We start from the raw sequence: 72,089 nt of genomic DNA, 5'->3' as shown, positions 1-72,089 counted from the left end.
AAATTGGGTGTTGTGGTACATGATACATAGGTAGCTTTTTAATAGATTTCTCCCCGCAAAGAACAATGCAGAGCATCAAAATTCAGTTCTGTGTTTAAATACTTTTGGGTTTATTTAGTCTGTTATTGTTACTAGCTGCAGCAACCTCAGTGTAGGCTTGCAGAGTAGGGTTCTCATATCCAAGGGTTGCTCAGTCAGCACAACCCTTGCGTGCACCCAAAACACTTGCTCTGTTACCTACCTGGGACATGTCCCACTTACCAGGTGTGCATAAAATCATAGAGAAGTAGGGCTGAAAGTATCTCAGGAAATCATATATTCCATCTCCCATCCCTAGATCAGCAACATCTGTTTGACTCTAGTGAGTTATTAGGGTAGCCTGTTCCTAAAGACGCAACACAGCATTCCTAGGCAATCTGTTACACCAGGCTCACTGCTTTTTCTTGCTGCTGCTTTGCACTGTCATTTAAGCTCATTATGTTTTTTTTCTCATTTGCCCCTAAACACAGAGGACTGAATACTCCTTTCCTCTTTGCAGCTGCTTTTCTGTATCTGAACACAGTTGTTCTGAGGCTACTTGCCCTCCTTTCCAGTCTATAGAACTCCTTTTCTTTTATTCTTTCCTAGTAAGCCATGTAGACTAGGTCCAACACATCCAGTCTGCTGCAGGTAGCAGATCTAAAGTAGGTCTGATGAAAAACTTTGGATGTTAAAAAGAAAATAACATGGCGACAGCATTGTGATGGGATCAGCTGGACAGTACTAAAACAGAAACCAACTTCAGATTTAACAGATTAATTGATTTAAAATGAGGCAACACTACAGATTTTTAGCCCAGAAAATCCCACAGTAGGAGGGTTCCCTTTGCAGATGTGGGAAGTGAATACTAATATCAACATTAGAACTGAAACCAGTATAGCTGAAACCGTATCACGAGACAGGCCATCTGAAGACGTGTGACTGGCTTAAAATAGTGAGCTTTAGAAATGAGGAAGCATGATTATCTACTTTTACTTGCCTTCGGTTTATGAGCCTGTAGGGGTAACATACTATAACATTTCCTTGTGCAAGGCATTTGACACTGTCCTGCACGACTTCCTTGTCTCTGAATTGGAGAGACATGGATTCGATGGATGGACCACTCGGTGGATAAGGAATTGGCTGGATGGTCACATGCAAAGAGTTGTGGTCAACAGCTCAATGTCCAAGTGGAGAACGGTGACGAGCGGCATTCCTCAGGGGTCGGTACTGGGACTAGCACTGTTCAACATCTTTGTTGGTGACATGGACAGTGGGATCGAGTGCACCCTCAGCAAGTTTGCCGACGACACCAAGCTGTGCGGTGGGGTCGACACACTGGAGGGAAGGGATGCCATCCAGAGGGACCTTGACAGGCTGGAGACATGGGCCTGTGCAAACCGCATGAAGGTCAACAAGGCCAAGTGCAAGGTCCTGCATGTGGGTCGGCGCAATCCCAAGCACAGCTACAGGCTGGGTGGGGAATGGATTGAAAGCAGCCCTGAGGAGAAGGACTTGGGGGTACTGATTGAGGGGAAGGTCACCATAAGCTGGCAGTGTGCGCTTGCAGCCCAGAAAGCCAACCGTGTCCTGGGCTGCATCAAAAGAAGTGTGACCAGCAGGTCGAGGGAGGTGATCCTGCCCCTCTACTCTGCTCTTGTGAGACCCCACCTGGAGTACTGCATCCAGCTCTGGGGGCCCCAGTACAGGAGAGACATGGAGCTGTTGGAGAGAGTCCAGAGGAGGGCCACGAAGCTGATCAGAGGGCTGGAGCACCTCTCCTGTGAGGACAGGCTGAGAGAGTTGGGGTTGTTCAGCCTGGAGAAAAGAAGGCTCCGGGGAGATCTAATTGCGGCTTACCAGTACCTGAAGGGGCCTACAGGAAAGCTGGTGAGGGACTGTTTATCAGGGAGTGTAGTGACAGGACAAGGGGTAATGGGTTTAAGTTGAAGGAAGGCAGATTTAGATTAGATATTAGGAAGAAATTCTTCCCTGTGAGGGTGGTGAGGCACTGGAACAGGTTGCCCAGAGAAGCTGTGGAGGCCCCATCCCTGGAAGTGTTCAAGGCCAGGTTGGATGGGGCTTTGGGCAACCTGGTCTAGTGGAGGGTGTCCCTGCCCATGGCAGGGGGGTTGGAACTAGATGATCTTTGAGGTCCCTTCCAACCCAAACCTTTCTATGATTCTATGATTCTATGATTCTGTGATTCTATGATTCCAAGTTTTCTCCTGGAAGCCTCTCTGAAAGAGACTGAAAACTGAGATACTTGGCTAATCACTTGGCTCTAGAAATAGAGGCTTTGGGAGAACACCAAATGTTGTAATTACATTACTAGAATAGGTGTCATAACATTTTGTTTCTTTCTGTGTGGAAAATGAGAGAACTGCAGTTGTTGACGAGTTCTTGGATAGGAAAAAGGTGATTCACGCAGGAGCCCATACAGCCCTTTCTCAAACATCAAGCTTGATTCATCCCTACTCATCACTGTGAAGGATTTCAGAGTGTTATGACAATTGTTTGACATGAAGAGAATTCAGATAGAGTCACATTGCAACTCCCTGTGCCTTACACAGGGGGCCCGGGGCACCTTAAAGATTTGCCTGGACATCAGGTCAGCAGAATCCAAGCTTAGCTGACACATCAGATGGAAATGAACCATCTGAAGTATGTTCAGGTTTATCATTAACTTTTCTAAGTTCACTGTGAGATGTGGGAACCATCAAGAGTTAATATGCAAAATATCAGATAATCCTTAGGGAGAATTTGTGGGCATATATACCGACATATTAGATTGCTGCAGCACTAACACTAAAAGATGTTTTGCTTTCGTTGATTAGAACTTGGAGGACAGAGAAATATTTAAACTCAAGATAGAGCTACAATTATGTGTGATGGATCTCAAAGTAGTTCAAATATTTACTTAATACATGATAATTTAAATGAATTAGACATTAGTTTACAATTGCAATCAAAATGTGTTTTCCCTAAGACTTTAGCTGTTCTAATGATTCTTTAAGTGTAAAGAAAAGCCTGCTGCTTGATTGAAACATGTCCAAAAGGCATCACAGCTGACAGGAACTTGAATTGGTCTTCTGCATTCATTTCTGATAGCAGAGGCAACATAATCTGACAGCAGATGTTAAGCAGGCAACATTTCTCTTTTGCTCCTAAGAGCAGCTGACAAGGATCTGTAGCCTAACTTCAAACAAACAAACAAACAAAACCACCACCACCAAAGTTGTCCAATTAAAATTGGATTACTTCTTCAGACATAAACACCATTTAAAGAACAGCAGGGGCAATTAACAGGTCCTGATTATTTGTAGAAGTGACTACTTAACTTATTTTGTATTGCTTACCTGATTTTAATGTTTCTGAGATCTCTGTTCTAATTTTCTTGCCTGACCATTCTGTTTAACTGTGGCAGACTGATCTACATTTCCTGAAAGTAAGGAACCCTGACAATGTTTTTGCCTTTTAGGCAGGAATATATGATCCTTATTTACCTCAAGAGCTTCCTGAACTGCTCTTTGAGCTTGAGTACAAATCCCTTATTAATGTCTCAGTTGTACAGTGATATCTTATTTGTCTTCTGTAAAACGTGCCAGCTTCTAAGGGGGGATTAAAACCTCTTTACCCCAATAATCAGAGCAGTCTATGGCCTAATGGTTAGAGTTTTCAACTGTCAGCAGAGGATTTTGCCTTCATTTTAAGATATCTAAGTGTCAACCGTGAGGTGTCTACTTGTGCTGGAAGATTCTAAACTCCAATGATAGCCAATGGAAAGACAGTGCAGCCAGTGGACCCTAGAGAACAATTTAGATGACCAGCTACTACCTACCTCGTATAGGGCGCATTGAATCACTCTGCTGGGTGTATTAAGTAATTCTTCAGTGACTGCAAAGGGACCTTAGACATCTCCAACAGACATCTACCTTAATTTAGGTGTCCTACCCTTGAGCAGAATCCCACCTGGAAGGTTTCAGTCTGTCTTTCAACCAAGGACACCCACTGCCACTGGAGATGCTCTAGGATATATACAGCATCCATATGGCCTGAGCAGATATGATGCAGGCTTTAGGAGAGAACTCCATCTCTTTGGAGCAGCAGCAGCAGTGTCTATGTTTGGGCAAAGGAACAGAGCATGGAGGATGGGATTTAGTTGTCTAGGTGCTCACTTCTTTTTGAGACACCCCTTGCCATTCCAGGATCTTCAGAGATCACAAATGCAATGAAGGACTTGTGGGAGCCCTGCATCATTCTGGAGTGACAGCTATGGCTTTAAGATACTCTCAAATTCCTAAAGTGTCACGCAATCAAGTTCTAGTTTGAAAGCTGGGTCCCACATGGAGAAGAGAGAACTGTAGCCAGGTTTCCCAGGTCCCAGCCCAGAACATAGAACTTCAGCCCTAGGAAGAAGGCTTTAATACACATGTTGGTCAGCATGTCCTACAGAAATATTTGTAGAGGTTCCCATTAAGAGACAGCTTTTTGTAGAGCCTTTTCTTAAACATGATCTCTCTTCATCCACTCTGTAAAGCACAGAGTAATCTGAACATGGGGCCCTTCCATGCTGAGAGTTAAGAGAGGTAAGGGGTTTATTTATATATTTATTGTTTTGGATGTAGTTTGATCATTCTGGTGTCCCAAGCACAGGCACAGAATCTGTTCTAACATGGAAGATCCCACATAGGAAATTAGTCAGGCCCATGTGCAGAGAACCCTGCTGTTAATTATTACGAACTGGAGCAAACGTAGCCGTGAAGAGTTTGCATATGGAATCATAGAATCATAGACTCATTTAGGTTGGAAAAGACCCTTAAGATCATCAAGTAAAACCTAACACTGTCAACTCCACCACTAAACCATGTACCTAATCACCACATCTACGTGTTTTTTAAATCCCTCCAGGGATGGTGACTCAACCACTTCCCTGGGCAGCCTGTTCCAGTGATTGACAGCCCTTTTGGTGAAGAAATTTTTCTTAATATCCAATCTAAACCTCCCCTGGCACAACTTGAAGCTATTTCCTCTTGTCCTATCACTTGTTACTTGGGAGAAGAGACAAACACCCACCTCGCTACAACCTCCTTTCAGGTAGCTGTAGAGAGCAATAAGGTCTCCCCTCAGCCTCCTTTTGTCCAGGCTAACCAACCCCAGTTCCCTCAGCTGCTCCTCAAAAGACTTGTGCTCTAGACTTCGTTGCTCTTCTTTGGACACACTCCAGCACCTCATTGAACACAATATTTGAGGTGCAGCCTCACCAGTGCCAAATACAGGGGGACAATCCCTTCCTTAAATAGAAACATATGAAAGAGAACATACTTCTAGGAACAGAAGAGAGATCAAAACCAGGTTTGAGTCCATATTGGCGTTAACACTGATTTCATTTACAGTAGTGTGGTGGGTTGACCCTGGCTGGAGGCCAGGTGCCCACCACAGCCGCTCTATCACTCCCCTCATTCACTAGACGGGGAGAAAAGGTATAACAAAATGCTTGTAGGTCGAGATAAGGACAGGGAGAGATCACTCACTAATTATCGTCACGAGCAAAACAGACCGAACTTAGAGAGGAAATTCATCTGATTTATTACTAGGCAAAACAGAGTAGAGGAATGAGAAAATAAAATCAACTCTTAAAACACCTCCCCCCACCACTCCCATCTTCCCGGGCTCAACTTCACTCCCGGCTTCAACCTTCCCCCCCTCAGTGGCACAGGGGGACGGGGAATGGGGGTTACGGTCAGTTCATCACACGGTGTTTCTGCCGCTTCTTCCTCCTCAGGGGGAGGACTCCTCTCATCGTTCCCCTGCTCCAGCATGGAGTCCCTCTCACGGGGTGCAGACCTTCAGGAGCAAACTGCTCCAGCATGGGGTCCCCCACGGGGTCACAAGTCCTTCCAGCAAACCTGCCCTGGCGTGGGCTCCCCTCTTCACGGGTCCACCGGTCCGGCCAGGAACTTGCTCCAACGTGGGCTTCCCACAGGCCACAGCCTCCTTCAGGTGCCTCCACCTGCTCCAGCGTGGGGTCCTCCACGGGCTGCAGGTGGAATCTCTACACCCCCTCATCCTTCCTCCATGGGCTGCAGGGGGACAGCCTGCTTCACCATGGCCTTCACCACGGGCTGCAGGGGGATCTCTGCTCCGGCGCCTGGAGCTCCTCCTGCCCCTCCATCTGCACTGACCTTGGTGTCTGCAGAGTTTCTTACATCTTCTCACTCCTCTCTCCAGCTGCAAAAGCTCTCCCTCTCTAAGTGTTTTTCTTCTTCTTAAATATGTTATCACAGAGGCGCTGATTGGCTTGGCCTTGGCCAGCGGCGGGCCCGTCTTAGAGCCAGCTGGCATTGGCTCTATCAGACACAGGGGAAGCTTCTAGCAGCTTCTCACAGAAGCCGCCCCTGTAGCCCCCCCACTACCAAACCCTTGCCACGCAAATCCAACACAAGTAGATTAAACATCTCACTTCAGTTAATGTTTCATTATTAGAAAGACCTGTTCATGGGACCCTGGGTATCTTTCGATAGGTGAGTATTAATTAGCATTTAGTACCTTAGTCATGACCAGATTAAGTAACAATGACTACAGGGTACAGGAAGCTTTTCTTATACTTTTGTCAACTGTGAGGGCACAGGCAGAGCCTTTACCTCTGTACCTGTGACATTGTCTCTTTATTTTTAGGCTTAGTTCAACAATTTCAGAATGCAGGTTTTCTCTTACAGCTAAAAATATTTTGCTCCCCTAAAAATATTTGAAAGAACACAATTGTTTTTTGATTGTTATTGAAATGAAATATTTTTATTCAGGAAAAATCAAACAATGTAAGTGAACCAAAATCTCCCAGATTTTCAGTTCACTTTAAATTAAAAAAAATCTGGCATATGCTTTGAAATCTTGAAATTGTTTACACTCTTCCTTCAGGTCCTTAGGAAAAGAAAAATCAAGCTTTGTCCTAGCTCTCCCTGCACCTTTTCAAGATGTCTGCACTTCCTCTTCCCTTTGGCTGCAGTAAGTGACTACCCGATTCTCCAAGGGATTCTCTGAGCAGCGCTGAACCGGGACCAGGGTCCCTAATGATGCGGTCCTTGCTAGAAATCTCCTTCCTTTGTGCACGGGATACAATAATGACAGAGCACAGAGTAGCCAGGGGGAGTACACACCGCAGTTTGCAAAATCCTTCAGTTATGGGTTTGTGCTTCTGTCCTCCGTGATGCCTTTAGGCACATCGCCCTTACGAGTTCCTGCAGGAACACTGGACCATTACTGTTCCTCTTAGCTGAGCCTGTGCCTTAGAGCCACAATTTACAGTCCATAATGTCTACACTTTGGTAATGGAATGACCCAGATGTGTTAAATATTATTACTATTACTGCAGAGTACATGACCATATGAATGAACTCAAAAAAACCCCTCTTCATTTTACAGTGACAGATCATGCTTTTTTTGGTGATTTCTGCATCCCCAAATCACTGTCTGTATAAAAAATTTTGAAGATCAATAGTCACACAGTGAGCTATTCATTAAAATGTCTTGCTTCATTACTCTACTACATATCTTCATGTAATTCCACTTGAAAAAAGTCCAAACAAACCCCCCAACAAGGCTTGCACCCAAACCAGCAAAGCCTGTTTAAAATCTATGGCTCAGAGTACATCCTCAGAGCAATTTCTGGATGGCATTCATGCTTCATTTAGCTCTGCATTTTGTTCTCAAGAGCTTCTAATGAACATACACAGGATTTAACAGTTTCCTTTCCAAAAGGGAGCAATTTCAAGAAAAGGAAATGTTATCATTCACAAAAACAACCAACCAAACAACCCTCAGGCTGACCTTTTCTTTTTAAGCAGAAAGCTTCAGGTTGCTTTCTTGACAATATTGCTGTTCTTGAAGTAAAGGGATCAATCTGCAGTATTTAGTCTTTGACTGTAAGTTGGATAAAAATCTCTTTATTTCCCAAATTTGTTTGGCTCTAGGATATCAGCACATGTTATCACAATTGTAAGTTGTAATTATGAAATTCTGATTAAGATTCTGGTCTGAAAAAGCAGGGCTTTTCCATTGTTCTACATCCCTTTCTTTGCCTGTAGAGACTGTACTGACCAATGATTTACTTCATTAAGCCTATCTGAGGCATTATTGTTTAGAGATGGCAAAGTTGCATACGTTTTAGTCTAACACACTGTGCATTCACAAAAATTAAAATATTTTCCACTATCTATAATAATCAGCAAAGTTCATCAAATTAGCAGTGAGTGTTTCCAGCTGCCATTCACTTGGAATGTCCTCACAAACCAGACACAAAATCACCTATTTTGAGGGTGAGTTACCTTGCTCAAATAAACCTGTACAAATGTATGCAAACAAATAATCCTCTCCTTTTGATATTAGCCAAGTAAAGAAAGTGTTTAGGATCATTATCAACAACAAAAAATATTTCTGCTCCTTTAACTATCATCACGGGCTTTTTATGGAGAAGCCTAATTCAGTGCTTTCAGGAAAGAATGTATTTGTGTCTGCTAAATGACTATAAACCAGTTCCCCCCTTTTTCTTCTTGAAATGTACATCTAGAAATCTCTGTGGCTAGATCTTCAAATGAATTTTGAGTATGAATACAGCCAAAACCTCTGAAAACCAATAGCTCTTTAGTGTCTTTATTCAGATTAACTGAGTTAGTGGAAATCTGGTTTCGGGCTTATCAGACCACTGTAAGGATACACGAGAGTTGTGAGGGGAAAAGATAGTAATTAAAAGCCTGATTTAAGCAATATTAAACTAAATGTCAATAGTAAGAATTCTGAGCCTAAGGTTACACATATGTTCATGCGTCTGGTTGAATCAGGACCTTGGGTTTATATTTATAGGATTTAACTTCTTTTTCTCCTTTTTTTCTCTGTACAGAAATAAATAGGCACTCAAATTGATGTCCTCTGCTGTCTCCCTACAAATGCCAAAATATGTTTCATGCAGACTACAGAGAACTCGTGACATTAAGAAGTTACCCAACTCCTGAATGATACACAAACCGAATACCAGTGAAACTGCTAGCGGTCAGGCGCCTGATTGCATTTGTTGTTATGGTCTATGCAGTCTGCCTTTGTGGCATATCACTTACATGCATGGTTTTCTAAGAACTAATCTATGTGTACCCAAAATGAGATGACCATCTGAGACTAATTATTGTTCAGCTTAGGTAAGGTGATCTTACGTGGTCTGATTCCATTGCTGTGCAAGCACAGATGATAATACTCAAAAACAGTGCACAGAGTGACAGAGAATAATTTTCAAAATGTTCTCCTTTGGCAAGGCAAACACATTTTTGGTTTTATTTTTTATTCTGTTCACATCTATCATCTCAGTAGAGATGATGCAGCCAAAGAAATATTCCTTCTCATTTGATTTCTGTGGTTTAATATTTGACCATGACTCCTTGGCTAATTCCTATAGCAAGGGAATCCCAGCTAGTCTCTCAGTGAAGCACAGAACTGTTTGCTTGTCGTGATGAGACCAGACTGGGTGTGTTCAGTCTGGCATAGCCATAGGTAAACTAATATGAAGGGCAAGAGAATAATAACTAAGATTTGGAAACTGAAAAACCACATGAACTCTTGGACAGTCAAAATAGACAGGATTCCATGATTCGGCACATTTGAAATCATGCTCAGGCCTTCATGCTACTGCAGAACACTTTTTCCAACGTAAATTTTACTTCAGTATGTTTCTGACCTGAGCCTGCAGCAGATCATCTACTGTATTAAATATGCTCCCGGTTTTCTCAGTGATTCAATTGTTTGGACTTTTTAATCTCTGGAAAACCCCACCTGCAGAAAATCACCAACTTAATCTTGAATTTCATATTGTTTCCTACCTCCAGTTCTCCAGCTGGATGGATTTTTTAAGAGTTGAAGTCTTTTAATGGTTTGAAAGCTTCTCTTAATTTCCAGTTTAGGTGTAGTCCTGGCTACTGTATACATGCTGTTAAATTATTACTTGAGAAGAGTAACTTCTAGTAGTAACATAACACAAAACCAAAGCACCAAAGGTGTATCAAGATGCCAGAAGTTGGGACCTATGCTACTTTGCAATACCGTAGCTCCTTCGAAGCTAGCATATGACTTGCACCAACTCCAGTAGTGGTACCCAGTACAAGGATCATCACTATGCAGGAAAGTCAAAATGGTCTTATGTCCCGGTTTAAGTCCAAGTTACTTGTAATCAAAGCCTAATAAAATGGCATGGCTCACTGAGATCTCAGAAAAATGTATTCACATCACAAATACTATCCCAGTAAAAGTGACACTCTTCCTGGCAGAGAGGCAAAGGACTGGATGGACATGCACTTGAATTATTCCTTGTTAATACTGGATAGCCAAACAATACAGCCTTCTTCTACTAAAGTACCAGGAGTCAGGAGAGACTAAGATCGTCAGGGCATCCCTGTCTCTTTCTCTGATATATTACATCTTCGAATAAAACTGTTTGGTGAAGAAAAACAGCTGCTGGTTCAAAATGTCACCCTAACAACATTGGAGAAAAGTTCCTTTCATGCAGAATAGCTTGGTCTGATGACCGCAGGGATCCTCTTCAAAGCCCTCTCTGGGAGAGCCCTTTCAGCCAGGGGCTTGCAGCATCCCATGGCACCTACAGCCTGCGGCCTCAGGGCACAGTCAGTTTGGTCCGTACAACTCATGTCCCCAAGAAATGAAGCTTTTCTGCAGTGTCTCCCTCATCAAGGAGAGACAGGAATGACTACAAACGCACCAACAGAACGTAATTTTAACTCAACTTATTTGATCTAGCCTCCTGACCATAATTTGACAAAGCTAATTTTTTAAAGAACAAACCTCCAACAGCAACCAACCAATAAAAACAGATCTTTGCAGAATGGGGGATGAAGGGAGGAAGGGCTGGGGAGGAGGAGATATTGACAGTAAAAGAGAGATTCTCCCTTTAATTGTTTTCTAAAGCCCTGATATACTTTGAGAAGTGATAGGCATCATCTCATACTTCAAAAATAGAGAATAAACCATGTAGGCAGTTTAGTAGATGATCAGAAGTATGCTGTGAGGGAGACATGATAGAAATGTACTGATCGTGATGCATCTTTCTTGTCGATAGAAGCTGGCTGTTATTACTAAGTAGACATATCTCTGGATAAATGGTTAGCACCAGCATATTCCACTAATATTAAATTGACATATCATTATCTGGATTTATTTTTATATTTCTGTCTCCGCTGTTAGGGATAGGTCCTCTTGGAAAGAATTTCTATTTTTCTTAGTGCTACTTTTTAGAATAGGGGAAAGACGAGTCATTTGGCACCTTAACCTTTTCCAAATGCATGAACAGCTCAGCCTTCCCATTCAACCAGAGAGTTAGAGGAGGAGCAGGAGAAGGGAAAGTTATGAGGCAGAAAGTGGAAAGTTGGTAAGGGGTGGAAAAAATGACTTAGCTTAGCTGATGTGGTAGAAAAGAGAAAGAGAAATATTTATCTAAGAAAAGGGAGAAAGCAAAAGGTTTGAAATAATCTGCTGTTAGAGTTTTCTATTGTGATTTTGGTAAGGTATTCAGATACCATGGTGATGAGCACAGCTGAAATATCTAAGCTCTCTGGGATAGAATATATTCAAACAAAAAAGATAATTAAAATAGTGCTTATTTAGATGAGGGATAATGTCTCAGTTCCTATGCAAATGAGCATAGTTAAAGGATCACTTGCCTTTTTATTAAAATGAATATTGAAAGTTTGATGAGAAACTCGGGAGAGAAACATTCTGGAAGTCAAAGAAAATGCAATCTCTATATGCAAATTAAATAAATTAATTTTAGCAGCCATGTATGAGTTTAAATGAGAAAATCAATGATTTTCAAAATCTAGTAATTTGATAGCCATTAGTCTCATTAGACTTTCTTTTTAAAGCTTAATTATTCAAAAATACAACCCGATTGAAGTGTGGTTTAGAAAGGACACATTCTTAAATTAATTACAGTAGTGATTTTCCCTGTAGCATGAAGATACATTGCCAGTACATGTCTTTGTAGATGCAAGTATGACTTTCTGTTAGACTTGGGATTTTATTTTGGCAAAGAGTCCACCAAACCTCAACAGATCACCTAAATTCTTCTGTAGAAAGGTGTGAGTAGTCCCACTGAAGCCTATGGAGGATGTATGGTTTGTATCTCATAAGAATCCAGGCCTTGTTTTTTAGGGACATGCGCAGACTGAAGAATCTTGACGAAGAGTCGAACCTGAGCAGAGAGGTGACCCTATGCAGACCCCCAGCCAAACGGCGTACCACCCCTGGGGCTGTGACCCCACAGCACTGGCTTGTGGAGGGCTCACCCTTCCTCAGCTCTCTGTGGGAGAGGAATTTCTGCCCATCAACTTCATAATAGCCTCCTGGCTGCAGCACTTACCCAGCAAATGGTGCTGTGAGATTCATGTTCTTTGTCAATCTGGAAGAGATTTAAACAGATTATGACTGTAAATTTTTATTTTTATTTTTTGAGAATTGTCTGTGAACTCGGTGAGCTATAAAGACATCTCTAGTCCTAAAAAGCATAGTATCCATTCAAGATGAGACTTACTGTTTCCATCACTTACATCTATAAACTGAATGGCACCAGGGCCTCTTTTCTGAGCATGAGGTTCTGGTCTGGCTTAGCTGAGTTCATCTTCTCGAGCTCATTTCCCATCTAAACCAGGTGGCTGCATCCAGACTGCCTGTCAGGGATGGGTCCCGGCCTCTGCTAACTCCAGAACTGTGCCACTTCCCAGCTGGGAATTGTTTGGATGAATTCTGTCCAGCTCAGGCCAAAATTGTGCCTAGGGCCATTCTTAAAATTTATCAGCATAGACAATGAAGTTCATATCCTTGAGACACAGAACGACACTGTTTCATTTACTAGTGTTGATGAACTTGACTAAATAAATTATTCCAAAATGTTTTTAATCCATTTATTGTAGGAAGTGTGATTACCTGGATTCTGAGCTACGTTTCTTCATTCTGTCTGAGGATCTGCCCTATAGCATATCTGAGGAGCGTGTTGCAATAACTCACTCCACTGCTGCCACACTTGCCTATTGCCACTCCTCCGTCCTCCTCTTCCACTCCTTGCAGATTTCCCCCTCACTTCTCTCCTCCTCTCTCACCTCCTATTCAAAATAATCCAGCTATAAAGAAGATGTACTTTCAGAGGGCCAGTTAGACACATCAGGGCACCAGCTGAAATGAGGAGCTGCAGAGAGTGAATTTAAATCAAGCTGCAGTTTCTGAGAGATGATCTTTGTACCATCATAGGGATATTTGTTAACGGTGGCAAGGGCTTCCGGCAGATGTGCACACCACCAGGGGAAGCTAAGCCTTACTCAGTAGCATTGTGTAAGCCAGAAATATGAATTAAAAAACCAAACCAAAACAAACAAAAAAACCCCCCAAAGGTTAAATTATTGCTTGTGAATCGCAAGCATGGGTGCAAAATTTTATACTAAGCCCTTCTAGGTGACGGGCAGATGAGGAGCAAAAGAGAAAGAGGCACAGCTGGGTAAATCACAATATTAGCATACATTTATATAACACGTGATTGTAACGGCTCAGGATTGCAGCGGATTTAAAAAATAATTCTTTTTTATGTAAGGCATCTACTTTTCAGCAGTGTCATTATCATCTCATGTCTGTACTCTCTGCTTGGCAGAGACATTTTTCAGACACCACTCCACTGAAGTAGAGCCACTTAAAAAAGGGAGGAATCAGCGCAACACAATGGATTTTAGGTTGGCCACCATTTCGAAGATAACCTGAGACTTCAGCCCCACACCATGAACGTGTCCCCCAGCCCCACTTTCTCATTCTTCCACTGCAAAGTCCTTGATCTCCTGCAGCATTAGCCAGCCTCGTCCCCCTCGGCAGATGGCAAGGGCTGTGTGACCACGTGTGTGCCGTGCCGCTGCCGGCTGCGCCACCTCCGACCCCGTGCCCGATCCCCTGCTGCCACGTGGCCGCTGGCCAAAGATCCTGGTCTTATCTGCCCACGGCGTTTGGGGTGAAAGCAGCAGCTGTGTGGCAGTGCACAGCAGTGCTGTAGGGTGATAGGAAGTAAATAATTCGTCCAGCTGTCTCTGCAGCACGAAGCTAGGGAGTAAAAGGTCCCATTTTTCCAAACAGCATCAGGTCAGTTAGACAGGTGAAAGCCCTTCAAGGTTGTTCATGATGCCTTCTGGCAATGAAAGCAGTGGGAATTTTGCTTTTGTCTTTTGTGCAAGCAAGCTGAGAGATAGGATAGACATGGGATTCTCTGAGTTAGTATCTCAGTTTGCAGTTTTCCTGACTCTGCCTCATGGTGAAGGACATGTCTTGTGTTCTGTGTCCTGGATTGCCCATATAACAATTTGCTACGTGCTGCAGCTGAGACAATGACTTTCTCAGACAAACAAGAAAAAATGAAATTGAAGTGAAATCTCTTTTCCTGTCTTCTGTGATGCTTGCAGGGGTAATGACACTGGAACACAAATCCAGAGCGTGGAGTGTCCCAGAGCTCCATGTATACGTGCCACTGGGAGACTGCCAATGCAGGCGACGAGTCACAGCAGGACTTCTTTAATCAGCCACAGCAGAGCAACTGAGCACTTTGCAAAATGTTCCAAAGATGGAGCGTATGTCCCTGTTAGCGCCCTACCTAGCAGCAACAGCAGCAGAAGTATTTCAAGGCTCAGCCTCTTTCCACAACTCTGCCCTTAATAAATGATTAAACTCTGCATTTAATAGTAAGTGCCAGTGGAATTTAAATGGGTTGCAGTGCCTGAGCTTAGCTTCTCTTCTTCTCCCTTTTGGAAGCAGGGCTTAAGATGGGCTTATAAAACCTGAAGAAAGGCAGCTGTGACTAATTCTTGGCTGCATTGGGGGGAAGAGAAGAGGGAGGCATAAAGGGCAAAAAGGGTTTTCTTGAGCACTCAGGCTGGCCCGGCCTCTGTCTGCATAGCCTGCTGAGACTAGACAAAATGACTGCATGGCCCGTTCCAGCTAGGTCTATGGAGAACCCCAGGTACGTGGCCTAATAGTTATATGAACTAATAATAGAAATCGTAAAATTAAATAGTATGATTTCATTCTGCAAATGATTTGGGGACATAGTTTACAGGAAAGACACAATACAAAGGAAAATTGTATTGCATGGTATAATTCTTTATGATTTTTTTGTACTTTAATATGATATAAAATTCATATTAATAGGTGCCATTTTTATGGAGAAATTTATAGCCAAAATATGGCAACTTCTTTGCTGCAAGAGCTACATAGAGAAAATTAAACTTGACCATTGATCTCTTTTTTATTTGTATGGATATTTTGGTGTGAAGCGGTGAATTGTTTAAACTTGAGAGCTTTTATATTATATGCTTTTTTATTAGCCACTTTGTTCATGACCAGCTTTTCTGTGGCATCAGTAAAAAAATATGGGTTTTGTCCATGGGCCAAAATGACATCTGTACTTTTTCAATTGCATCAGCTGAAGAATGTGTAGCCTAGAGACACAATTAATACTAGGCTGGCCTCTTCCCCAAATTAGTGGTCTCCTATGCATAGGTTTATATGCCATATGTGAAGGGCCAAATTAGTCCCACTTGGGTCACACTTTCCTTGATCACTTCAAGAACTAACTCCACAACAGTGGCTGTTTGTATAGATGTAATTTTCCATGACTGAACTGATATTTACCTGTAGAGGGATTTTTCCATTAAACATTCTATGTGACATTTTGGGACATAAACCACACCAAGATATATTTATTAGTGAAAATCTATCAAGATTAAATGCCTCTTCTGAGAGAAAAAAAATCTGGGTGTAAAGGCTGCTGCTATTTTCCTCCTTTGGCTGGTGCTGTAAAAAAGCACCTTAAACTGTATCTGCATACAGATATGGGAAGTCACCTGCTTTCTTCACTGTGGCTTCAGCATAGATCCTCAAGGACAAACCACAGGTCCGTTACCTGACCTAAAGGGCTACTGCCAGGACATAATAACCTAGTGCAGCTAGGCGTACAGAGATTGCTGGGGGTGTGGCGAATACGGATGTCTGGCTGGGTAAGGGATTATTTCTACTCCTGGCATTGCTACCCTTGGCAACCCTGCTATGGGACTGAGAATTAGAAAGTAGGGGAACTTATTGGGCCGTTAGATAAGGCTACAAGTGCATGGGTATGTTACCATATATCAGCAAAACAGAAAAAAGATCGTAGAATCATAGAATCATTTAGGCTGGAGAAGACCCTTAAGATCATCAATTCCAACCATTAACCTAACACTGCCAAGTCCACCATTAAACCATTTCCCTAAGCACCATACCTACACGTCTTTTAAATACCTCCAGGGATGGTGACTCAACCACTTCCCTGGGAAGCCTGTTCCAGTGCCTGATATCCTCATGAGGTGCAACAAGAAATCTGTTTTGAAGTAAAATGAGGAGGATGGTAGAAAACAAGAAATAGTGAAAGGAAGAGCAAAGACATGGAAATGAAGGTTATTCCTGTTAGGTCCATCATGTAGAACAGGTCTTGTAATGTTGGAGAGAAAACAACAACAAACTTCCCTCCAAAATTCATAAGAAGACATATGAACATTTTTGTCATTGTGTGACATACATGTCCTTAGCCATTAAAATTAAATAGCTTTGTCTCTAGAGGGAGAAATTTGTGTGATCAAATCACTGCCTTATGCTCTTGTTTTTTTCCATGTTCGGTTCAATCATGTATTTATTCACCAAACTCATTAGAATTGCAATGGTAATCAGAAAGAGGAAATGGTCTCCATCTATCATCCTGTTTCTAACAAGAAGAGGTAACAGACCATTTTAGTTACAGTGCATTAATGCTCATTACTGCCCTAATGAAGATTTGTGTTGCTTTTCCAAAAACCTTCAAGCTAATCTTCAATTTCCTCCTTGCTTTCAAAGAAACACCAGTTTTCACATGACTTCAGCCCGTTGGAGCAAACAAAGAGGTATTAGTCTGACCATTATAAAACAGAGTTTCATAAGGGAAATTAATATGAAAAACACAAGCTAACATCTAGTTATTTCATTACCGTGGCTAAATTCTGTGAGTTTGGCAAACACCGACTGATGCAATCCCTGTGCCCAGACTTTTCTCCTAGCAGCTGTATCTATACCGTTTAACACATGGCTAGTATTAAACTATTACCTATTAAACTATTATCACATATTCAAGTATATGTGATTGTGATATATTATAGTAACCAAATGACCACTGTGCATCTTGCCTATTCCAGATTTCTACATGACTGGGATCAGTATTATTCCAAGTACCTTCATTCTTACAGTGAAATGCTCAGGCTGCAATGGGAAATCCCAAATGCTCTTGGCTGAAGACTTTTCTTGATGTGTTGCAAGCTATTACAAAACCCCAACCAAACACATCTCACAGTGCATACTACTTGGGAACCATCGGCTCTCCTTTGGGTGGTGGTTGCTATGTTTATCCTGTCCCAGTGAGATTAAGTTCCAAAGGAGAGCGACATGCAGGTTGTCACAGAAAGAAAGGCATGCCACAAAACCTGCTCTTCTGGTGCTCCATGTCACTGCTTTCTTGGGGCTGGACGCAGTTAGCAAGCAGACAAGTGACTGAACTTTGGATTACTAATGCAGGCATTAGCACGTGTCCTCTGTAAACTGTGGCTTCAGGTTTTCACTCTTTTCTCATCCAGCAGAATTGGGTGTTTGTTCAAACCGAACACCTGTTTAAATACCTTGCTGTATCAGGCAGCCTGAAATGTCTGAGGCTCCCAACACAGGAGTAGTTACTTATCCTGAACTTTGTATTAAGCATCTGTTGGAACATATTCATCCTTAGCAATTACTTGACATTTGGACACAAAGAATTCTAAAGAAAGGAAGTACCGTAGTGGACTTAGGAACATTTAAATGCATCCTAAGGAAAGACCAACTTGAGCGTTGTTTGAAGAGTTTTAATTTTGTTGGCAGGGTTACTGGGAACTAAGAAAGCCCTTTACACTTGGAAACAAGCTTGCCAAACCATTTCCTTTGCGTATCTTGTTCTGCAGAAGTAACAGAATATTCCATTCCTGCATATTTTAATAATGCCAAGGGAAAAGGTGTATGTAGAGTCAAGGAAAGCAGCTTTCTGACCAGGCTGTTGCTGCCTGTTCCCATGGTTTATGTGTAACACTGGTGACACACAATTCCTCCTTCCTGTGGAAAGGATATCTTTCATAAAGAGAAGTTCTGCTGCTCTCTGAAAGATTGACCTTTTTTACTGGTAGTGGCTTGGCAGGTGTTTGTTTTAGTTTTTAGATATGTAACTTGCAAAAAATTAAAATGGGCTCTAGGGATTTGACTGTCGTTCTATTTTACATCTGCTTTCATCAGCACAGTTGCAGTGCCTTGATTCATATTGGTGAGAACGAGAGAATTAGGCTCTGAGTTTCCATTTTTTACTATGCAGGAAAACTAACATTATTATAAAGAGAAGCAGTTTAAGGATACTGTGGAGTAGGTCTATATGGAGATATAGATCACTGACGTGGATTACATATGGCAGTCAATTCTGTGCCCAGTAGTAGGTATTTGAAGAATAAAGAACTTAATTGTGAACAGCTGTTTCCACATACTTAATAAAGTGTGCATGGCCAGTTCAAGCTCTATAAAGTGTTAAACATAGTTTTATAAAACACATACTGGGACCATGTACATTTTTCAAAGAATGCATCAGCCATTCCGACTGTTAAGTCCTGTCTATCTTTTGATACCAGAGACACATCTCTGAAAATACTTTTCTTCTTTTTCGTAGTGAAACTAAGTCTTGGATGACTGCCCAATATTTGTAAAAAACATGGCAATTTTTACACAAAAGGAGCACTAAGTTATTATGGACGTCTTGCCACCTCAACTATTCTGTTTTATGATGTTAAAAGGAGGAAAGGATAGTGGTTTTCAGGCTGGTTTTATTCCTGCTTGGCTTACGGCTTCAGGGCTATCAGGAAGGTCAGCATCCCAGGGGAGCAGCTAAGGATCACAAATTAATGGTGTCTAGTTAATCTGCAAGGTATGAGTGAGAACTTAGAGCCCTGGGCCCTAGAAATGACCCACAGCTGTTATTCATCCAGCCGTCAGTCCCATGCTTTTCTTTTCACAAATTATGATTAACAAATACTAAGGTGTGTGGCCAGCCGTGGAGGTTTGAAAGTTCCTTTGGGGCCCAAGCAACTAATGTGTTTTCATTCCTGTTTTGAATGCAGGAGTCATGAGGTTGAACAATGCATCAGTGCATCTGCACTGTGTATCTGCACTGAAGTTGCGTCTCTTCCTTCATTGGATATCAGTTCTGGTCCTACGGAGTGGCAATGTAGACGTCTTGGTTTCCAGATGAGGCCCTCTCATGCAGTAGGACAAAACTGCAAGCTGATACATATTTTCTAATCAATTCTTGGTTCCAAGGAGCAGGAATTATTCTTCAACTTCCTTCAGATGTCTGAATTTAAGCTGGCTCTGGAAGGAGTGAGGAAACTCTTCAATGCGTTAAGCAATCACGGTAAGAAAGCTGGGTGAGAGCAGGCAGCTTTAAGGAACAGGTTGTGCTACAAGTTTTAAAGGCATTTTGAGAACTGCCGTGATTTAGCAGAGGTTTGATTGAATTAAACTAAACCAAATCTCAGCAATAGGCTTAATACCAGGAGTTTGCACCTTTTGAAATAAACCCTGTGCAGAGAGTACCTTCCTTAAAGTTTCCACATCACTACCTGAAATGCATAAACATTAGTTTTGAAAGTACACATTTCTGCATTTGACATGAATGCACAGTACTCTGCCAGTTTGCACCAAGTTTGTACAAGTAAGGCTAAATCCAAATAAAAAAAATCAACAAAGCAGCATAGCCAAAATGAAGATCAAAGGAGCTTTAAACAGTCTATAAATCTCTACCCTCCACTACCCAGTTTCCATGCTCCTGTTTCTTCAGGTGGCCTTTAAGCCCGGAAGGAGAATAAACTTGCACATCCAATGTAAAGAAATGAATAAACAGAGTTGGAAAGGTTTTTTTAATTATTATTTGAGTCCCTCTCTCACATGTATCGTGTTCAATGTCTATACAAATAATGCTAAATGAACATGAATATTACCAAGCACAAAGTCAAGCAAGGTCAACAACACTGAATGACAATTACCTGTTGACATTTTCTTAAGTGGTCATGTGCATGGCTCTTGAGCTCAATTATCTTTTACTTCAGACTTTTTGATGTAATTTACTATATTTATTTTTGATAATGGGGGGAAAAAAAGATCTCCCAGTTTCCTCCTCTTGATCCCTTTATGCAGGTTATCAAGAAACTTGGGCTCTTCAGACCTGCTCCCTAGTGCGGCCAAAGGGCTCACAGCTGTTGCACATCTCCAGGGTGGACCTGGCACTAGAGGGCGATGGAGACATACACTTTTACCAGTGTGTGTCAACAATTTGTTAGAAAGCAAAATCAGAGGAATAAGACATTAATTAGGAAGTTCTTGAAAGAAGAGTGTGCTACTGCTCTACCATCCCCATTACCTTCTGTTCTCTCTGGCTTCTGCTTATTACATTGAGGGGCCCTAACTCCTGTGGTAGTTCTCTACATTCCTTCTTTCCTGTTATTATCACCCTCTGCCCTTCAGAGATGATGCTCTGCCCTTTCGCATGTGATCTGAAACATGTCTCCAACTCCTGATCAACTGTTTTTAGCTCAGGAGCCTTCTTGCTCTTTTTCCATCCTTGCTTTTGCCTCTGGTCTTCCCCGATCTTATTCATTCTCCGTCCATCTTTCTTTCCACTCTGTCCCTTCCTCAAGGAATCTTTCCTCCTGCATCCTGTCCCTGGCCTGCACTCAAAAAATGCAAAAGCCATGGGGATAGGAAAATAAGAGGTAAGAAGGTGTTTCATCATCTTTGCTAGTGGTTAGGGCACTGAAAAAAAGAGGCATGGGTCCTGGTCTTTGTGCCTAAAGTGTCCATCCATGGTACAGTTCACAAATATTTCATAAATAAGTACTGTTAGTTAGGCTTTCCTGTAAGCTGGCTAAGTGTTGCAATCACTAAACTTCGGTGTTACGTAGCATAGCTTCTTCAGGAGGAGTGGTTCAGCGATGGTCTAAGGAGCAGGTAAAAGCAGTTTGAACTCTGGCTGAGGAAGGCTGGAGCCTAGACCTTTCGCTACCTAACTGCTCAGGTTGCCACATGAAATTGGACGAGGTTCCAGGACACCATGGATAAGACTGTCACCTCCTGGACCGGCAGCGAGCTGAGAGTCCTGAACTCCAGAGGAGACATCAGGATACTCGGTGTGGGACCTTCCCCATCCATCAGCCTGAGGCTGCTCCATGTTCACACAGATATCAGTGCTCACTGTCATGTGCCAGAGGCCGACGGAGGAAACTGTCTTCTCTGCTATGTGCAGGCAGCTGCAAGAAGTGCACTTTGTGCTTAGGAGGCAGGAGCGGTTTGTGCCTCTGACTGGGGGTGGGAAGCTGTGCCCCTGGCTCTGCTGCTAGCAGCTTTGTCCCTTTGAGGTTGCCAGCTTTTCTCCTTTTGTAAGCACCACATCCCATCAGAAATGTGAACTGTGCTGGTGGCCTGATTAGGCTGTGTGGGATTAGTCATGGGTTAAGCTGCTCTCAAGGAAAATTTCTTGAGATGCATTAAGGGAGAAAGAGAGCTGTCACTACCAGCTTCAGTCCATACAGTTTGTATTGTCCTCCCACAGCTTCTCAAACCTAGGACTTTAGAGACTTGGAAATACATCCTGGATTTGTTACTCGAGCACCTTTTTCTCTTTACAGCAGACTCAGGATTATTCCAGGGAACAGGCAGTCTGTCCATAGATCTGTCATCCCACCTGCCATATTCTTTTTCTAGTAGCAAATATGCCATACATCCCCCACAGGTGACTCCAGGCCAGACATTGTTTTTATGTTCATAATTTCATAAAACCACTTGAAAGAATGTGTGAGGGAAAAATAGAATAACGAAAGGGGTGGGAAAAGAGTCAACTCCAAGCCACCGTAATTTTTTAAGAGCATGCTGAAAATTGCATCAATGGACAACACTGGGTCCTGCAACTGGACGATTCACCTTGTATTTGCTTTTCCTGGCTGCATGCCATACAGTGTCACTTCTCTCACTCATGTTGTGTCCCCCTCTGTGAGCCTGATGGGCATATTCTCAGTTGCCATGAAGATGAAACGCACCAGGCAAACAGCACAATGCTCCCGAGCTCAATGAAACTGTGATGCGGACAGTTCTCAAAAGCACCAATTTTTAAGTTACTAAGGTGATAAATATTCCCTTCTCCTCCAGAAAAAGCAATCTCTCGCCTCATCACTGCGAGATGTGATTCGAACTGTATTTCCCTGGAAATGACATGATGACAGGAGGGTACGTGATTGAGAATGAGAAAGTATTATACAAACTTGCATTCAAATTCATTATCAGGCAGTGAGACTGATGACTCAGAGTTAGAAAAAAATGAAACAACCAAAGATCGTGTCTCAGTCAGTGCTCATAACAAACTTGAATTCCCATTTGCACAGCTCATATACATGGGAATTACATCGCACGCTTAGAATCAATTTGCATATGCTGTTTCTACTCAGTCACACAACAAATAATGTATTAGGAGTGCATTTTAATGCACTATATTATCATACTACTTGAAATGCTCTCTTCTGTTAATGTGCTTTTCAAAGAGTGTGTGCATGCATGTGTGCATGTTCTCACTTGCTCATTCCCTCACTGTTTCTGTTAGAGTAAGGAGATTGTCCACCTGAGGGACCAGATTATAAAAAGGTCTGTTTGGAAATCTAGTAGTTTGGTAAAAGCAGCAGATAGATAGACATACTTTAAACTGAGGGTTTAAATTCCTTTGACACTGGAGAATTATCTAATATGCAAACAGATTTCAGAATCTGGGCCAGAGTCCTTGCCAAGGCAGGCTCACGTGGTCTCCATCTGGCCTCATCATCCAAAGAGATCAGACCCTTCATTAACTGCAGAACTATGATCTCAGAGTTGATCAGCCCAACTGGTCCTTCTTTGACAATGTAGTGCTTTTGCTGTAATGATTCACTAGTTCTGCAGCTTGCTAAGTACCAAAGAATCCCAGAACGTGCTGCATCATTAGCTGATTTTTTGGATCACTGATAGTAAAAACAAAAACTGACAAAAATGTCTGCACCATGTTTTCAGTGATCAGAAAAGTAAAAAACAACGCCCCCATAACCCAACAACTAAGCATCACTTCATCAGGTTAAGCCAAACAAAACTACATTTTGAATTTCAGCCTTTCTCTTGCCATACTGTTGGGTGGAAAACCTGCATGTCTCGGAGCAGGAGAAGATCAACACCTTTACCTTCCTTGCTATTCAACTGTTTTCAATAGCCATTTTTTCTTTCTTTCCTGCAGGGTGCTTGGGACAAATACTGGCTGATGTGCCTGAAGAGAGGCTGTGAGAGCTGTGCGGTCCTTCCAGGCTGAACAGCCATGGAGGTCTCTCTCACGGTTTTCCTGTGCAAGTGCTCCTGATGCTATCCCTTCAGTGATGGACTCCCCAGGACTGTGCTGCTATCTTATTCCCTTTCCTTTCCTCCCCTTCCTGGGAACAATGGGTGAATTTTCACAGACATTCACGCATGAATGTCTTGTACTGTATTCTCCTATTACTGTGTCTCAGGCTGTCCAGGTGGCCTGGGAGGTAAACTGAAATTCAGATATGCAAACTAAGCAATGTCAGGACCTGTTTTTTAGCCTGAAGACCAACAGGTTTGGTCTGGCTGTATCCACGCTATTTAAATGTCTTAATGTATGAAACAAGATGTGCCCTATGCAGCTATCCATTGAGATACTTTTCATTTGGTGTTCATTAACAGCATTAAGATATGCAGAAGAAAATGATGGCCAGAAGAGGTCTGCTGATTTTGCTCCCCACACATGCCTAAGCAGTTTGCAGGCTTCAGCTAGACCTGTGTTTCAGCATCCTTTTCCTTGGTCAGACTGGCAGAGCTTGATTACATGTTCCTCATCACTGGCTGTTAAATAGCATTGGGCCGGGTATGGATCCCAATATTTATTCCACCATCCATGTGTTAGTAATGATCAAAAGTGACATGGTGAAAGAAGTGATGGTTTCCATTAAGACTGTATTATACTAACGTTTACAAGACACAAACTTCAGATAATTGTCTCTCTTATTGGCTTTGTTTGAACGGTTTTGAAGACTTTAACTGTCTTTAGATATTTGAGGAATGCTTGAAAAAAAACCAAAGGGAGCCCACATTAAGGAAGAAGAGAAAAACTTGGTTGTTGTGAAGATAACAATGGACATTGGTATCTTTGAATAGCTAGCAGGCGCTTTAAAAAAGCACCTGACTGTGGCATTTAAATAATAATATTTTATTATATCTTCTACAATCTGTAAATCAAAAACGGGCTTGCAAAGCAAACATCGTGGTTTTACTGAGAACATGGATGTCACAGTTTAAATCCTCAAATGTCCTTTGCATTTTATTTTAATAATTTATATTAGCTTGGTTACTCCCAAGGCATACAGGGAATAGTAGCTATTCTAGACACACTAGAATTACAACCTCATTGTAAAATCTGTCTGCAGCTAAGGTCTCACCCTGAAAGACAACTAAGATTCCTGAACTTCTGTTACTTAAGAGCATCACTTCTTAAAATGGTAGTTCATCATTAAGTGCCTTGAACAGTCTACTTACTGTGTATGTTAACCAGTTCCCTACTGTCATGTCATCTCACTGCTTATATTCTTTCCATAGGAATGTTGTTAGGTTACCTCTGCATTACATAGTGCTTGATTCTGGAACAATAAGGAATTAGCCTTATACACTATTCCAGAGGTAAAGAACTGCAGAATTATTACATCATCTGCTACTTGGTTGTACTAAATTCTACAATATATAATAGCAGAATAACTTTCAGAAGGAGGGCATGCATGCTTAACACTTTAAAAAATCAGATGACATATATTGACTGTAGAGTCCATGTTCTCCTCATTTCTTCTTGTGTACTGGTTGATATGTGGATTTTTCATATTATAGTGGTACATATTGCCCCTGACTTTTAGGAACTAACTAACTAACTAACTAACTAACTACATTTCAAACATGCAGGATTTGTTTGAATAAATCAAGAGTGATGAATATTAAATCTCAATGGAAAATCCATTTTAATGCATTGAAGAAAAACTTCTATAAGAAATAGCCTGTTGATTGCATATGTAATATTTTCTTTCCCACAGGCTGAAGCATATGGGGTTTAACAGCTACACTAGGAACAACACATCCATACTGCACATATGGCACAATGATGTGAGCAAAGCAGAGCTAGGACACCATCAAGGAAGATGAAGAGCGGTTTCATTTAAACATGAACACATAGATGTTAACAGCAGGGCTAAACCAGAAGAAGTTTGGATAGAAACTTCCATGGGAAGGCAGTGTCTTTGCTGGCCCTCACTGCATTAAACAGAACATGAGGAGCAGGAGCACTGGTGGGTTTTCTGTGGATGCTGACCAGGACAGCTCCTGTTCCTGAGTGACTGGGGAAAAAGCACAAAAGAAGATGCAAAGCCAGACCCACTCTGAATATTGCTGCAATTACTGCTTTAACAAGATGTTAAATTCAGGCCTGCAATTCTGGCAACAGTGCTATGGGCAATTTGTTCCCCCATAGTAACATCTGCAAGCAAGAGAACTTGATGGCCTTTAATTGGTGGGAGAACATCTTTGGGAGATTTAATGTTTCTGAACGGGAAGTAGGGAAGAAAATTCCTTTAGCTTTAGAACTGAATCAGAAAAAAGTAAGATAGACTTTTCTGCAGAAACGGAAAAGTACTTTGCAGACAGAGACCACCTAATCTTCAGACCTGCTGCTAATTTGTTGAACAAGCCTAGGAAAGTCATGCAGGGTGGAATTTCATCTGCCTCTGCTCTCTTGTCTTGTGCAAGAACAGGGCCATCAAATGAAGCCACACAAAGACAGGTTCAGAAGGAACAAAAAGTGGTGGTTCATTATGCAGCAGGCATTTGAGAAAGTTCTGTATGTTTAAAATGTACCTGGGTGTAAGGGAGTATTGAACAAATTAAAGGAAGAGAAATTACTTCAAAATACATATAAAAGCTCATGCTGAAGATGTTTACTGAAAGTGAAAAATAAGATAGGTTTTGCACTTGCATGAGCAACAGGAAGACATTGTCAAATGTGTCTGGAGATTGGGAGAGGGGAAGAGATGGGACAAAGAGGAGTGTCCTGCCCCGGGAGGGCCTGGGAAACCAAAGCCCCGTGTTTGGGGGAGCACAATGGTCCTCACTGACACCTCCACAGCTCTGGAATGGGTTGGTTGCAAAGAGGGCTGGAACATGGCCTCAGGAGTGGGCTGGTGCAGGCGATCATCTTCCACATCTCTCACACACTTCTGCTTGAATATGTATGGTGTTAACCAATACTTTGGGAATTCTAGGACCATAGAAAGCGCAATTACAGTCTGCTGTAGAATTCACATAATGGGTAAGTCTTATGAATGCTTCAGATGCCTGATTTTGAGTGAGACTGATTCTGCCTCCCTTACTTAGGCTATAATTCTATAAACTTAATTTCATATCCACAGTTTTTAAGAAGTGAATGCACTAAGACAGCTGGACGTTGTATTTTTGAGCCTATATATTTGATCACAAGAAGACAAATTTGGCACCCAAATGGTAGATTTTAAAAAGATGCTGTTTCATATGAACTGAAACTATTAATGATTGTGAACTAAGTAAAAACTGTGGCTTCTCTGTCTCTTTTTTTATGCAAAAAAGTGAAATACTAGGAATACCCAGCTGTATTATTTTAACACTTTTTAAAAAAAAACCCAACGAAAAAACCCAACCCAACCTAAAACTTTTTGACTCTTTCCTTCAAAAATGAAATAAAGTAACACATCTTTTTCCCAAAAAACTCGTTCTGCCAGTATCTCCTTTGCACCCACACAGCTGATGGAATGTAATGTGCTGAATATCCTTAAATAGTGTTAACTTAAGTATCCAAGTGGCATGCAATGTACCTGCAATTTTTAATTTTTTTTCTCCCCCAGGCATACATGTGAAACGGAAAAGAATTCGATTTATTTAATCTGGCCCAGAACATTTCTTGGAAGACTGATAACTTTTAACAGAAAGCTCAAGATCTCTCAGATTTCACCTCACATAACTGTGGATTGTCAGTATAAAGGTAGTTAAGGTCACTGCTTAATGGCCATACTGATTCATCACCAAATGTTTGTTTACCTGCCCTTAGAAGAAGGAGATTATATCTGCTGTTTTTGGCAAGTCATGCCACTTTAACACAGGCTTTACTTTCCTCCTAGAAATTTACCCCACCCCTAATGAGCTATTAATCCAAAATCGGTGGACTGGTATAAGTCTATGGGAGATGAGAAGAAGATCTGTGGAGACACCTTTCATCCCATTTTAATTCTTTTATGGGGTCTCAGCTTCTTTTATAACAGTACACTATTTAATAGCCACTGTCACTTTAGTGTGTAAGTTCAAAAGACCTATAAATTGCTTGACACGGCTTATCTGTCATGGAGCAGGAGTGCTACAATAAAATATGATAATAAATTAATAATCAATAATAGCTGACAAGGTTCCTTCTTGCTCTCCCCTGTGAGACAGTCTGAGCAGTTGGGCCATGGGAGGGTTCATGTCTCATATCAGAGGACTACGAGGCAGAGCTGGAATTTTGGGATTTTCTCCTGAACTCTTACTGTAAAGACATTTTTCATAGCTCAGACTGTTATTTCATAGCCTTAACTTCTCTGTAGTTAGATTCAAATGAGAAGAACTAGAAAGGTGAGAACTTCTCTCTTTTTTATGATGGGCTATTAACTTTGGAACCTGCTTACAAGTGCTTGAACACCAAAGCTATTATTACCTGAATTGACATGCCTTTTAGCCAATCTGCAGACAATTAATAACTTTTTTTAGGTATGACAGGGTATTTTTCCTAAGGAGGAAATAAAAAGACATCTCAGCACATTCTGTTCTAATCTCCCCCAGATGTGGAACAGGTTAGAGATTTCTGATTACCGTCCTGCTTACAACTACCTTCCATTTTGTTTGTGAATATAGGAAGTGTCCACTGCTGATCATCGTGGACACTCAGAATTGAATGAATTGCTACTGAAGTTAATCAAGAGCTATTTCTATGCACAAGAAAGAGCAGCTTGAATTACTTCATGCTTACCCCTTCCTATCCCCAGGGCTGTCTCAAGGTCAGCCTGGGAGGCTGGGAAAGGTTGGCAGTAACAGAATGGATGCCCAATACTTCTTTAGATTTATGAGTTAGACTCAATCTGTCTTTATCACTGAAGTATCTAGCCTTGTGTTAACTAATGTGACAAATATCTGTCACATAAACTTCATTTCCTCTCTGTTTGATTTGTTTGGCACTCATCAGTGTCTAAACTTTACAAACTAAACAGCCTCAGAAGATTTTCTGTTCTACTTTCTTTTCTCAAAGAGCTGGAGACATGCTGGATACTGCATGCCTGCCTGCCAGGGCTGCCACTGTCATCTCTCTGAATGATAAATACTGCTGTTTTCCAGCAGGTATAGGGGCAGTCTTAAGTGGTGGGACAAAGAGTCATGAAGCATCAGCTAGCTAACAGAGATCTTCAGCACTGTCTCTGCCTCTTTCAAGCTCCCATAGGTGTCTCACGCCAAAGAAGTGGCATCAGACTATTTCTTGTCTTTAGTGCTATGTCTCACAAGGTCTGAGTGATTCCAATGGCTGCATTCAAGCACATCACAGGAAGAACTGGGTCACAGAATGGCTCTGTGGAAATATTTTGCTGCAAGATTTGAAATATCTTATTTACAGCCTTACAAACAGGGATTAACAGCACTCTTCTTCAACGAAAATTTATCTGAATAACAAAGAGGGCATGAACTGTGTCACCTGGGTATTTCTTTCTGAGTGCTCAGGTTCCAGTAAAATCATTGAAAGCCTCCTGTATAGGTGGGTGCTACATGGTTTGCATATGGAGGGTAACACTTCCCAGTCTACTGGTCTGACCAAGAGGACTGCTGCTGCTGGGAAAGGTGCCTGAAGCCAGATGATTTCTGTTGTTGCTGCTAATAAATGGAGGCTGCAAACCTGCCAAAAGTGATGCTCAGGGCTGCAAGTGGGATTAAAGCTGAGACAAGCTTGGAGGTGTGTTTGGTGCCAAGAGAAGTTTATGGTGGGTGGTAGAACATACAGATTTATTTTGTTTAAAAAACCCAGTTGTTTGCATTTGTGCCTCCTATATTAAAACCCAAAAATCTTCACTCTTGTGAGAATATTTTAAAAGTCAAAAGCAGAGTACAGAATATGCTAGAAGTGAGTTTGAATCTGAAGGTTTGAGAAATCATAACACCATGGCTCCCTAAATGTAAGCAGTGCTGTTTTCCTCTGCCTTGAATTACTTAGTCAATTAAAATGTTAGTCTACATGATACAGTTTGTTCAAATAATTTGCTCTGAGTTAAGAAAATCTTCAGCTTTATTACAATAATTAATTCAAAGAAAAGACTTATTATTGTGCTGAACATGTTCTATGCTGGGAATACTTAATAAGTCATTAATTAATATCACTGCTATTAAGAACACATCGATGTTATCAGATCACCGTACGGTGGTTTCTGCTGGAAACATTACATGCTCGTGGAGATGGAAGGAATTGCAGACACCCTGTGGTGCTCCTCAGCTCTATCAAATCAATGTGTGGACCTTCCTGCCTTGTCCAAATGGGTGCCCAGTGAAATACTGAATTCCAAACAGAATACTGCAAATTCCCCACATGCAGAGAGCTGGATGCTTTAAACACCTCTAGAGAGAGCGAGAACCTCTGTGTCTGTTCAGGCATCTAAGACAAGACCCATGCTAATAAACTGAGCAGAGCAAGGGCCTGTTCTCCAGCTCTGAGGCCATGTAGCACAACACAGCCATGCCCATGTCATTAAAGTCTCTCACTCCCTTTCTTCTCCCCGCTGAAAGAACACCTCACCTACTGGAAGGGTCCCTGGTGCATGCCGGTGCCCAAACCATGCTTGGAAGACCACTAACTGGCTGGAAACATGCCCAAGTCACGCCAACAAACAAGAAGTGTGGATGGCTGGATTCCTTCATTCATGCCCACGCCCCAGCACTGCTTCACTTACATCCATAGCTTGTATTAGGAAGACTATATCCCACCTGAGATTAATAAAATGCATCTCACCTCTCCAAAGTCAATGTGCAATAGATTATGAGTCACAGTGTGCTACATTTCCTTGTAACTTCAGAAAGTTAGAACAGTGATTGTATATACTGCAGCTGCACTAGTAGCTCAGCACAATAACCCCAAAGAAGTGACGGTGTAGGATGCTGCTGCTCTTACAGGGCAGGAAGAGCACACTCTTACGCTTTCTTTGGCGCTCTGTTTTTCCCACAAGTGACTCTGAGACTTATCACCTGTTTCTTCTCTGCTTGGTTTAAACTTTACTGTGAATTATGAGGCATTATAAAGCCTCATTCTACTCTTTTTAATTTCACTTGATGCATTTTTTCTTCCAGCTACCCTTCTAATAAACCCCCCCCAATAACCCTCCTGACATTTTTTAAAAAAGAAATGAATGAAATGTTCTGACTTATTTACGATCATTTACTCTCTCTGCTGGTTCATTGCCATTCCTTGCTGGGTTGTGCGTGAATTAAACTGTACACTCCTCAAGACCAGTATATTTAGGTGGCTACTCACCCTGTGCAGAACTTACAGCTGCGATGTTAGAGTCTGGTTTGAAGCCACACGGAGAATTTGGCCCTTAACACTGTTTTAGAGTGAAAGATGATGTTTGGAGAGCAACACTGAGACATTAGACTGCCTTCTATATATCCAAAACCCAGTTTTACAAACTACAGAAACTTTTATTATTTGAAATTACTCCAGCCAAGAGCTACATTATTGATGACATAACTTCAACACAGACAGTGGCTTGAACATTCCCAGCTGGAATTCCTACTCCCAGCAGTCAGACGTGAGGCTTATGTAAAGATGATAATCACCTCCCGACTGCCTACTTTCCCTGCCCACTTAGTAAAGTATGTCCCTGCAGGGTCTGAGCTAAAACCCATGTGAAGTTTATGGGACACTGTACTGATGCCTGTGAATGTTACATCACTTCAGAACCTTTTTTTATCCCAGGCGATCTTAAAGCATATTTTATAACTAATCATCAAGAGCTTTTACCTACAGCTACAGCTGGGATGAGAGAAGTAGCCAAATAACCACAGTGACATACTTTGTATCACTGACTACAAGTACTGCTTTGGCCATAGGTCATGACTCAAATGAGTCATGCGAAACCTGCCACAGTGTGTAAAGTTTACCACAAGTAAGAGGACTTCAGGTTTTTAATTTTTTGGCCAGTGGGCTGTGGCCGCTCCCACAGTGAGTTCCACAGCATCCAGTGGAACCTTGGAAATCTCAGCGTCCAAGTCAGCTCTTCCAGGAATCAAACGAATTGTTCCAGGGAGTCTAAGTATTTGACCATGAAACAAGTCCCAGTCTCCACTTAACTGAGGCTAGACGCTCAGATTGTTTGTACCTTTTGACTACATTCCACATAATAGGCCATAATAAGCAGCCAGCTTACTGCTTTGAAATAAATTTCCTTCTGAAGTCTGCCTGTGTTCTGGGATGCTCTTTATGCAGTCCCTTTATGGCAAAGCAGTAACATGGGAGAATACGACCCTGCAAAATATAAGTCAAATGAATTACATCCAGATTGCCTAATGCCTTTGAGAAGTCACTATGGAGGAAATCACATATTTATGGCTAGTGTGAAAGACTGCAAAGGAAAATGCATTGCTTATGTTGTTTTTACATGCTGTCTATCATATTGCATGACAATCTTTAATGTAAGAACAAACATGAAAATTTTCCTTTTGTCACAGCAGCCTTCATTCATCCTGCCTAACTTCCAGCAGCCAGCTGAAGTACTCAAGAAGATGTCTTAATCATGGCATGCCTGTTTATGCATCATGGTATTATGTCTGGTATGTATCATGGCATATCTGTTTTAGGGTGAAATTGTATATCAGTACTGGACAACCATGAATGAATGAATAGACAAACATTCCAAAATGTAATCCCCAGTACAAGAAAGGCATGTACCTCTAGAGTGGGTCCAGAGGAGGGCCAGGAAGATGATCAGATGGCTGGAGCACCTCTCCTATGACAGAGTTGGGGTTGTTCAGCCTGGAGAAGAGAAGAGTCTGCAGAGACCTTATAGCAGTGTTCCAGGACCTAAACAGGCCTACAGGAAAGATGAAGAGAGAATTTATACTGATGCCTCTAGTGACAGGACATGAGGCAACAGTTTTAAATTGAAAGAGAGTAGATTTAGATTGAACATAAGGAAGAAATTTTTTGCAATGAGGGTGGTGAGGCACTGGAACAGGTTGCCCAGAGAAGCTGTGGTACCCCCTCCCTGGAAGTGTTCAAGGTCTGATTGGATGGGGCTTTGGGCAACCTGGTCTAGTGAAAGATCCGATCTAGTCCCTGCCCACAGCTAGACTAGATGATGGACTAGATGATCTTAGGGGTCCCTTCCAACCCAAACCATTTTGTGATTCTGTGATTCTATAAAATGTATGCTGTTTAACTGAAATGACTATGCTGCATGATACATACTGTAACAGTTTACATCCCATCCTTTTCCTTACCTTTTCATGTTCTTTGTTTCCTCCAGTCTATTTGAGATGTTTTCTGTTAGGTCTTGTTTTTATAGCAGTTAGTGCAATGAGGCCAATTCTATGACTGAAAAATGCTGTTACAGCCATTTTAGGGTCAGACAAGATTTTGAAGTAGTAATCTTTGACTCTATCTGGAACTGCAGGATCAAACTTCTTGTCCTCGGTAGAATGTCTGCAATCACTGGCCAGCTATGAACATTTCAGTTGTACTGGATGGGATTCATCTCACCTGGTCTAGAGCCATGCTGTAATTATAAGTACATCATCTAAGTTAGTTATGTAAGCTACATCTATTCCAGTAAATAAAACGAGACAGGCCCATTCTTTTGTCAGTATTGGGAAGAGTCCCTGTCTAGCTCCTGAAATATGTCCGGACTTTGTTTTGGAGAGTGCAGGTTGACCCAGATCGAAACTGCACCAGGGACCATGCTAACAATTAAGCAGTATGGACAATTGCAAGCCAGAGATTGACCATGTACACTAGCTTTAATGACTTTATTAATTTAAATGTAAGCCTACACATTGAAGAGAGATGGGCACTTCCAGAGGTTAATTAATTGCACCTATTGATAACCATCTACAACAGGTGGGATTAAGCCATCATTGGAGGTACCTGTGTTGACTGGAGTGAGGCCCTATGGGTACATTGAAGAAGCTTAGATGTCTTGTTTAGCATAGAAACATAGATTTCTGTCAGTTGTTTCCCATGCATAGATGGAGTTTTTAGTGCCATATGCTAAAGTTTGACAAATATGGCACAAGACCAGTGGAGCTCCTCACCCTTCTGCAGCAGCATCTGCCAGACAAGCAACCAATCTCCACTTTGGACAAGGGACTAGTGGTCCCCATATAAACAGCAGTTACAGCATGAGATGCGGTCTGCACTTGGCAGCAATCATATAGTAAGCATAGGCACAACACACAGAGGACAGAGAGTAGTAGAAAGGGAGTAATATCAAGAAAACAAGACATAAGTTATTCAGGCTTCCAATGTGATATTGTAATATGCTAACTGTAAAACTGCAGAGTTGGTTTAAAGTGATGGAGACTGGGACTGCATGATTGCACAGAAGTGGGTGTGCATGCAAAAGTTTACTTTTTTAGTGTAAGCATGCTTTATTTCACTTCTGGTGAGTTGCATGTGGATATCTGCATTGTATAATTTAGTCATGTGTTTTGCATTCCTCAGTGATATCAAGTAAATTCTTTGGTCGACTCCTGTAAACAGTGCTTAAATCATAAATGAATCAGACATCTCAGATGGCCATTAGGCTTGTGCCTGTGGAAATATGAACATTTTATATTTGCTGGCATGTGGAAAAGGTCATTATTTACTCTTCCTAGCCAGCTAGATGTATGAAATTTTACTTGCTGGAATGATTCCTTGGCTTTTCCTAACATCATGGAACATGCTAAGTATTTCTTTTTTTAACAGAAGACAAAAAGGGAATATGACTGTGTTGCAAATGTTAGTTGGAAACAATTTGAAATAGAGAACTAAATGTACATGTTTATCCAGGAAAGGTAGATGGAAACTTGGAACCACAAAGGTATTTTCAACTGAGGAGGTCTGTACGATCCATTAAACACTACTGCATCATTTTCTCAAAAGTTTGGGGCCTCATCCTCTTCCTCTGTAAATTAATGGCAAATCTCCCATTAACTTCAACGGGAATAGAGTCAGGTCATAAGTTCAAAACTCTTCTCTTCCCCAGGTATCAAAAAAGATCGCAATAATTAAAGAACTGCTTCTAATCCCTTGGAAACTGATTTTAATATGAGTAGGAGGTTGGAGAGCTGTTTTCTATGAAGCTAACTTCAGTGGGCAGATCTGTTGATACACTCTTAAAAACCAAGATGCTTTTTGTCCATGGCTATCTGGGGAATAAAGGATTCCTTGAGAACCATATTTTAAATGAAAACTTTTTGAATTCTGTGCTTTCTGCTTGTGAGTAGGTGAACATAATGGCAAGCAGCCAGAAAAATGCCGGAAGCCTTGAGAGCCACAACATCCATTACTAAATCCTTCACTGGGTATTGTTAGGAGTGGTCTTGCTGAAGCAGAAGACTTCCTATTCCAGAAGAAGGGGCTCTGTGGTAATAGATCTTAATACAGTGGCAGGATCTTGGGAACTGAATTGCCCGCTGTAGAATTTATTTTCCATTGAGGAGGTAGGGATCCTTGAGACATGACAGTCTAAATTTAGCTCTTGTTAACAGCTCAAAGTTCAGTGGAATAAATAACTGTATTAGTGTCATCTGAGAAAAAAAAAAAAGCGAGGAATTATATTTACTTAAGTAAATATAACATGATTTTTTCATCCACCTCATGCACTGTCCTTCATACTCCTCTGTGTCCCAGCCTCCTGCTGCTTTTTCCTGTGTGCTTGAGACTCAGGTGGCATGGATCAATCCAGGTATGAGTGTGATAGCCTGTTTGCTGGGCTATGAGCTGTCCCAGGCCAAGTACATGCCTAGCACGGGAGAGATAACAGTGCTCTACTGCATCTGAGGTGTACACCAGCTCTTGTGGCTCGTTTGAAAGTGATGCTTTGTGTATTCCACTGACTGGCAGTATCTGGTGCCTTAGGTAGGCTGTTCTGGTGGGAAAAAGGCCACAGTGTTACAACACAGCCTGACAGGAGGTAATTTATAAATTATCTAGCTGAAGAAGAAGAAGAAGAAGAAGAAGAAGAAGAAGAAGAAGAAGAAGAAGAAGAAGAAGAAGAAGAGGTGCTTTTTAAAATTCTATACTCTTTTAAGCATGGAGGGTGTCAGGATGGGATTTATAGAGTTTAAGGTCAGAAAGAATGCCTAGGAACTTCTCACTTGACTTCCCTAACAACACAGCCTGGAGGACCACACAGGAATTTCTGCATCCATCTCATGCCTTAAAGAAGAGATATCTATTCTTAATTAAATACAGAAAGTCTGGATTATTTTGATAGGGCAATTCTATTCAAGTGCATACCTTAAAATGTGTCCTAAGAGATAAAAACAAAGGCATGGGAATGTGATTCTTGATCTTGTTTTTGAATTGGCATAATTTTTGCCTTTCTACTTAGAAATCTGACTATGCACTTCCTTAGCTATTTCTATGACAAAATCTTGGTGTCAGTTGTAATACTCTTCTACAGCCAAGCTATTAACAGCCCAGGTAAATAGGAACTTTGATGTTCCCATAATAAGGACAGTAAAATTAATTACTCTGTTCATAAACTCAATTTAAACTTGCAAAGATTTGAGAGTATTATTAAAGTACTTATGAGAATGCTATTAGAAAAGTTAAATAGTGGAAAAATATGCATTTCATTTTGAAATGGTGAGAGAATTAATTATATGTGAAAATACATTGCTCTCTGTGTGTGTTTAGTCAAAGGATAACCTTAAGTACTCCTCTGAGACATTTTTGTTATGTTCCTGTGTCTGATATACCTATTATTTTTCAACATCTGATATGAACATTAAGTTATATAACTTTTACATGCTTTTACTGTATATAACCCAAGTTACATAAATTCCAGGCCTTCTGACTGTTTGCAATCTTTAAAATGTAATGAGCTGAAAGATTAGCTTTGGGCCCTGGGGCTGGATTGATGTTTTGCTTAACCATTCAGCTGAGAACAGCTTTTAGAGGGATAACTCGTGCTGCATCACATCAATAATAAAACTAAAGACCTAGATCCAAGCAGCTATGAATGGGAATTAAGTCTCTCAGAATGTTATAAACTTAAATGAAACAAGTCTTAAACAGAAGGCAGCTGCAGGCACTGGATCTAAACTGCATTAAGATGACATAATATTCTTTTGGAAACAATAAGGCTTCCATTGAAGTGTTCTATAAGACAATCCCTCAATGGAAACGAATAACTAAATTAACATACTGTGATGAAATATGACTCATACTGAAATACAAGTCTCAGTGGGGTTTCAGCGTCTGAGAAACATATTCATAAGTAAGACTGTCAAACTGAATGCTCAGTTTCAGGGATATTCCCTGATTAGCTACCATTCAGAGAAATACAGAGGAAAGAGTAAGATTTTCCACTGATGGTAGGGGAAATAGGACAGGGAGAACAGGAGAAGGCTTTTATTAAACATGTGTGTTTTTATCAAAGATACTGCTTTTACTGAAGATGTTTCTGTTGTATTTGTTTGTCCAAAACTGATAATACTGATCCTCTTGTTCTTACCAATACACACTTTTAAGACTCTTTTAAGCCTCTTGGTGTAATAATCCCTTTCAATATTGTTACATGAGATGTCACTAACAGGTGTTGACTTGAATTCCTTCTGCCTCTCAGTTTTGCCTTTATCATGCATCGCTTTGTGTCAGTGTAGTGATACTGTTGCATGGGAAAGAAGACCTGTCTTGAGCAAACAAAACTTTGAAGACAGAGATCTTTTTTGTGTGGACCAGCTCTGGGTGGCTGCATTCAGAGCATGCCTGTGGAATACTTAACGATGGTAGAGAGAAGATTGTCTCATTTCTAGAATCCGTTTTGGGCTTGGGAGCACACGACAGTAAAGGCATTGTGATGCAGAGTTCTGCCAAGACGAAGCCACTGCCAGGCCTGCGCGGAAGAGGAACATTAGGTGCCTGGGAAGCTTCAGTGCTAAAAGCTGAGGAGAGTAGGATTCACACGTTCCTAGTTAGGCAACAGAAGAGGAGGGTTTTGTTTTGTTTTTTGTGGGGGAGGTTTGTTAGTTTGTTTTGTTGTTGTTGGTTTTGGTTTTGTTTGTGTTTTGGTTTTGTTATTGTTTTTAAGGAAATCTGGGGGAAGAGAGTGCAGGATACCTTGTGCTGTATCATGTCCAACACCAGTGTTTACAGCTATCGCATTTAGAAAGGATATAAATTCCTGATTTGCCAGGCCTTTGGTGATCACAGGGAACATTGTATAGAACACAGTGATAGACTTCACAAGCTAAATACGTGAAACTCTTTTTCTCCAGAGTGCACCATCATCTGTTACAGACAGGTTGATAGTCTTGTTCCTCAGAGGACAAAATCTTGTCGTTGTTAAGGGTGTGTCTCTGCACTGTGAACTCCTGTCCTTTTCTCCCTGAATCCCCTGGTTTAGCTAGTCAGTCACCTGCCTATGGCAACTTCATTTAGGTGCTTAATATTTTGCTCGGAGAACTCAAGTATGTCTTTGGTTGACTATGACAGAGCATGCACTTATGGACAGGATCAAAGTCAGCATACTCAATCTGGCCACAACTTTGCATACTGTTGAACCTTCTGCAGCTTGTGCAAGGACTTGGCAAACACTGTCCGCCACTAATTAAGCAGGATGATTGGGTCCTACCAGGGCATCTTTGTGCTGCCAGCTCTGCTGTAAGCAGGTGACCTCACTCCCAGGATCAACAATTAGTACAGGGAGACATCATGAGTTACAGATGGTTGAGGGCTTCTGTAAATACATCAGCAGCAAAAGGAAACCTAAGAAAATATGGGCACACTGCTCAATGGGATAAATGGCATGGAAAAGATCATGGTATTCAATGCAGATTGCTTTATGCCCTCATGCCTTCCACATCCCTGAGCTTAGCAGGAGAGTGTGGGTGTATGAAGTACATAGTAGAGAAAGGATGAATAAGTAGCATGTAAACAAATTGGACATACACCTGTCCATGCAGCAAGAAGGGATATATCCAAGAGTGCTGAGGAAGCTGGCTTGATGTCATTGTAGGATTGCTCTCTGTCATCATGGGAAGACTGTGATTATTAAAGGAGGCTACTCATGACTATCACACCTAAGCAAGGATAATCTTGGGAATTTTAGGCTGGTCAATCTAACATCTGTCAGTGACTTCACACATGATGCCCAACTGGGGAGGGCAGTCAATATGCTGTAGGGTGGAGCAGCTTTTCAGATTGACCTTGATAGGCTGTAAACCAAAATGTATGCTGTATTTACAGGGGGAAAACAAGAAAAACCAGCAACCAAATCAACACAATGCCAACGTACCCTTCAATTCTTTCTTGGGTCTTGTATATGGATGCTGTACGTAACCTCTATAGAGGTTGTAAATTAGGTGTCTGTCTAGTCTGTACTGTAGGAATAAGCAGACCTTAAGCTATTTTCAAATATACTAATGTTTGCACATGATCATTCAGGCAAGTAGTCACCAAACTAATGCCATAATCCCTGCATTAACTTTCCTTCTAAATTACTATTAGTCTTGATGACCTAATCCACATGTCATTTAGTAATATGCACCATTTCACTGAAATGACAAATTTTGCTTAAAATTGCTGGGAAAAATAGTGTCCCTCAATACCATCTGTGCACTACATTCAAGGCATAAAAGAAGGTATTTCTACATGCTCATCAACAGCGTACCAAGAGAGCATAGCCAACATGCTTTGATAAAGAGTACTGTTTGTGGTCTGGTTTATCAGAGCAAATGAAGTTACCAACGTGTGTTGGGTTTGCGTGGCAAGGGTTTGGTAGCGGGGGGGCTACAGGGGTGGCTTCTGTGAGAAGCTGCTAGAAGCTCCCCCTGTGTCTGATAGAGCCAATGCCAGCTGGCTCTAAGACGGGCCCGCCGCTGGCCAAGGCCAAGCCAATCAGCGCCTCTGTGATAACATATTTAAGAAGAAGAAAAACACTTAGAGAGGGAGAGCTTTTGCAGCTGGAGAGAGGAGTGAGAAGATGTAAGAAACTCTGCAGACACCAAGGTCAGTGCAGATGGAGGCGCAGGAGGTGCTCCAGGCGCCGGAGCAGAGATCCCCCTGCAGCCCGTGGTGAAGGCCATGGTGAAGCAGGCTGTCCCCCTGCAGCCCATGGAGGAAGGATGAGGGGGTGCAGCGATTCCACCTGCAGCCCGTGGAGGACCCCACGCTGGAGCAGGTGGAGGCACCTGAAGGAGGCTGTGGCCTGTGGGAAGCCCACGCTGGAGCAAGTCCGGTCCAGACCGGTAGACCCGTGAAGAGGGGAGCCCACGCCAGGGCAGGTTTGCTGGCAGGACTTGTGACCCCATGGGGGACCCATGCTGGAGCAGTTTGCTCCTGAAGGTCTGCACCCTGTGAGAGGGACTCCATGCTGGAGCAGGGGAATGATGAGAGGAGTCCTCCCCCTGAGGAAGAAGAAGCGGCAGAAACACCGTGTGATGAACTGACCGTAACCCCCATTCCCCGTCCCCCTGTGCCGCTGAGGCGGGGGAAGGTTGAAGCCGGGAGTGAAGTTGAGCCCGGGAAGATGGGAGGGGTGGGGGGAGGTATTTTAAGATCTGATTTTATTTCTCATTCCTCTACTTTGTTTTGCTTAGTAATAAATTAGATTAATTCCCTCTCTAAGTTTGGTCTGTTTTGCTTGTGACGATAATTAGTGAGTGATCTCTCCCTGTCCTTATCTCGACCTACAAGCATTTCGTTATGCCTTTTCTCCCCTGTTTAGTGAATGAGGGGAGTGAGAGAGCGGCTCTGGTGGGCACCTGGCCTCCAGCCAGGGTCAACTCACCACACAATGCTAAAATGTGAAGAGATACAGCAACAAGAGTGTCATTTTATATTCATAGAATACACTGCTGCAGAGGGATAAAACTTGGTTTCTGCTGTTCTGTGTGATTTTTTTTTTTTTTTTAATTCTTACTGGAAATAGTGTGAAAACTGCAGCTGGCGTAAAAAGTCTCTTGAACAAACACCATAAGAATATTTTCAGTAGGAGAACAATGAGGTGTCAAGTGCAGCTGTGCTTTATATTCAGGTCTGCATAAAACTGAACCAAATTTACTTTCCCTCAATACCCTTGGAAGTGAATATAAGGGAAAATTCATATGCTATCTTGAATGCAAATCAGATTTGAATGCATGCTATAAATGAAGGGCAGAAAAGTAGTTCTTTCTTTGCAGATCTATAGCCATTTGATCTAGAAAATATCATACATGAGGCCCGGGAATTCTCCTTCTGAACTATGGAAGGTATTATAATGATTTCCTAAGAAGTTTATTAATGCAATCAAATCACCTTCCACTTCAATTTACAATGGATATCATCTAGAAAGCCACTATTAACAGCAATTATGATCATTTGGTTAATAGCATTTGCTGCCATTTATCAAATATTTCACTCTGTGAAAGAATCAGCCGAAGAAAAACAAAACCCATAAAATCCTGATTTGGGAATACTTCAAAACACACAAAGCAGAGTTGATTATACTAAGAATGCTGCAACTGCAACAACATTTCTTGTAATTCTTTCACAGATTTTTCTTCCGTCTATGGATCTTAACATCAACAAACTTTGCGAAGATGAAATGAAGCATTTGGTATGCCGACAAAACTCTGCAGCTGTTGAAAAAAACCCACAAAATCACTGTTGATCTTTGCATGCAAATGCCTGCATTCCCAGTTCCTCATAACTATATTTGGTTGGTTACTGCTTTGTAAGTAGTGAAATATCAAAGGTTTTACTTTGACTGGAATTAAAGCTGCAACAGATAACTGCTTGTTATAAAACTGAAGTACGCTAAATTGCATCTTTCAACTGTATTTCAGCATATGGCTCTTTGCAGTATGGTAGAAGGCAATTTAAGCTGTCATTACTCTTCAACTCTAGGTCACTGGCTCAAATATGACCTAATCAGTAAAGACTGTGAGTCATTTCCATCTGATGGATGTTTAGTAGCCTGTATAAAATGCGCTGGTAGACACAGTGAAGTTTATTGGGAAAAGGTGCCCACATCAAAAAATCCAATAGCACAAATCAGCAGATCTGCTTCTACTTTTAGAAGGAAGAAAGAACTGAATAGGGCTGGAGGCAATTGTGTGTTTATCAGATAAAACCTCACCAGATTAACACTATGTAAGATGGAAGCACAACTACTTCTTGAGACTGGGTGATTGATATGGATTTATGAGATCCAAATTTTATTACTGTTTCCGTCACTGATCTACTGTATGATGAAGAGCAGGTCATTTCAATGCTGTTTTCCACCTAACCCTAAATATTTGACTGATCTAGAGAGTAAGTTCTTCAAGAAAGACAATTTGTATTTCTACATATTCCTGGGCTCAGAAACTATGTAAGATGAAACATAGTTAACACTAATGATGGGAGATAATCTAATATTGACATTTTACTTGGCAAGAAAAATAACTATATACTTCAAATCCTTGCTCAGAATCTTATAATTTTCACGCCTTTCTTACTAACAAACTTTAATTATAAATAAGCCAATGTTAGATTTACTACCAGCATACACCATTAAAATCTTGGCATTTATCACATACTGCAGTTGAATTTACAATGGTACTTGTGTGATTCTAAATATACTCTAGGACCTGGGAGGTACACTGAAGACTATTTTAGCTATAGTGGGGATATATTCAGCCCTTAGATTTGCTTTCTTTAACCTTCTTGATGGAGAAATTGGCTTCCTCCTGTGTTTTACATGAATGTGCTATTTTTTCATGATGTGTCTTTGTTAGTACAGAATACCTTGGCTCTGCTCAGATTCCAAACTGAGTAATATTGTGGTCAGATCTTGAATAACCCCATCACTCCCAGTGCAATCATACTGAAGTATGATCTTCATCTCTTCCTCACCACAAAAACATCGAAATAAGAACAGTTTTCAATTTCTCCTTCTGAAATATATTAATTTAAAAGCACTTCCTCTATAAGAAAGACTTGAATCACCAAATACCTTGTTACCACATGGGAGATACAGTAATTGAACATTATATTGAACCAATCTTAGGCTTCTACAGAGTGTAGACAAAATTGAATTTTGTCATCTTGATGGATAATGCATCTGTAGTGGGTTGGCCTTGGCTCACAGCCAAGCACCCACACAGCCACTTTCTCACTCCCCCCACCCAGAGGGATGGGGGGAGGAGAAAACAGGAAGGATGAGAGAGTGAGGAGACTGATGGGGCGAAATAAAGAGAGGGAAGTGACTGACCAGCTACTAATGCAGGCAAAACAGACTCAACTTTGTGGAATTTAACTTGATTTATTGCCAATTAGTATAAATATTTGATTACTGATTAGGGTATTGGGAAAGAAAACCAAAAAGAAACAAACATTTACATGCTTAAGGAAAACTTCCTCCCTCATTCCCAGACTCAGCTTCACTCCTGGCTCCTCCTCGCTTTTTATCACCACAGTTAACCCTCAGTTCCTTCATTCAGGCAACAACTGGCATGGGGGGTTTTATGGTCACTCATTCTCTCTGCTCTGGCATGGGTCCTCCATGAGCCACAGTCCTTTGGGGAATATCTGCTCTGCTGTGGAGTATCTCCTCCTCCTCTGGCCTCAGTGTTCCCTCTGCTGTTTCTCTCTCTTTGTTTTTGTTCCCTCCTCCTCTCTCTCTGTCTCAGGTGTTTTCTGCCCTTTCTCAAACCTGTTTTCACAGAGGCACCACAAACTGCTGATGGGCATGGTTTTGGCCTGCAGAGGGGCTATTGTTCCCAGCACAGTGCAGCCCCAACCTCTTCCCATAGAGGCCACCCCTGCTGTGGGGGTCATGCTCCACCACTCTAAACCCCCAATCCTTGCCATGTACATGTAATCCAATATCTTCTTTTGGTGTTGGCAGTGGCAAAACTTAGTTTTACAGCAATCTAAGAGTGGTGTGTGAAGGAAAAAGATGACAAAGGGCTTGGAAAGGTTAGTGGGATTCTGAAGAAAGATACAAGGTCTGTCATTTTGTCATCTTGATGGATAATACCTCTTCCTCAGAAACTTTACCCTGCCGTTGCAAATCAGCCTGTGCTGACCCAAAGCCCAGAAGCAACCACAAACTTCAGGTGAAAAAAAATAACCATTCTTTATCAACTGAGATAGGGGTATGGCACCTCCACTGCTATCACACCTCTGAGTGTCACACCATCTTCCTAACTCCTTCGTGACTCTAGTGCTGAGGCCATGGTCTCCTCCACTGCCCCTGGGACAGCATATACTCACCCACCTCTCACGATTGTCTCTTCTGTCTCCATCCCACCTGCAGTATGGGACCAGAGTTCCTCTGGTCCTCTTCCAAAACTTGCAGGTTGGTTTAGGTTGGCAGTCAGAGTGGAGCCTGGCAATGGTGCTCTGGCCACTTCAAACCACTGACTTTCAAAGGAAGCATCTAATTTGTCAAAACTCAGAGCCACTTCACTATTATATCTTTCAGTCCAAGCAATTTCAGAATTTAGCTTATGACTAGGTTGGATGGGTCTTTGGGCAACCTGGTCTAGTGGAGGGTGTCCCTGCCCATGGCAGAGGGGTTGGAACTAGATGATCTTTGAGGTCCCTTCCAACCCAAACCATTCTATGATTCTATGATAGTTAAATTGTTCTTTGATATTAAGTTAAACAGAAACTTATCTATTCTCTCTCTAAATATATTTTAGAAGCTAATCAATATAAGGCATAGTACCAAGCATCCTTGCTCTGGGCAAAACGTAAAGGTTTTAGAAATGAATTGCTATTTATCCTTCAATGTTATTTGTTATGGTCTTGTTAAAGTCTTATGAACCACTGGACTCCATTCTGACTTAATTATATTCTATCCATCTCTCTTTTTACGAAGCCTGTCCAAACTGTTGCCAGATTAGATTCATTCTTTAATCCTGATGGGACTTTCCTTCCATCTGTTTTCTTCCTTTTTTATTTCTGTTTAATTCAAGACATTTTACCATTCATGACCATCCAACTTTTGGTTTTCTTCTTCATTTTCTGGGACTCCAGACCTATTGAAATCAGAACCAAAGTTCTTCCTGACTTCAGTAGGGCAGAGTGCATACTTCTTTTTCTGTTTCCTGTTAGTCTCATTCTATTTGCTTCAAGAAAAGAGATATTTCTTATGTTCATAGTTCATTGTATGTTGACTAGGACATTTCATTGGGAACAGGAACAGTTGAACATTACCCTAGAGCCTCGATTCACCAAAACAATAGAGCACATGCTGAACTCACATTGTTCTATTACCTTCTTTGAAATCACTTTATTAAAAAGAGGTTCCTCTGTGACTCACTAGCCACAGTCCTTTTGGTGTCACTGAAGCTTATCTCTATTCAGCAAAACTGGGCCTGGCTCCATTCTAAACAAGTGCTTAAGGTTGGCTGGAGACACGGTTCTGACTGCTTTAGTGAAATGAGAGCAATGTAAAGTTGGTGTGTATATTGTGAGGCAAGAATAATATTTTGATAGTTACTTCATTTGAAACTAGCCCAATTTATGTCTTGTGTAATCATTCTTCTTTCTACCAGGTGAACTAGCAAAATTTCTTGCATTGTAGAAGATAAGAATTAAAGTATAACCAATTAGAACCATCAGGAAAATAAAGCTTTGAAGGAAATGTGGCAGAAAATTTGAGAGAGTGAAAAGCAAATGTTCATCTGCCTTGCATGCAGAATGGATGCCACAGGGAGAAAGGCTTTAGGCAATGTTGTTCTGCCCTGTGGCAGTCAGTTACTGTGACACATTGAAACAAACAGAAAATCTTCTGTCAAAATATTTTTAATGGCAAATTAAACTTTTTGCAGACTGAATATCTCTTCAGAACAGCATTGGTTTTATTGATTAAAACAACGTATAGCAGTAATTAATGAGCTTCCTTTTAGCGGCGTGGTGTATTTTGGGTACCTCACACATCCATGTGTGTCAAGGCTTTGTGCTTGCCATGCTGGAGGGCACTTCCCATGGGTCATCACAGCTGTCCCTCTGACTGCTTTGCTACAGGACACTATGGGAGATGAAGTCCAGCTGGGAAGCCTGATTTAGAGGCAAGAATGATGCAATTGCCCATGTGGCATTTGTGATCAGACTGACTGTGATTTCTGCCCCAGTCTTATTTTGAATTATCTTTGTGATGGTAACTCAGGTTACAACTATTTTAATATACTAAATTGTGTAAGGCTCCAAACACAAGCACTGAAATTTAATAATCTCTTAAATTATTAGCAGGGTATTTGGTATACTTTCAGCAGGGGACAATTAATGGTCTCCCAAACTATTCTTAGTCATAGTCTGGGAGGTGGCATGGGCCAAGCGCATTTCCCAGCAGACAGTTTGGTTATGGCACCTTGTTTTGGATTTTGAGGATACAGACATGGCCAGACTGTGCTGGTTGTCATCTGGGTCAGAGAATTCACTCTAATACAATTTAATTTTGTTGGTATAGATGTAGCCTTAGTCTACTATGTCTTAGCCTTGACAATCCAACAGTATGTATTTTTGCAATAATCTGTCTTGAGTTCACATCCTTATGTAAAGGAGAGAGGAAGGAATGGCTGAGGGAGATTGAGGGGGATTTACTTCTTTTAATAACAGCTCTGGGCCCTTGCATGTCAGCAGTGTGTGTTTTTTTTCCTTGCTATCTACTTCATAACAGGATGCCTTTCAGGGATGGGACAGAAGCTCAGACAGGCTAAAAATATGCTCCTGAAGGGTTTCTGGGACATAAAATTGATGATGTCTGTACTCTAGGGGCTAGCTAAAATTCTTCTCTTACTACAATTTGTTCCGTAACTAAATGCTGAATAAAAGTGCCCTTGAATTATATGGGATCTTTTGAAATTGCTGCATATTGAATCTCTGCAAACTTGGGGCTGAAGAGACCAAGCTTCAAGCTAAACTGTCTCCTGCAGAACATCAAAATTTGCATGATATCTTGGCTGAAAGACTTTGTCCCCAACCTCATTTACATTCCTAACAGATCTTGTCCAACCTTACAGCCGTACAAGGGTTGGGGAAAATAATGGCGACAGAGAGGAAGGTAGGAAAAGAAGCCATTTGCTGACTCTTCAAAGCAAAGGCTCTGGAAGTGACCCAAAGTCCCTCTAGTTCCCCCAAAACCTTGTCCACCTAGAAACCAGACTTCTAAGTAGTATCCCCCAAAATACATAGATACCTCCCACATCAGAGAAAGAGTTCATCTGGGAATTGGATTCACTTGAGATCCGAAGAGCTGATCAGGTGTCTGTGCATGGGCAGAGTAGGCAGTTGTCTAGAAGATTGTCAAGAGCAGCAGAAAAGCTCTGGCTTTGGTGCCTGCTTCACCTGTACCCAAACCCTGGGAAGCCAAGTTTGCTGCTGTTGCTGTTGCTCAAGGCATATGATGGTGAGGCTGGTGGCATGGCTCTAAAGAAGCAGCATTCTCTTTGTTGTCCTTTCTTTATTCAAACCATCTCCTTCATAGCAGCAGGGAGCAGACTACCTTGCTCTCAAGGTCGCCTCACTTGTTCTTTGCAGCACTCTCGTCCCTTTCTGCTCTGTTACTCCACCGTATGGTAGGATCAGTCCTGTTCCAGCCAGCCCTTTTCCTTCTTTCTGAGGTTGACATAAATAATTTCTTTTTACAGTGCTGAAAATCCTTGGTATGGGTCTGCTGAAACAGTCCTTTCCTCTAAGCCCTAGCAACACTTCCCCGACTCTGGGAAGAGCTGGTATTTTTCCTTGCTATATGCTACTATTTTTCTCCATCCTTAACTTATGTCATTTGTGATCCTAAAAGAATCAGTGATTGCTCGTCTGATACAGATGTGTCTTAATCTGTTCATCTATTCAAAGGCAGTCTCAGTCAAAAAGTGGAAGCATAATTTCAAAGGCGTAATGTTACCCCTCCCTATACAATAATAACAGTGTAGTAGCACAGCTGGCATGAACATTAGGGAAATCCACACATTCAGGAATGAAGGAGCTGAGCTGCTTTACCTATAGCAATATAATTTAAAAGGTATATCTTCTCTGGGTGGACAGACCCTTAGATTAGACTGTGTTGTGTTTAACCTCTGATATTCAGTCTGATTTTCCTTTCTGAGGCTTTTTAAAATTTTACCTGCTTTATTTTCCCACTCTATAGGCACAAAAATAGTTCACAAGTTCCATGTCTAAAAACTAGACCCTTTGATTGCATTGTGCTATAAAGGCAGACAAAGAAGAACTGAAAAGGATCCTGGCTGAGTCTGGTGCATGAGTTTTAAGAAGAAGGAATTATATAAGAAAGGCAGTATTTTTTTTGGAAAATAAAAGCAAGAAGGCAAAGGTATTGATCCATATGTGACTGACTAAAGCCAGACTTCCAAATCATATGAATTTGGGGAGCCATTAGTTGGTTAAAAAAACAGAGTAGTGCTTGGAATTATATCAAAGCCATTTGTGCCAAGGATTTAGAGCTGGATTGTGCAACAGACAGTTGTAAAACAAGTGACCAGGAATGAAGGACTGAGGAAATGGAGAATAATATCTCTTTATAGTCAGTGTACCAAAAGAGTTCCAAACATAGCAGGGATTCTCAAATATTCCTATCTGGCAAAATCTACCAGCACGAGCACGGCTCTAAAAACAGTATGTGGAATATTGACATTGCCTATCAGGACTCCTTCCCTTAGACAATTTCTACTCTGTCTGTCCTCATTCCCCTGCATATCAACTGCATATATTAGGCAGACAAAGTCTGGAGAATGTGTTTTAGGCTGCAGATAAATGTTCTGTTCCAGATGCCTCCATACTAGCAGACATAGCTTTTGGGTCCCTGATCTTGACTTTCTTTTGGAGGCTACTGCTTTTACATGTCCACAGAGACACCTCTCCAATGCAAGCTCCCTAATCTATCTCAATCAAAATGAGGTTAGCCTGACTAGGATTTTGATAATTTGTCTTATCTTAACTGCAGCAGGTACAGTAGTTTCCTGTTCAGCAGCTCTGCTGTAGGATTGGATAACCTTGTAGATGAGGGCATGATAAGCAGTTGGTGGCAGGCTGAGGATGGTAACTTATTCCACCGACACAGGGCTGCTTCTGCATAATCCCCATCTGCTTATATCTCTATTTGTTTCCTACAGTTACCATTTACAGCCAGCACTTATGGTATGAGTTCTGTTCAGTATTCCGGGAAAAAATATGCAAGTATGTGGCAAATACAAGCCATGACAATGAATGATTGCATGAAACAGGCTGGAATTCATCAAAATAGTATATATGAGATATATAACTATCAGTTACTTTTTTTTTTTTAAAAAAAAAGGTTTTTTGCAATGGAATGTTTCATTTTCCTAGTAGTACCTAAATTGTATCTTGTTTAATAATTTAAGGAGACACTTGGCTCAGTGTTGATGTAAGTCCAGGAGAAATGTTGTCATACAAAGGAGGAGGTTTTCAATGCGGTTTTAAGGACCTGAGCTACTGGTTTCTTCAGTGCACTATTTTCTCCTCTTTGTGTCAAGCAAGATATGTCTAAAATCATTAGGTGCCTTTGAAAGTCTTGTTGGCTGAAATCTTTTAAATTTGGTTCATCTATCTAAACAAACCTAGTAAGCAAGGTTGGTTGGAAATTATTTCCATGGAACAAGACTTGCATTCTTCTGTTCAAAAACTCAAAAGAAAATATTTCTGTTGCATTCAGAATGAATCTTCTCAGCAAACCTCCTAAAGATAACAGAAGAAAAAGCAGAAAACTGAAATACTAGGAAATACAGTTATATAAAACTTCAGAAAAGTACTCAAAGAATTTCCCTATAATTTCAATATCCAATGTGACTTTTCCTTTCCACATATTTAATGGCGCCAGCAAAATTTTACAGTGACGTATCACTATATTGTACATTTGCTTTGTTTCCCCTGTTTTCATCTGCCTTTTGAATTTCCATTCTTACAGTCTGTTTATTTATGGAAACAGAGGGTTGGGTGAACCACAGAAGGTTTAGGTTTGGCTCTGAATTTAGGAATGATCCCATATGTATTTATATCCAAGAGTTCTGTATTCAAAAAGAAAAAAAAAATCTCCTATCTCCTGAAAATCAACTTTAGTTTTGTTTGGAGTGTTTGACTTGCCTGTGGGAAGAGTGTAGATTTTCCAGTATTATTCATCAAAATCTGTAAGTCTCCTCTGTTCAACACCTTTTATTTAGCCTGAACTGTAGTCTTAGAATAGTATACAGACATAAAGACAAAAATCCCAGAGTTGTTTTGACATATAAATATTAAGAAAATACAATCAAATTACAGTTAATTTTAATTTACAGCTTTAAAATAATCTGTAATTTAACTGCTGATTTTGAGCCCATTTACAGGGGCCTGAGTAGGTAGCACAGTGTTTCTAGGAGAAAGCCAGCATCTTTTCTGGTGTGTAAGGCTGTGCAATCAGAAAGAAAAACACAGACAAAAAATCAGGGCCACTGAAAGCAGCTTAGTGCTTGTAGGAGCTTGGCGTGCCCTGTTTTGTTAAGCACGTGTTAATATTTTTCCTAAAAACCCTTTCATGAGCCAGTCCTGCTTTTTCCATAGTGGTCTTCAAAAATTGCTCCTTTCTAATAAATTCAATAGGCTTTTTGAACTACCTTTTGATTTTTTTTAAATCTTAAGTCAAGACTGAAAAACTCACACTGTTCCCTACGTGTCTGTATTTCTATTTTAGTTTTGTAAGAGAGAGTGAAAATGCCTTGGTCTAAGACTGTTTGTCACTGCTGAGTTTCTAAGCTCCCAAAGGGAATATATTTCATTTTATTCAAGATGCTGTGCTCCAGATGTGGACCTCTCAAATTCCTGCACTCCAGGCATGGGACATACATGCAAATCTGGAGGGAGTCAGTGATACCTGATCTGTTGGTACATGAGGTGCAGGTGGAGTGGAGGGAGGCAGGACTGTGAGACGGGGCTCTTCAGGGTCACTCACCTACTGGAAACCTGGTGGACTTGCTGGATCTCTTGCTGAAGTATAGTGGGACACCTTAATTAGAGCTGAATTAACTGGGAACCAAACAAGTAAAGGAACGCAGAAGTAACAGATGACCGACAACTCTAAATACGTTAGGCTGCTGGTTTGCAAAAGGAAAATATAAGGTAACAAAACTTAATGGTAATATTTTTCTTCTCTAGATGGCAGAATTTGAGCAACCAAAGCTTGGTATTCTGTAATTTATGCAGTCTTTATGCCTTACAGGCACTTTACACAGATGTTTATGGTTTGGGAATAAGAGATGTTAGCAACCAAAAATCTATCTCCAAAGAATGTGTCTGAACCAGCCACTCGGTTGCCAAAATCCACTTTTCAGTGCTACAGGAAGAAGAATTTGGGCAAGTATAAAACCACTATCAATGAGCATGAAAGGCATAGCTAATTTTTACATTGGTTTTCCATTTCCTTTCTGCATAAAGCAAATAAATAGCAAGTTGCATAAAATACCTGTCCTGTTTAGTTGCACAGGGCGTGAAGAGAGTATAAGGATTTTCTCCTGTATAGGGCTTTTGATCTTGCTGCTGAATCTTGCCTTGTATTAGATAGCTCTGACCTTGGGTCAGGCAGACAGCCTCAAGTACCACCTCTCAGAAACATTTGTTGACCCAGGTAAGAAATTCTTCCTAGTTTTGAACTTATGAGAGCAAATCTTATAAAAAGTCTTGTGTTGAGCAATTTTCCAACACAGGAATGATGAAAGAAGTTCAGGACTGGAGAGTGGGAAGTAAATAAACGCACAAACATGTAAGAGGTGTTTACAGAGCCTTTGCAATTTCTTGTGTAGGTCTAGGCTCAAATTCCTAATCTTAAGTGGCCAAAGTTAATTGTGTAAACTAAGATTCATATAAAAGTTTGCAAAATACTGAACAGCAAAGCTGTTTACATAGAAAGAGCGCTGCTCTCAGAAAGCTGATGGAAAGCACATTTGCCCTCATGTTTCTATTATCATCCAAATTATCCGCAACCTTTGTACAAATGTGTCTGACATTTATCAAATCTCATGTTTTTGAGTTACCACCTAGAGAAAGAAATACATTTACTCAGGTGCTAATTTGTCTGGAGTTCCTTGACTTTAGAAAAGGAAGCTATTCATAGACATGTTATGTTGACCAGACTGGTAGGAAGGTGAAAAGAAAATGGGGAAATAGGAAGAAGGAACTCAAAACCTTTTTCCCACATCTCCTCCAGCTCATCTCTGAGCCAAGCAGAAATGTGCTTAGGAGAGATCAAGGAACAAAGCACTTGGAATGGGTGGCCTTTCTCTATTTTAAGCAGCAAAGCTAAGTGGCTGGCATTTAAGTGGCTGATAAGATGCATTTCATTCAACAGGGAGGAGCACTGAACCTGTGCATCACAGTGCCTTGGGAGGCTGTCCACTGGCTCATTTTGGGTGTCAAGGACAGGCATCATCACTATGGCTACAAGCAGGAAAGAGGTCTTTCAAAAGAATTATCCTTGAGTTGCAAGGTAGAACTCGGTGTTACTTAAAGCATTTGAAAACCCAAATTCTTTAGTAAAATAAGTGCATCTTAATTTATATTAATCCCAAAGTGTACAAGGAGCTCCTTGGATCCACTAATGCAAGATGATTCACTTTGTGGATGTCTCTTGCAACAGCTTTTCTTCAGACATGGTCTTTCCCAAATTTATTTAGGATCAAAAGGACTATTCATTCATGTACCCAGATGCAAATATAGGGTTCTTGAGCTGGCCCTTACAAAAATATCCAAAGGGCTAAAGTTTCACAACTCCACTCTCCCTGTGCAATAATTCACCCCTTGAGTCATCCCACTAAAACCAAGGGAACAACTTTCAAATTAAACATGAGTAAAATTCTGACCCCAAATGACTTGCCACAATCACACAGGGAGACTGTGGCATCCTGCCCACGTTTCTCAGAGGCCAACAGGGTAAACTGGCTGAGCAGTAAAGGTCTTGCAAGATGACAAGGCATGGAGAAAGACTACAAGGGGACATGCTGTTACCACATATCAAGCTTGCAAATCTGCAAACACACATTTTTGGAAAAGCTGGCTGTGTCAATTAAACTAGCCCTTGGGCAGGTCTATGTATCAAGGCCAGCACTTGTGTATTTGGTAACATGAGCCAACACTGACTTTGGTAGCACTGCAGGGATAACATTTGGGTAAGAATGTATGATTCACGAATGTTTCCTCTAATCTAACATGCGCATGCATGCTTCTTTCGAACATCAGCCAGAACTAGCTTCTTTCTCTTTTTAAAATAAACATCTTTATTCTGATCAGTACAAGGAAATTTCCACTCCCTTTCTGTGTTTCAAGAGCTCTTTCATCTCCCTGAAAACGCAAATGGTGAGCAGCAAAACCAAGAGTTTTGCCAGCTCAGAATATTTTCAGGGGCGAGTAATGAATGGTGCTAATCTTTGGACTTAATTTGTATCATGCATAGAATTGGAAGTTCACCTTCCAATTCTGTATGGGAGCAATCTCCCATATTTTTATAGGGTTGGTATTTGCAGTCTGTGAAAATACGTTGAATTGTTCCCTCTTCATCATCATAGAATCATAGAATTGTTTGGGTTGGAAGGGACGTTAAAGATCATCTAGTTCCAACCCCCCTGCTGCAGGCAGGGACACCCTCCACTTCTGATGCTGTATCTACTCGGTATAAAACACAATCAAGTTAGAATGGGAAATTGCTTTGCAGACTCTCTGCGAGGTGACAAATAACATTGAAAGGCTCGAGGCTCTGAAGAGTGCATCCTCATAGTCTGAACTTCCCTGTGGATACACGGTGACCCGAACTATATATTCACACAAAATGTGAAAGGCTTCTGAGCTGTCCAGACTATGAATTGGGATGTGTAAAAGTGATCAGGCACAAGAGGAAAAAACAAATGTTACAATTCCCTGCTCATAAAAGCCTGATGCACAATGGCAGTCCCAATTAGAGTTATGTGAGAAAAAGCAATTCTGTTTTGTGAAGAAACTAATGACAGGAATAATATGTCCAACGAAAGTAAACCTAGGTTTTATAAGAGTGATCTTTCTAATAGGCTGACCCAGAGTCACCAGCCATGGGACTGGTGGCTTCTTGCTACAATGAGCTGGAGTCATAAATGCTGGTACCCTGGGAGCTCAGGCTACTGAGGAGCAATGATTTTGAAAGCCAGACTCTTGTCCCCATGTTAATTAGGAACCTGGAGGCTGTAGAAGCCTGCAAAATAGCCCAAAAGACACGCTGTGGAGCACTTGAGACCTGAGGAGGTGAAATCCAGGATTGCCACTATCTCACTTGTCTACCAGCCCCTCACGTGCATTGCTGAGGGAGTAGGCGAGGTGGCCAGAAGCTGCATAGGTTGGAAACCTGCCTGGCAGCCTGGCTCCTGAGGGAACCTGGTGTGGTGGGTTGACCCTGGCTGGGGGCCAGGTGCCCACCAGAGCTGCTCTCTCACTCCCCTCCTTCACTAGACAGGGGAGAAAAAGTACAACAAAAAGCTTGTGGGTCGAGATAAGGACAGGGAGAGATCACTCACTAATTATCGTCACAAGCAAAACAGACCGAACTTAGAGAGGAAATTCATCTAATTTATTACTAGGCAAAACAGAGTAGAGGAATGAGAAATAAAATCAGATCTTAAAACACCTGCCCCCACCCCTCCCATCTTCCCGGGCTCAACTTCACTCCCGGCTTCAACCTCTGCCCCCCTCAGCGGAACAGGGGGACGGGGAATGGGGGTTATGGTCAGTTCATCACACGTTGTCTCTGCTGCTTCTTCCTCCTCAGGGGGAGGACTCCTCTCATCGTTCCCCTGCTCCAGCATGGAGTCTCTGCCACGGGAGACAGTCCTTCATGAACTTCTCCTACGTGAGTCCTTCCCACGGGCTACAGTCCTTCACGAACTGCTCCAGCGTGGTCTCTCCCATGGGGTGCAGACCTTCAGGAACAGACTGCTCCAGTGGTGGGTCTGTCTTGGAGCTGGCTGGCATTGGCTCTATCAGACGCAGGGGAAGCTTCCAGCAGCTTCTCACAGAAGCCACCCCTGTAGCCCCCCCGCTACCAAACCCTTGCCACACAAACCCAACACACCTGGGTTCCATGATACAGTGAAAGGCATCCACAGAACATTTTGATTTCTGTGAAACGATATTCATTGGCATAAAAATATTCTGCTGGAGAATTTCTGACCAGTTCTGGTCATATTGCTTTCTTCAAATGCTTTTGAGCTGATGCAATTTATGTCTCTCATTTTTCAAGGCTATCTCTAAAAGTCACAATCTAATTATAATGCTTTTGTAAATTAGGAGTTATTCCAATGAAGTCAATAGAATTGCACTAATGGGAACCTGTTACAGTAAGACTCAAACACTGTGATTTCAAAACTGCTGCAGCCTTCAGAGTGACTTTCACCGGGACCGCATGCCATTATGTAGAAGACAAAGCGGGCTATCAGGATATGAGGCTGCCACTGAATGGTCCCATCTTCACTGAAAACTACAGGCTGAAACATCTTTCCAAGTAATATATAGTGACATACTCCTGTACTGATGAAAATCTATTGTTTAAATACGGGAGAATATATTGCTAAGAAACTTTGGAAGGCTTATTTCTGACACTTTATCAAAGCTAAATGGCATCAGGAATAAGAGACTTAAAGGACATGGTGATAATTAGAAATTAAGAAATGACTTATTACTGCAAACTGAAAATATGTTAACTACAGTTTGTAGTAATTAGCCAAATTACTGGGTTTGATAGTAATAAATGCAAATAATTATAATTATTTATAGATGGACAGAAGTCTAATCGTTAAACATGCCATGGATATTGGACACTGAAGAGTAATTTAACTGGATCCATCCTCCTTTATACTTGCTCTTCATTATATTTATTAGTCATTAGAACAGTGTTTAAAATTATTTATGAAAGCATTTTAGTCCTATAATTAGGATTAATATTGAAAGTCACAATAATTGCTCAAGCGAAGTTGGAATAAGAGTGCAGTGTTACTGTATGTGCAGTATTCAACTAAACAGCAACTTTAGCTATTACTCTGCCAATTTAAAACATCACAATTAGAGCTTTAGGCATAACTGATTTTTTTTTGTTTGTTTGTTTCTTTGGCTGCCAAAATGGAGGTGAGGACAGGCAATTCAGGCTGGAGGAGCCAAATGTAAATCTGTTTGGGATTCTCACCTAAGCCCCCTCAACATATTGCATTTGCTTTGCCACAAAGCACTATATTCAATTTGAAACTAAAGGTTTTCTTTGCTTGCAAGAAATGCAGAAGAAATGAGGATACGCTTGCAAAGTTGCTAGAAGCTGCCGCTGCTTTCCCCTGTTCCTGCATATTTAGTGCTTGGGCAGCTGGGATGGAAGAGATCCAGTGGCGAGTTTGTAGGTAACACTGAAGCGTAGGTGTGGAGAGAAGGACTGGGCTGAATTTTGCTGGTGGCTGCTCATTTGCTTAATAGGAATAAAGACCTGCTGAAGCAGGATGGAGGGAGTTGTTCCTCAAAGTACTGCCAGGCTGCTGGCTGTAAAAATCATCTGAAAAGTAAGCTCGCTAATAAATTATCTGTCTGATTTTGGGTAGGGAAATGAGCTCAAGTGAGTCAGGGACATGTAGGTGATTTGTGAATGCAAGAGCAGGGAGAGCCACGTTCTCATCAATGTCCATTAGCCCTTGGCTATGTGGTAGTGGGGACACCGACTTGGCTGTTGGCAGTTAAGTGACTACAGCCTTGTGAGAAAACTATTTACAGTTGCAACTTAATACTTATTCAACCCATATCTAAAATAATTTTGCGATAACTTGATCTATATTTATAGTGAAAGTACTATTTCTCAAAGATAAATACAGTGTCCAGATGCAGCTGAAACATTTTAACATCTGGACACTTATATACATAATAATCATTAATTTAACATCACAACATAAGACCATTTCTGCAGGCACAGTGTTATGAGGAAATGCCTTCCTGTTATTTTAAATAACTTCTATCCATCTGTTGGGGTTTTTTTTGGGGGGTGGGTTTTTTTTTTACTTTTTCATTTGTGTTTTATTTATTAGGCGAATTGCATAGACCAGTCTTTGAGCATTCTTGGATTTTTCGCCCTGTCTATAGAAATTAGTTTTCGTACCTACTTGTAAAATCTTACTGAAGTTAACAGCAGTCCACCTGCGTGGTATTGTTTGCAAAATCAGCAGCTTTAGTTCAGATTGCATTGTGCTTGACTTGATTGTAAACAGCTTTGGGGTTTTTCTTTGAATGGGGCAGGGTTTTTTTGAAGATTGTATGTTTTATTATGTGGCTGGACTGTTCTTTATCTGGTTTCTTTAGGTTTTTTCCCATGTGAAATATATTTATTTTTAAACTGAAATTTTAACTACCACAGTGAATTTGAGTTAGAACAAGTAGATTAAATAAAATGATAAAACATTATCACAGGAGAAATTGAACCACATTCTTTCCCTTTACCAGTTAATTCCTCTTTTCATTGCACTCTTATGTGTTTAAGTAGTTTAGGCAGTAAAGGCAGTGTGATAGAGATGGCTGAATCCTCAGAAAGAAAACCAAGCAAAATTATCGGCTTTGGTTCTTGGGCAGGTTGTTGCTGCTACTTTGACTTACAGAGGTGCAGAGACCTCTTTGCATTATTCACATTGAAACCGGTTGAGTATGTTTGCCGTGCTCTGATCACCAACTGGTGCAAGCACATCTCTTTATGTAGACATATCCTGCCACTGGCTATATCTCCCGATGACCAGGTTTTGACTTTGTCTTGTGCAGTATGGGGGTGATTTCCAACATTCATGGCTTTAGTCACACAACTTCAGCTTCAGCTGAGGTGAGTCAGCTACCAGTGACTTAAAACCTCTCCATCAGGAAGGCATCTAACACAAGGCCTGGTGCCGCCTGTGTGAAGTTATAATAGGCAGCAGCTGGTGGCCTGGATCTCAGCATCCGGACCTTGCCGGAATGTAACTAGTAAATACTACTGATAATGTCCAGCTGTGAAAGCCAGGCCATTGCAACATAGCTCTGCTGGGCCATTCCCTTGATCACAGAGGGAAAGAGCCAGTGGTATGAGGTAACTGCAGGTAGCCCTTGTCCCTCCCAGGACAGCTGTCCTTTGCCAGCACAGAGCTCCTCTGCTTTGCGTTGGTGGCATGTTAAATAGCCACATCTTTTGCATGGATGCATTTAAGGTCTAATCTTGTACAGTTCTCCATTTTACCAGGGAAAAGCTCCCCAGGATGAGGGGCAAATATTGATTGTAATAATATTTTGCACTTCAGTTACTATTGGGTTGGCCCAGAATTTTTTTCCCCTTTTCCTATTAAACTTGGGTGTCATTCACAAATGTTTACACTGAGACTTATGTTGTTGGTGTGGTTTACGTTCAGCCATTAATACTTCAAAGAAACTTGAATCTATTTTCACTTCCCATTTGCATCGTGGAAAGATCAACGTACCCCGTGGGGGATTTTCTGCTCTTCACCATGTGTACAATTTTTTTTTCTTTTTGGAAAAACCACCACACAACAGAGGATGTGGAAATGGTTCTGTAAAAAGAAACCAACAAAATAAGCAGTTCCTTCTACTTTATTGCTGTAATTATAGACTGTGCATGCAGGTCTTCCTACATTTGCAGATTATTTTTCAACATGGATCTTGAATCATATTTAAATTGGAAATAGAAGGTAATATAAAATGTAAAGCTAGGCTTTTGTAAGTCCAATGTTATTTTTCAACCAGTATTCTTAACAGTAAAGCATCTGAAGAGGCTGATCTCAACCTCTGGCTTCAAAAAATTCCAAGTGAAATGCCTCAAATCAGAGTCTTTATGTATTCCACATGTTATGTTGGATATTAATGCTTAAAAATGCCCTGGGCTGAAGTTTCTGAGTGCATCTGATATCCACAGATAACATCAGATTCAGGGTGGTTATATCAGGTCTATGTGCTAACCAAAAGTACGTTTTATTTGCAGGACACCTTTCCACCAAGGCATGCTAACCCTTGATATAAAATGTATCTTAAATGGTAATAACACATTATCTAAAAACATTGCAGTGCCAGATACTTAGGTAAAGAGAATATTTCTGTAAGGCTGGGCTTAAGAGCAGGGAAGAAAAAGCAGAATGTCTCAGATGAGAGGCCAAGGCATTCCAGAGAGCAGCAAAAATAAAGGCAACACCTGTTTTGTGGAAACCCCTCCAGCGCGGCCTTCTCCCTGGCTGCGGGGTCAGACTCCTGGGGAGATATGTGGGCCCTAATCCACGAAGCTCAGAGATGGAGCACAAGAAGTTGGCAATAAAATAGCTGGTCAACCATTTTGATTGCAATATGTTTCCTGAAGCTTTTCCCGGCTTCCTTAGACTTATTTTTATTTGCTGAGTAGATATATTGTACAGTGCTAGCCCAAGTAAAGTAAATATTGATTCTAATCACTGAAATATTAATCAGAACTTCCTATTGTAGACTGTTCCCTCCCCACATCATTCTTTCTAATTATTCCAACCTAATATTGACATTTCTTAGTTATACCTAAATGAATGCCTTTGGAAATTAACATTTCTTCTATGTCCGTAAGGCACTATAATTTCTTTTTTTTTGTCTGCTACCATAAGCTTGAAATGTATTCTTTCTGTCATAAAATCGAAAAAATCCAAACAGGATATCACATCTCATAAAGAAACTATGCATATTACACAAGGCTTCAAATGTAGAAACAGATACTTACAAAACTTGTGTCTCAAAATGTAACAGAAGCATTTCAAAACAGTAGCAGCTGCACGCACCCAATTTGTGTTTCCTCAACATCATCCAGAGGCAGATTTTTACAGAACTGGCTATAGTGTTTGCAAAAAAATACGTGCACTGGCTTCTAGTTAGGACACATTACTGTTGGATATTGAAAAGCTACGCAATTGATTCCTACTCAAAAGATGAGACCTTCACACAACCTTCAGGTGCTATAGTGATAATTTTTTACATGCCCAGTTCATTCAAGCAAAATCTGTTACAGTGCTGGAAATCACCAGATGGTGCTGTTAAAGATAGCCATGCAAGCTCTGCTCAAAGGAATACGTAGTCAGTCACGCCTTGGAAGAAATACTACATGAGGAATGGTGAGGGTTTTTAAACAGTTTTCTTGCCCATCGGTTATCCTCACTCCTGATTTTTGTTGATGTAATCTATATCCCAGGTACTCGACAGCAGCAGTGAGGTGCTGTATCTATGCTATGAAAATGCACTGCAGAACACCTTTGCACAAGCGTTTAGAGGGTGGGAATACTTGGTGGCCCATGCATCTGCCAGGGCAGCCCAGGGCGTTGGCTAGTGAGTCCCAAAGCGGGTGGACCACTTCGGGAAGGGAGCTGACTTAATGTTTGCTCTCTCATGTTTGATCTCACCGCTAGCACTGCAAACAAAAGGGTTCGGTTATTTCCAGTAACTGTGGCACTATTATTTTGTGATGTGAAACTTCCTAATTCCACAAGACCACTTTATATAGACCACTGTACTGCCTCTGATGGTAAGGACTTTTAGACCATATGACTGGGTCATATTTAAGCCATAGTCCGACAGTAGAAAGGCTTCACAGTTCATCACTGGCTCTTTGAGATATCCTTCCCTTAAACAACTTAAAAAAAAGTTGTAAAAAGCAGTTCACAGTTTATTCCTGCTGGGGAACGCTTATATCAACCTCTGAACTTCCGTATTTCTGGACTGAGAAAAATGGGTGCACTGTTTCTTCTCATAAACAAGTTGTTCCCATGTTCTGTGGGAATGTTTATATCTAAGAACGCTCCATGTGCAGGTGGTGACCTGCAGGAGTAAAGTACTTTCCACTGCACCAAAACCAAGCCTTCACATGTTAGCTACAGGCAGCTTCAAACTGGGAGTTGTGTGTGTTCAGTTGAATGATATTTCTAGTGGTCCAAAGAGTGAATTCTCAGCATCTGAAACAAGGCTACCTCTTCACTAGTTGGCTCCAACACTGGTAACCTTAAACACTCAGAAGCTATGTTTACAGACCTACTTTTGTTCTGACTTGGCTTATTTTTAGCAGATATGGCTCAAAGGCCTGGGGTCTTACAGCAAAAATACTATGCACTTTATGTAGTGCTCCTATTTAAGAAGTTCAACATGTTAAATAAAAATAACAAAAAACCGAGGAATTATTTTATCTTATGAAATAAAGTTTCATTGCGGTCTTCAATTAAGCAGTGTGTAAACTAAGGACATGACACGTTAAGGATTATGAAGAGACATGAGAAATCCCAATAACCTAGAGAAACTTGATTTTCAAGCCTTTTCTTTAACCAATACCTATTTACTGGAATCAGACTCCATATAGAATTCTGATTGCTGCAGGAAAGCAATTTATTTTTAGCAGAAAGCAAGCTATTAAGCTTTTTCTTTACCCTGTTAATTGTAAGAAGTGGTGAATAGACTTGATATATTTGTTAATGAATTTTCCTAAGTGTTTTGCAAATGATTGGTCACAAAGGGGGAGGTGGAACACACAGAACCAAGAATAACTCTTGTATTCCCAGAAGTGATATGCTGAAACTATTAAGGCTTGTGCCCCATGTGTGTCAGGGTAAAATGAGTCAAGTCCCAGTTCAACATTCCAAAAAGTCTAGATGGATTTTCAAGATCTGGTGCTTTACCTGATAAGAAGATTGATATATTGCTATAAAATTGAATTTTATAGTTTGTGTCAAAGGGAAGTAAATTGTGCATCAGTTGTCAGTGGTGGGGAGGATAGCTGATTGGACATGCTTAGTCCAGAATGCAAGCACTGTGCTTTAAATGGACTTTATCCATAGTGCATAAAGTCCATTTGGAAAAGAAAAAAAAAGGTAGCATTTATCCTTGAATAAGAGCAGGCATATAGGAAATTAACTATAAATAGTTCAAGAGCTATTCTGTGCAAACTGTCCCTGTAGGTAACATCCAGTAGTCAGCTTTCTTTGGAAAATTGACAAGATTTTTTCTGGATATTTAATTTTTCCTCAGAGAGAGGGAGAGAGAGATAGAGGTATGTAGCGTATCCATTTAAAAATACTTAATGCTGCACTGATTCATGGCTCAATGAATGCTAATGGAAGTAATGATTCATCCATGATTAATTTATGTTATTTTTTTACCCTTTATTTGTACAACTACATTTTAAAATGTGACCCAGCAATGTGTGCTCACAGCCCAGAAAGCCAGCTGTATCTGGGGTTGCATCAAAAGAAGCGTGGCCAGCACATCAAGGGAGGTGATTCTGCCCCTCTGCTCTCATGAGACCCCACCTGAAGTACTGCGTCCAGCTCTGAGTCCTCCAACATAAGAAGGACATGGAGCTGTTGGAGAGAGTCCAGAGACGGCCACAAAGATGATCAGAGGGCTGGAGCACCTCTCCTATGAGGACAGGCTGAGAGAGTTGGGGTTGTTCAGCCTGGAGTAAAGAAGGCTCAAGGGACACCTTATAGCAACTTTCCAGTGCCTGAAGGGGCCTACAGGAAAGATGGAGAGGGACTGTTTATGAGGGAGTGTAGTGACAGGACAAGGGGTAATGGGTTTAAGTTGAAGGAAGGCAGATTTAGATTAGCTATTAAGAAGAAATTCTTTACTGTGAGAGTGGTGAGGTACTGGAACAGGTTGCCCAGAGAAGCTGTGGATGCCCCATCCCTGGAAGTGTTCAAGGCCAGGCTGGATGGGGCTTTGGGCAACCTGGTCTAGTGGAGGGTGTCCCTGCCCATGGCAGGGGGGTTGGAACTAGATGATCTTTGAGGTCCCTTTCAACCCAAACCATTCTATAATTCTATGAAAAATGTTATTTATCCAAATTATGGTAACAGCTAGGCATTGCTCTGAGGATCTGTTATGCTATCCATTGTATCAAATGTACTTAAAAATTAGTTTAATTGCACCAAAGCATAAAATTACATACATATATATATATAGTATGTGAGTTAAACAAGTGAAAAGAAGATAAAAGAGCAATGAAACAAACATGATCAGCATAAGTTGCATCCTTTACCTGCCAGCTGCCTAGCATTTCCCCAGTACATAGTAAGCCTTACAGCAGACATGACTAGGCCATTAGAAGAGGGTGATTTAGTGGATAACTGCTATTGACAGGAAGGAAAGGCAGAAGGACACCTGGACAAAGTGGAGTTACAGACTGAACGCTTTACAGGGCAAGAAGAAACACTGGTAGATTGATACAAAACAATGTACTGCTTGTTAAACTGTTGTTCTTTGATGAAAAAAAGATGCTCATGAAAAGCAGCTGGATTTTTAAGAGCAAGTTAGCAGAAGAAGAGATTTATTTCACCTTGTCTTTGCTATTTAAAAGTTAGGTTAGTTTGAGCTGTACAGCCATCTCTATCTTCTCCAAAAACAGGGGTCTACAATTGATGGAATTAATCACCATTTGCAGGAACTTGTCTCTTTCCACTGACTATTGAAGCAGCAAAAATGACCAGTAGATGTACAACTTCTAGATATGATGAGTAGATGAGATAAATCCCACTCTAGATGAAGTCCCAATATTAGTCCGTTGATCATTATGTTCATAAATCTTGCATCAGAACACATCTTTATTTGTCTTATTTGATATTTGGATTTGGTTTATACAATTGAGGAAGTAAAATCCCATAATTCTGAGATCACTAAATTTGTGTGTGATACAAAGGTGAAATAAAGAATTGTCACACATGGCCATGGATCTGGGACACAGCTCACAGTCTGTGTGCCCATCCTTTGCTACTGGAGGTATGAGTGTCACAAACCTACTAATGAAGTTGTTCCTTTATTTGGAGTTATTGTTCCTCACTCATGTGAATTCTTTTAAAGCCTTTGTTTTCTTAGATAAGCAATAGTAGGAGATGCATCTTTATTTCACAATATGACTTTTTACTTCTAAGATAAACACATTTTATTTCAAAGCAACTGAGTGATTCTTGTGGAAACCCAACTATATTTCAGAGCCAGAGCCACAGCTCAAGAAAAGGGAAGTACTACCCTCAGTATTTTCTGCTTAGGTGAAAGGAATAACTTATTCTAAACAATGTGCTGTTTGAGATTGGGGCTGAAAGCAGCAATAACTATTGGGGGACCAATAGAACTAATGGCTAGCAGGGGGCTGCTCCAGTCTAGGCTAGGGCAAGACAGTTTGAATCATGAGCCTGCTAGGCTGTGTTTAAAATACAATAATGACTTAGGGATCTCCCTCTGGGGTGGAGGACAAGTGGCATGGAAAAACTTTCATTCATTTAAACCCTCTTTCCAATCGAAATGAGAATCATCCACACTGGAGATAGTCCCTGGCTCATGCTGAACCCTGACTCCAGTCTGGGTGTTGTGTGTGGGAATGCTAGTTGGCCTTGGGTGAAGAGTACACATGGGAGTGTCCCAGCCATGTAGCAGCAGGGATCAGGTGCGAGTGCTCAGTCCAAGTCTGGGTCAGGTTTAATTTCTTAACACAGATACAGCTAAACTAGCCAGTCCCATAATGAGACCCAGCGAAGTTAGTAAGTGGTGAAGGGTTATGAGCCAATTCCCAGTTTGTGGGACTCAGGTGGAGTAGCAAGGAAGGAAAATAGGGACATTAAGGACTTGAATAGAATGGTTCAGTTGGAAAAGACAATGATCATCTAGTCCAACTGCCAACTTGCCACATAGGAAGTTTGCATAAAATTGTGTCTTTCTTCATCAAATGAAAATAATCTTCCCGAGGGTTGCTTTTGCACAGTGTCTTCCCTTTATTTTCAGGCTGTGAGGAAATCTTTAGTCTTGGTCACCTGGAGGCTGTTGATTTGTTTGCAGCGTTGGCTGTGAACTTGGCAATGAAGTTGCTCTGAGATCTCTGAAGAGAGATCAGTCCACTTGATTTTTGCCCTTCTCTGTGCCAGAAATGGTATGAGTAAAACTAGTTGCATTCAGGGTGTACCTTGAATCCATAATAAAGATTTCTTCTCCACTAGAAAACATAACTGTAAGATCTGCAACGTCAAGTATCACTTGAGAGGTGGGTAGTGCTGGTATCAGAGAAAACAGTGGTACTGGAAGGCAGGATAATAATTCATTGTCATCATCTGCTTTAAATGTAATGGCTATAATCTTATAACATTGGTGGGGACTCAACACACAGGATACTGCCAGAATTTGGCCCCTGGAGCTGTGCAGAGAGAAGAGAGAAAATGTATCTCCTGCATGCTGACAGAGATATTTCATCTGGCTGCTTAACATTCAAAAAGCTAAGGAGGTTTTTCAGAGTCAAGTCTTAAGACTAAAGATGTCTTGAAGCAAAAATAAGAATGCAATGGTGAATTAGCCACTACATTGACCATTACTAAAATCACTGCAAGGCATTTAACAAACTGGAGGGCAAATTCACATTTACACCAATAGACTTGGAACAGCTCTGACAACATAGAGTCAAGCTCATTTTTGAGTGCCTGAAAAGGAATCACTGTAATCAGTTCCAGAAACCTGATTGTGGCTGTCAATTCTCGGCTTACAAACTCACATAGAAATAGCAATGTCAATGGGTGTTTTCATCAAGCCCCAAACTAAGGTTCCAGACTGTCTGTTATAAGCTCTGCAAGCTGGAGGTAAGGTACATGACACACACAGGAATGTCTTCCTGCTCTCATGCTTCTTTGATGGCATGATGAGGAAAGATGCCCTCCATGGGGCTGTATGAACATGTAATAAGCAATGTTCAATAGAAAATATGAGTTTATTCATGTGTAGTAACAGAGGATGGGCAGCCATGGCTTCATACAAGTGCTCTGCTGTGCATATGCTTTCTACAAACATTAAACACACCTTTCAAAAAGTACGTCCACCCATCTGGTGCTCTTGATCTGCATACAGATGTCCAAATCAAGAATTTTTCATTTTCAAACACTTCTGCACAAGTGTAAAAAAACTAAGAAGCTATCCCAAGCTCACCACTTCAGAGAATGTTATGTTGCAATGTGGTAGAAGAGTCACAGCCATACAGAAGGACCTGTAGTACTGAGTGCTATATAACATAATGTAAAAAAGTGGGTGCTGCTCCCACTTTATAAGGTCAAACCTTATAAGGAGCAACAACATCTCTGACAATTTCTTCTCAGGTTTCCCTTATGTAAGGAAATTGCATCTTTGAATCAAAGACTGATCATTGACTGATCCGTGGTGGGGGCAGAGACTGCCAGTCTTGAGTGAGTGTGAGCGTGTGCAATGAACCAACTTTGTTTTCTGCCTTGTGTAACAGAAAGCTCAGCCCTAACTAGGTCAAGCACAGTCAGCCCTGCATATTGGTTCACAATCTTGGCTTAAAGGGACAACATCCTATGACATTCAGCAGGATTATTTGAAGGGCAAAATTTAAAGGTACATGAAATGAATAATAAATCACTGGAAGTGAAAAACGTGTTAAAAGTCCAGAAGGATGAAAACAAGGCTAGCTAAATGAAGATAAGCTCACTTCCACATTTTTTTTTTCCTACCTGTGACCTATTGTTGACCTGGAGGATTTGTAAGATAAGACTAAAATCTCCTTTAGGCAATGATTTACACCTTGCATACCAATAACTTGCTTATGGTTTACAGTGTTGACACGCAATATGTTCTGTCCTTATCCCTGGCATCAGATGATGTGCTGAAATGTGACATGCAGGCTCTGAAAGTTAGCTGGAAGCTATGATTCCCATCAAGAAGAGAGGTTATAGGAGGAAACCAGATGGAAGTTCTGCAGGTTAACCACAGGCGTAACTGAACTAAAACCCTTAACAGCAATGATGGTCCATTTTGGTTCTGTGCTTTTTAGAAAATAGGCATGACAAGAGTAAGACTGCTGCTTGTGCTCATGTCACTGCACTTTAATACTACTTCTAACGGGATTTATATGGCACTAACAATGGGTCAGTCACTTTTTTCAATGATGTCACACAGATGGGAACCCTGCCTGAAGGATCTCAGTATCTCAGAATACATTAGTACAGTTTTTCAACACAGGAGGGAGAGATAAGAGCCCTAAGTTGCCAGTCTTATGAGGCCAGGGCAGTTTTGCTTCCTATTGCAGGGTGAACTTCAAGGTCATCAAAATGACTTCTCATGGTCAAGCATTTAATGGATTTAATGGGTGTGAGCTATACTTTATTACCCTTAAGTATTACTAGAGAAACTCCGCACGGTTTCAAATTCCTGTACAGTTTAATGACGACTTTCTGCATAGATATTTGCAGGTATGACCATGTGTGCACTGACTAGTAGCCTCAGTACCATAATGCCAGAGATGTAGGTTTAAAATTAAAATAGAAAAAGTATCCTGCCTGAAGATGTAAACATTGAGGTACAAGGATGGAATATGATCAGTGCTTTACATGTAAATGGGACTTTAACAGATTAAACACACAGAAGACTGAGGACCTGGTTTGTAAGTACATAGTCAAAGGTAGTGGCAACAGCTGCTAACTCCAAAAGGGTGGAGAAAGAAAGCCCTTGTGACATTCTGGCTAGTGCTGTGATTTTGATGCTGATGGACATTTAGGGTACATGCTCAAAACAGGCCCCTGGAATGCATCTGAAAGAGCCCTAGGCTATCTCAAAGCAGGGCATTCTCATTCTTTTAGCAACTACTTTTATACCTCCTTCCCCTCAGGAATAGCTTTGGCTTCAGAAGGTGAAATGAAAAATGAGTGATATCATTAAGATAAACTAGAGCAGAGTCCACAGTGTCATTTAGGTGGGCTTTTCCAGACTTGGATGCTTGGCTGAATCATTACAATCACATCTATATTTGGGGAAGGCAAAGGTAAGGATATATGACTTATTTGGCATAATTTCTAGGTGCCTGAATTGCCATAGATTATGGAGGTGGCTTCACTCCTAACTGTGGTAAATGGTGGAGATAAGACTGGAAGCTCTTCTGAAAACTAAAGAGCTCTTCCTGAGCTCTCTTCAGTGTTAATATACGGCTTCCATAGACAGCCATCTCTGTCCTTTCAGTTTCTTAGATGAGTTTCTTCTGCAATATTTCCTCTGCAATATGCTCCCTTAAGAGGCTGCCAGCCCTAAAAGAAAACCACTTACTATTCTTTTACTTTGCTAACAAAGTTTATGTTTTCTCTAGGAAGAAGAGCATATTAGCTATCAGCAAGTATTGAATTTCTTACAGAACTTTGTTGCTGTTCTACAGTGAAAGTCTGATTTAATTGATTTCTTTATGATGTTCCAGGGAGTCTCTATTTAGTTTAACTGTCACACAAGATGGAGTAACAATTAGATTTGCAGTTAAGAGCTTCTAAGTGGTTTCTTTTTCAGTTGTGTTTTCTTGCATAAAATCAACTTTGAAGACTTTTAAAACAATGGTGTCTTCTTGAAGGGCTTGGTAGAACAATATTCTGAACTTGATTCTGTGCAAACTGTGTAGGCATTTCATTTTTACTGCATGTGAAGAGTCCTATTGATTTAGACTACTAATTGTATCCAGCTCCTGAAGAATTAATTCCAAACTACCTGAACTCTAGGCGATTGTGTAGATTATGATCATGAGTGAAGGGCTGGATTTTACACAACAGAACTGTCATAAACCAGAGATTTTTTTTAAGTCACAGAATGTCTCAAATGTGTCTGCTGCAGCCTTCCTGAACAGCTCCATCAGTAACTGAAATCCTTCAGTCAAGAGATATTGCCTCTTAAAACCAATGTATTTTCATTTGAGAATGTTGTTCATTTTTTTTTAAAGGAAAATTTAAAAGTTGCAATATAGCTTTAGATTCTTAAATAACCTTTCCCAGTCATTTTGTCTTTTGGAATAGGAAAAGCAATTTTCAACTGAAAAAGAGAAAAAAAAAAAAGAAAAAAAAAGAAAATATTGATTTCATTTCAAAATTTTCAAATGAAAGTCCAAACCACAGTCACAGTCCTGGGTATGGAAGAGAAATGAGTCTCCAGATTCTTACATGTCTATTTTCTGTGCTTTATGGGACTGCAGAGCCAGGATCAGAGGCAGTGCTGAAGCACAAGGTTTGAAACAGGGTCCCAAGATAGTGCAGGACACAGAAGAAAAACTGATATGAGAAGTGTCTTATGCACCTTCATGAATCCATCACTTAGTGATGGTCAGAGAAGAACATTTTTAACAGAAAATTTCAACCATCTCTTACTTTACATTTACCGTATCACACAGACAGGGATTCTCTGCAAGGCTATAAAAAAGAAACATCATTTGCATCAGGAGGTAGCTATTCAGATTTAATTTGGTTTGGAACAGACTTATGACCTATTTTACAAATTCTTATATTGTCAGACCTACCCTTCTACCTATGCCTGAGTAGTTTTAGGTGATTGCATAGTGGTACTGCAAATGGTTTTATCATGTAGTATTGCAAAAGTAGTTACAGAAACAAAGGGAATGCACAATCTCAAAAGATCAGAAGAGGACTGTCACTGCATGTCCATCTTTCTGATTTTAGTAGATGTCTCATTGCAGAAGTGAAAGAGAATCATCTTTCAAAGACAGAAAGAGAACCTGACAGAAATATAACTGCTCTGACCACAAAACAGTTGCTCTGTAGCAGTTGTTTAATCAAATACAAGGGTCACACTAGTGAAGTCCATACAAGAGGTTGGCAAGTTGTCTAGGACATACAGGATTCAGGATCTAGGATTAAGAGCAGAAATGGAATGCTTCCAACATATATAACTTAGACCAAAATCCCGGGGAGTACCACCCCAGAATAATGGAATTGGTTTTCTTTGGTGGCACAGTGCGCTATTTTGTAGTTCAGAAATGTCATATGCTCTTACACAACTGCGGTGCGCTAGAGGTACTGTACTGGGTAATGACACTATGCACTGATTTATAAAAAAAAAATAAAAATCTGTCTTTGCTGTTTCAGGGCCTGAATTAGGTGATCTGAAAGTAAATAGCAAAACCAATCTGCTTTCTATCACAGCACATAGGGAGCCTGCCGTTTGGGGTGGGATAAATTGTGTCATTTTAATATTTTTAAAGCATTCTGTTAAGCACTTTGTAAATATATATTAAAGAATTAAAGTAGGGGTAGAGCCTGACTCACAAGTTGAACAGTGTAGCCTTCAAAATATATTGAGAGAATCTGCCTGGAATGGATTGGGATACTGTGCGTTCCTCCAAAAAGCAACCAGTCCAGGCCCAAAGAGAAGGTAAGGCTTTATGAAAGTGCAACCTGGAACTGGTATTTTCAGCATCAAAATAGGTCTTTATTTGCATTGCCAGGTTATTTGTACTTTGCCTAGACTTTTGTGACATCTTCACCCAAAAGTTGAGGGCTAGAAGTAATTTAGGTTTTGGAACCAGAATATCTGGTAAAACATTTCTTTATTTGTTTTACCCTTTCTTATTTAATCTTTTTAGCAAAATTCCACATATCACAGATTTTGCCAAGGGAACTTTTTGTGTAGCGAGACTAATGCATTGAACATTCAAAGCCAATTTCTATAAAACGCTTGCATGGGAGAGCAATAATGCTTGCTAGAATTGTCCATCTCCTTTCAAGTGTGAACCTAATCTAAGCAAATTCTCAGTGACTTTGCTGTCTTCACATATCCAAATCTGTCAAGTTTGCTGGTCTGTGCGTTAGGGTTCCTCGAATGCTTCACTCTTATTATCAATGATTTTCATGTACCTTCACTTGAGACAATACAGGGAGAATGTTTCTTGGTCCCACATGTCAGATAATACTTGTTTTGATTTATGGCATCACAGGAGCAAGAGAGAAACCACATACACTACCTGCAGCCCCAGCTCAATGGAGCACTGGTGAGATGCATGTTCTTAGCAGTGACTTACTTTTGTGGCATCTTCCTTGTCACATAACCCTGAGTCCTAGAGTTCATCCTCCTATCAAAAGCCCCTACGTGGCGGTGTCTCATATGTCAGAGATGGAGGTCCAGCAAAGGTCTGTGATAACCCTATCTTGATGCCTCAGTCTCCCCTTTGATGGATAGATGACACTAGGGTTGTGTGTAGAAGTGGCTGGATATGAAGAGCATGGTGAGTATAAAAGATATGTGAAAGGTATATGATGGGTTTGGCCTGGATAGATATCAGTCCACTTCATTAAACCATGGCACAATCCAACATGAAGACACTTCTTCCAATGTGGGAGAGGTGGAAAATCAGATATGAGGTGACATGGAAAGTTGAATTGAAAAACTGAAGACTAGTCTGTGCTATCAGTAATTTTACCTTGTGCTGTCAATTTCTCACTTTGATGGGAACTCAGTTACCCCCGACTTAAAAAGAAACCGGAATCTTTGCTCAGTGAGTCAGCACTCTTTTCTGCTTTTCCTGACCACCACCTATGTGGGTTAGACCACACAGCTCACGAACATCTCTGAATAGAAACAGTAGATGTGCTCCCACCCATCAGTGAGCCAATGAATAACGGTAAATCAAGGAACAGCACACATAAGCAGTTGGTGTTTTGTCCCATTTAGTTTATACGTTGCTAGATAAAATGTATTTTTCACAACTTTTAAAAAATGCTCTTTAATGTACACATATGAATATGTGTGTGTATATCTGTGCATTGCTACACATATAGTAATACAAAACCACACGTATAGGCAGAAATATATAGTTACATAGAGTTCCTTTTGACTGAAAAACACATGAAAATTTCAGAACTTGAGAACTTCTCTTTTGGATTTGACTAGATACTCTCAATTTCAATGCCTTTGATAAAAGGTCATCCATTCTCCAGGCTGTATCATCACCAAAGATGACTGTTAGTACCAGCTAGGGTGCTGAATGATACAAGTGATCATACAACTCCCTACACCTCTCAAGATTATTTGAGATGGTTGACCAAAGAATATGGATGCTAACACTTACCACTAACCTGACCTCACTGTGGTTTGTGCTTGCCTAACCTCTATTTCTGATAAGAGGCATCCTGTGCTGTTCTTGCAAGTTACTGCTGCTGAGCCTTGCTTGCATTACTGTTCTTGCTAATTGTGTACTGCGCTGCTTTTCCTAACAATTGCCTGTTTTAAGTGGCACCTTCTAATTCAAACTCCTAAACTTTGCACAACTAAGCACTGCAGATTGCTGAATGAGTGAAAGGTTGCAGATTTGCCTATCTCTGTGAGATAATTGAACCTCAAAATAGTGCTTGTAAAATAACAGCTTGCTAGCTGTTTATGAGATACATAAATTACCACTCATGGTTCATTCTGCAGATTAGCACATTCTGCATGTTATTCATTTTAGTTTTTGCTAGGAGGCCTGTAAGAATTCAGTGCTTTAAAAGTACAAGTAATATATTTACTGCATCACTAATCTGGTGGTTCTGTTTTCAAACCCTCCCTACAATGCAAAGACCAAATTTTGAGGAAGCCTTGCATTTACTGAAACTGAAGCAGTGAGAGCTTGACTTTCAGTACTCCTATGTGCGATGAACAGTAACTGTACAACCCCACGAACAAATTTTGGTGCCAATCATTAAGCATCTAGAATATGGCTTTCTGAGTAAGTATAATGAATAGGTCATGCAGGTAGGAAGTCAGCTAGGGCACTAGATTTTCTAGAGCGAGTTAT

The sequence above is a fragment of the Grus americana genome, chromosome 3, assembly GCF_028858705.1.
Source record: "Grus americana isolate bGruAme1 chromosome 3, bGruAme1.mat, whole genome shotgun sequence".
Taxonomy (NCBI): domain Eukaryota; kingdom Metazoa; phylum Chordata; class Aves; order Gruiformes; family Gruidae; genus Grus; species Grus americana.
This window is presented reverse-complemented; position numbering follows the sequence as displayed.